General features: G+C 41.0%; 1 protein-coding gene across 9 annotated transcripts; it reads left to right on the top strand.

Annotated features, from left to right (window-relative positions):
- The first annotated feature begins 3267 nt into the window (after positions 1-3267).
- On the top strand, positions 3268-55806 carry RCBTB1 (RCC1 and BTB domain containing protein 1). 9 transcript variants are annotated; one of them, XR_004279149.1, is made up of 14 exons: positions 3268-3401; positions 20185-20260; positions 20369-20538; positions 21128-21278; positions 30977-31143; positions 34158-34316; positions 37561-37668; positions 38037-38179; positions 39590-39780; positions 42892-43018; positions 45318-45469; positions 45990-46120; positions 46331-46434; positions 53476-53554. XR_004279149.1 is itself a non-coding variant. In XM_032314859.1 (13 exons), exons 3-13 carry the CDS (start codon positions 20413-20415, stop codon positions 53614-53616), a joined length of 1596 nt encoding a protein of 531 aa, XP_032170750.1. In that variant the 5' UTR covers positions 3268-3401; positions 20185-20260; positions 20372-20412; the 3' UTR covers positions 53617-55806. The 9 variants fall into 9 exon arrangements, 8 of the variants coding, with proteins under 8 accessions (XP_032170750.1, XP_032170748.1, XP_032170751.1 ...); XM_032314859.1 differs by lacking the exon at positions 46331-46434 and having other exon boundaries at positions 20372-20538; positions 53476-55806; XM_032314857.1 differs by lacking the exon at positions 46331-46434 and having other exon boundaries at positions 53476-55806.
- The last annotated feature ends 1374 nt before the right edge of the window (positions 55807-57180 follow it).

Here is a 57180-nt window from a genome sequence, read left to right as displayed (position 1 = left end):
CTGCAGAGCAGAGAGCCCAATGTGGGGCTCGATCCCAGGACCCTGGGATCATGACCCGAGCCGAAGGCAGTCCCCAACCCACTGAGCCACCCAGGCACCCAGAAGATTTTCTTGACAAAGAAGATTGTGTAAGAGGTGTGCCATCAAGTGTTAGCTAGTCCAGCTGAATGAAGTGGCACTGAACTGGCTGATCCACACCTGGCCAAATTGAGACTCACAGAAGAGCACCCTGGAGGAAAAGGGAGCAAACAAAAGATGATGTTCTAATTTTCCATTTACTGAGAGATTACTTTTTTTAAATTTTATTTTTTTGACATAGAGAGAATACATGCACGGGCAGCGGCAGGCAGAGGGAGAAGCAGGGTCCTGGCTGAGCAGAGAGCCTGATGTGGGGCTCAATCCCAGGACACTGGGTTCATGATCTGAGCCAAAGGCAGATGCTTAACAACTGAGCACCCAAGATGTTACCTTTAAAATGAAATTCTGAAGCTCCCAATTGTAATTAGAATTGTTCTCCTAGACCCACTCTACCTTAAAGCTTACACTAACTGTATTTCATTAGGGTAGTGTTTTTCTTTTTTAAGACTTCATTTATTTATTTGAGACAGAGAGCAAGAGAGAGAGGATGAGCAGATGGAGAAGGAGAGGCAGTCCACCCCCCAAGCAGAGAGTCTGATCCTGGGATCATGACCTGAACCGAAGGCAGATGCTTAAGCCACCCAGGCACCGCTCATTAGGTTCTTGACGGATACTTTTTGCAAGCATAGTCCTGTCTTAGCATGAACACTAAGAGGGGTCTCCCTCCTCGCTGGGTAAAAACTGGGTAGAATCCAGTTTCTTCCTTAAAGTATTACCTGTAAATTGAGTTATTTTGCCCAGTAGTTTAAAGTGCTCTAAAATAATCTTGTTTGGAACAAGTAATTTTGCTACTTTTAGATAACAATTACACAGAGCTTTTGAAGTTGGAAAAAAAAAAAAGTTAAAAAATCACCTAGCACTAGTCCACAGGCCAATTTTAGGTTGAGAGTCTATGATTTGTCTGAGGGAAAGTTAATGCAATAAATAACACTAATACTAATAATAGATCAGTCTTTCAAGTACAGCAATGTTAACCAATTAGGTTTCCTTTGTCCCAGAGGTAAATGAGGTCGCCAATTCCAGCTATATAGAGTTGCTCACTTTTCCTAAATAAATAATAGTTTCATGCCTTCCTACCTTTGAACACACTGTTCTCTCTTCTGGAAGGCCTTTCTCTCCCTTCCATCGAGCTACTACATGTCCTCCAAATTCATTTTCCCAGGAAGTTTTTTTCCTGGCCTTCTAACAGTGGTCCTTCCTCTGCGTTCACCTGGCATATTTTTCATGCTGTACTGGAATAATGAAACAAACTCCATATTCCTTGAGATCAGCAACCACATCTTATCCAACCTTTTATCCTTAAAGATGTTCCAAGTATAGCATCTAGCACATGATAAGCAGTGAGAGCTCAGGAAATATTTGACGACTCAAATCCCAAACCTTAATATTTTTCTCAAATAGGTTTTACAGAAGCTCTTTTGATCAGTAGCGTAAAGAAACTGACTTCAGTTTTTGTGTGTGGGTTTTTTTTTTTTTTTTAACAAAGTAAGCTCAAAGAATTTTTAGTAAATCCACTGACTGTTACAACCTTGGTGGTACCGCTTTATTCAGTGGCTACGGAGGGTTTACTATATTTACCTTCACTCAGGGGATTTAGAGGGCACTGTATTAAGCCCAGAAGTCCTGTTTCAAAGACTTCATAATCTAAGGAAGAAGACAGCAATAGACAATTCACCTCTTATACAAAAGGTACAGTACATTTCTAGGCAGTATGAGACTTATGTATCAGAATACATAGTTGCCAGGAAATCGGGAAGAAGTTACTGCAGACACTGTCTGAATGAATTTCAATTGCTGAAGCTATTGAAACAGGGAGGAGGATGCAGAGAAGGAAGACAAGAGTAGGTGGTATTTGATCTGGATTTTGAAAGATGAGTAGGAGACTGATGAGTACCTAGGGCTGTTGTTAAAAATAACCGGAACCCCACAATAGTTAAAGCAGTAAAACAGATGTTATTCAGGAAATATTGGCAATAGGAGAAAAGAGACTTCAGTATACAACTGGGCTTGATCGCACTATTATAATAGTTTCTGAATAAAACCTGTTATAATGCTTTAAGTGACTCTGATTTTATTTAAGTGGGAAGGGGTAGTGACTGCAGAGAGTGGTGGAGGAATGAATGACTGCAAAGGTGAGTAAAGCAATTTAGGGAAACAGTAATCCAGTGAAAGCTGAGTAGTCAAGGAAATCGGGAATTCTGTGGAGCCAGAGCCTAGAGCACAGCTGAGCGAGTGCCGGGAGATGCGAAAAAGCAGCCTTCTTCTAATGGATTAACTTAGAAATGTTTTTCTGTTCATTCGGGGGAGTTCAAGTGGGAAAGGTAAGTTTGAACAACATTGCTTAGAAAGTTATGCCGGTGAGTTTGGACTTTATCCTGCGGCCTATGGAGCCAACTGGAGTTTTCAAAAAGGCTGTACATACAGTACTTTATAAAGATGACTCCGGTCTCAACAGAGGACACGCTGCAGCAGCATCAAGCAACCCCGGCCTCAGTTTACAATTTATAGTAAGAAAAGGGTTGGGTCATTTGCCGTCTTAGGTCCCTTACGACCCGGGGGCATGCTTCCGCGGTAGGTCAGCCTTCCTTGCCTCCCCTGGGCCCTCTGCCTGCCTCCCTCCGTCCCTCCTCCAGATCCCGGGGCACTTGCCGCGCTCCCTCCCCTCCGGCCTAGCGCAGCTGCTCTCGGACGGGTAGGAAAGGGCGGGGGGAGACATCTCTGGAGTTAAACGAGCCTCTCCTCCGAAACCCTTCGTCCCCAGCAGCACCACCTGGGGAGCGCAGAGGGAGCGCGGCGCGCCACCGGGCGGGGAGAGCAGTCTGCAGTCGCTTTTCCGTCCCGGGTCGCTCGGGGAGGCTGGCCGGCCGAACCCACGGCTCCACCAGCCATCGGGGAGAGCGGCGGGAACCAGCCCCTCGAGCGTCCACGGCTCCCTGAGACAAGAGCCTGCGAGTCTCGGCGGTCACCGAGCTCCACCGCGACTCTCCTCAGAGACCCCCGCCCTAGAGCCCAGAAACACCGGCCCGCGGCCCCCGCCTGTCAGGAGGCTAAGCCCGGGGCCGCCCGGCGCGCGGCGTCGACGTCACGTGAGGCCGCCCGGCCACGTGACCCGGCGGCCCGGCCCCTGGCGCCCGCCCCCCGCTCCTCCCCTTCGCCCGGCGTCCCGGCCGCTGCTCGCAGGCGACTCTCCGGCCCGCGGAGCTTCGGAGCTTCCCGCGGCTGGGCCCGGCGGGACGGCGTGAGACTGCGGCTTGGCGTCCCAGGTAGCCGGTGAGGCACGGGCCCGAGCTCGCAGGGGCCGCTTCCGCCCCTGCCCCTCTGCTTGCTTCCCTTCCCGACGGGCCGGGCTGGCGCGTCCCGTCCTGCCCGCTCCCTCCCTCTGGCTGCGGGCCTCGGCCCCCCGGGCCCCCGGGTCCCCGAGCCCCCGAGCCCCCGAGCCCCCGGGCCCCCGGCCCCCCGGCGGCGGGTCCGCGGGGCGCTGTGTCCTGGCCGCTGTCTGCGCCGCCAGGCGAGGCACCGTTGGCATCTCTGCTGGCGTTTTTTCCGAGGAGGAGAGAAAGGGTGGGGGGAGGCTGGCGAAAGTTTTCCCGGCTCCCTTTTTTGAGCTGTTTGGACGCGGCTTTGCTTCCAGCTGAAGCCTCTTACCGCTCTCGGTGCTGTTTTGCTGAGAAAAGACCTCCCCTCCGACTCTCCTCCCCATCCTCACTCGGCCCTTCCCGAGATCGTTCCATCTCCTCCTCCACCTCCGGAGGGTAGTGGTGTCACAAACCGTGCTCTCCACCGTTTCCCTTTCTCCCACAACACGGTTTCCGCAAAGGGGCATGCACTTAGGGACCTTTATCCAGGAGTGCGGCGAGCTGAGGGGAGTATTTCTCTTGTCCCGCCTCGGGTGTGCTACCTACTCTATTTTATAGGAGATGACCATCGAGGCATGCTCTCCTCTTTCATAAGTGGCTTTTTGTGTATATTTGTTTGCATGCGAGACATTCCGATGTCATCTTTGCAGCTGGGAATTACAGTTTTATAAAGCAATATTATAAAACTGCTTAAAAACCAGATTCAAAGTCTTATCTGGCTTTGGCCTGGAGACAGAAAGATTTTCAGACTGTTATGCATTGTGGGATAGTAACATCTAAACACTGAGTGTATCATGCTGAAGGGAGTGGAAAAATGAGCTCACCCCGAGGGCAGTTTATAATGTGCTTTAAACTTTACAATGTATCCATTTGAACTGAGCACAAAGTGAATTTCACCTCTTTAAAGTGCTTTCAGGGTGGAGTAGGTAACTGTGCATTTCCATTCCGTTAATATAGCAGTTAAACTGTGAGATGGATATGTTTTAATCCGTTGTGGGAATACCAGTCTATTTATTAAGTACTTCTGGACAGGTCCTGTTTCTTCTTCCCTCTAGAAGAAGAGGAAGGATATTAATCATTAAGGAGATTTCTTCTACAGTGATTTTTTATGGGTGTGATCGAAATGATCAAATTCTGGGAACTTCAGAAAGCAACCAGCCTTAAAAAGCTATCAAGTTTGCAGCTTAAAAGTATTATTTTAAATTTTTTAAAAATAAAGTATGCCTATATGTTCTAGCAAGACTTTTGGCTTCATTTTATTAATCAGTTCCAGCTGGGAAGTCTGAGACAGTGTCTATCTCAAAGTCAGTGTGGGGAAGACAAAACTGAAAGGAAATCAAAGACCATTATTATTATTCTGTTTTTTTCTCTGTGTACTACATTAAACAGTAATTCATGCATCATAGATAAGGTGTGGACGCTCAAGGATTCTAGAGTCCAGCCAAGATTTTCTGTGGTTTTAAACCCCCCCTAAAAATGTTATATATTGTGTACATGTTGAGGAATGCACAGAAGGCATATGATGAATGTTGTTTGAGTTTAACCAGAATAGATTTCATAGAGGAGTTCAGTTAATCAAGTGATTAATCAAGTGATTATCTAAGTCAGTTATGTGTTGACCCACAGCATGGACTTAATGTTTTAAAATTTCCAAGTACAGTAAGTCCACAATATAGACTTTTTTTCTTTTTCTCTAATCTTGCCAGGAAACAATGAAAGAAAATTTAGAAACCACAGAAGCATAAAAAAGAATGTACATCACCTGTAATTATGTCATCTGAAGATAACAGCATTTAATATTTTGGGACATACATCCTTTTCACTATACAAATTTGCTGGGTTGCTGTGTTCAGATGGTGAGATTTCAGGTCAAAAGAGATAATGTGATATCCAAATCTAGCTTATACTTGAGTCTAGGAGAGCCAATAGCAAAAGTTTAAGTATTGAAGAACTTAGGCAGATCTTTTTAGATAATTTTGAGTTTAGATGGAGTTTGAGTATCAAGAGTTGAAATAGCTGGGGATATCTCTATTTTTTTTTTTTAGTGTTAGATTTTAATAAATGAGATCACACTCATGCATACCTAACAAATCGTAAAGTGTGAAAGGACTTGAGGAGATAATGAATTTCACTTGGGAAAGACTATACTCAGGCCATTCCCAAAAGTTGGTATCTATACTTCCCACAACTCCAGAAAAGAAGATTCCGTGGCTTTCCTGAGATTAGCATTCCACAGGGGCAAGAGTATGTTTGCTGAGATGTCCTTTTAAATGCTTAAGAAGTTTTAGTTTTGGAGATGGAACAAGTCTGTCCAGTTCTAGTACTTTAATCATGAACCCAAATAGTATGGTGGAAACATCTAGTAACATTGTTAACAGCTGTGGTGAAGTGTTTCCAGGATCACTGCCAACAGTTCCTCCCCCTATGCTTGACTGCTGTACCTTCCATCAAAGAGATGGAGTGTCTGGCTGCTCCATGTAAATCTAGGAGGAGGAGAGACCACCCGCAGTGGCCCAGCCATGTGCGTGAGGCCCATTTCAGCCTTACTTAAGCTCCCTTTGCCTCCCTTATGAATACTCCTTCATGAGTAACCTCAACTGAGTTACTCAAAGCACAGAATTCAAAGAAATAACAAACAGCTCTCCTTTTAAGCCACTGAGTTTTGGGATTATATGTTAGTCAGCAAAACATGATTGAGACAACAGCACAGCACCTTGTGTCATAAAATCTTTGGTGTAAATCTGGTTCACATATAAGTCAGTCCCAAGATACGATCTGTGAGCACAAAATTGAGGTCAGCATATGCAGTAGTGTGCCTTAGTGAGAAGTCTCTAAATTATTCAGTCTTTATATCCTTATTCTGTAAGGATGTACCTACTGAATTAGTTTCATTGAATGGTGTGACAGTATCTTGTACTGGTTGCATCAAAAATCAGTTAACTTTTTTTTTTTTTAGATTTTATTTATTTATTTGACAGAGAAAGAGAGATCACAAGTAGGCAGAGAGTCAGGCAGAGAGAGAGGAGGAAGCAGGCTCCCTGCTGAGCACAGAGCCCGATGCGGGACTCGATCTCAGGACCCCGAGATCATGACCTTAGCCGAAGGCAGTGGCTTAATCCCCTGAGCCACCCAGGCGTCCCCAAAATCAGTTAACATGTTTTAAAGGAATTACCCATTATTGAGCTGATGGATATGTGGTGTTTTCTTGCAGTTTGCCAGTTGATGAATTTAGTACGATGATTGTAGTTGTAAATACATACGGTACAGATGTAAGATCTGCAGTGAACAGATGTTTGTGAGGTGCTTTGTTCTCAAGGGTCAAGAAGAGTGAATCTTATGCAAACTGTCATTTCAAATGTGTCTATTACGGGACTTTCAACAAGCAGATGATCTTATTGTTCAAGAGCACTTGTCTCATTATGTTTAAATGAGCAACTTCCCATTCCAAGTCTGCTTAGATCAGTTTAAGAAAAACAGACACTTCACTGGAGAAGAAAAGCTCATAGGAGATCAGATGGGTACTTCTACAGACTTAAGGTTTCCAACTTCCACTGTGCTCTGTCTTAGCACCTCTGTAGGTTCCTCTATTCAGTCCTCTTTCCTCCAGGGAGAAAAAGTTGACCTCAGAAGAGAATGGCCCCAAATGCACATCAAATCCACAGTGAGATACTTCACACCCACTAAGATGGTTATAATAAAAAAGACAATAATAAGTGTTGACGAGGATGTGGGGAAGTTGGAACCCTCATGAACTGCTGGTGGAAGTGAAAAATGTAGAGGGAGGGGTAGAGAAAGAGAAGAGAAAAGAAATAGCTTCCAACTTCTGGTCCCCCGACCTTGAAACTCACTTCCATCCATATCTATCCTTTTCTTTTCTTGTGTTTTCACAGAAAATTCTACCCCCTTCTACAACTTGTCTTGTACCTGTGCTTCAGATTCCACTTCTTGTTACTTTCTCAGAAACCTTATTTAGTGGTTATGTCGTGTCCTTATCTTTCTCTCTACTGGCTCCTTCCCATGAACATTTAAACATTTTTCAGTCTCTGGGGGCACCTGGTTGGCTCAGTCCGAAGGGCATGTGGCTCTTGATTTCAGGATTGTGAGTTCAAGCCCCACATTGAGTGTAGAAATTACTTGAAAACAAAGTTGTTAAAACAAATATTTTTAGATCTCTAGTATGTTTAAAACAGAGATCATCCAAAATAAGTCCTTCAGCACCAGCCCATTTTACATTTACTGCCTATTTCTCTTTTCCCTCACAGTCAAACTTAGCGAACAGTTTCTTTATATTCGTTATTTCCTTTCCTTACCTTTCGCATGCTCCTCAACCTGATGCAGTTTGGCCCTGTCCAACCACAGCTCCACTGAAACTCTTCTTGTGGAAGTTGTGAATGATTCTTGTTAAACCAGTGGACCTTTGTCCTTACCTTGTTTGGTCTCAGCAGCTTTAGAGCTTGACACTACCTCCTTTGTGTGATACTCATGTCCCTAGGCTTCCATGACACTGTTTTCTGCTGGTTTTCTCCCTACTCTGCCTATTCCTTCACAGTCTCTTCTGCAGGGGTATTCCTTGTCTCTGGGCTGCTGGACTTTCTTAGAGTTCTTTCCAAGATCCTGCTCTCTCCTTACTCCATACGCTTTTCCCTGGGTGATCTCATGCCGAATTTCCAGATCTCCAATCCAGATCTTTCTTGATCTTCAGATTTGTAAAACTACCTATTGGACATATCCACTCTGATTTCCCATAGGTAGCTAAACTTAACATGTCCAGGGGAGAATTCCTCATCTCCCTTCTGAAACTGGCTGTATTCTCTGTCCTAGTGAGTGGCACTACTGTACTCAATTACTTCCGCTGAGCAGCTGGGTATAACCCTTGGTTCTCACTTTCCCTTATTCAGGTCCTTTCCTCCCAGTCAGTCTGTTACAGAATCCTCTTGAGTCTGTCTCCTGTCCAGGTTGCTCCATTTCCATTTCCTTGGTACGGGATGTTTTCTTTCCTGCCTTACTGCAGCCACCTTAGGCTCCCCCTGAGTTCTTTTCCTTCATCCCCATCTGCTCTCTACGTTCAGCCAAAGTAATCTTGAACAGACCTACATCTGCTCACTTCCCTGCTTAAGGTCTTTCAGTGATTAAATGTTGTTCTTAGGATAAAGGCTAAGCTTTTTGGCTAGTGCCATGCTAAATTTCTTTCAGTTCTTCCCATCTGACATATACATATTCACTGTTCCCTTCCTGGCTTTTCACAGGTAGTTGACACTTCCCTATTCTGGTGTTCCCATGTCATTCACACCTCCCCATCAGAGCTGTGGCCCTCTGGTGAACATCTGTTTATGTGCCTAGACCCCTCTGACCCCATGTAAGTTCTGCTAGGGGTCCAGGAGGGGGTTGCAGTGTTGGCTTTGTGTCCTTTTTACCTAATGGACATCCAGTAAACATTTATTGAATGAATACAGTATGAGTCTGCCTGTCTACTGCTGGAATTTTAATTTGGCTTTAGGCCATGGCAGGGTATGGTTGATTATTTATTTTTATTTTTTAAAGTTTTGTTTTGTTTTTTGTTTGTTTGTTTGTTTGTTTGTTTTTGTGAGAGGAAGTGAGAGAAAGAGAGCATGAGCAGGGTGAGGGGCAGAGGGAGAAGCAGGCTCTCCGCTGAGCAGGGAGCCTGATGTGGGGCTCAGTCCCTGGACTCTGAGATCATGACCTCGCCAAAGGCAGACACTTAACCTACTGAGCTATCCAGGTGCCCTGGTTGATCTCTAACATGGCAGAGACTAGTAGATGAAATCACATTACAGCTTTTCACATAGGAAAGGTTCATGATACCATCAATGGATTTGAGCTTGGATCCCTCTATTCCAGCCTTGAACACTAACAGAAAAATAAAATCAGGTATTACTATGTTCTATCCATTTCTTCAGACTTTTGACCCATCTATTTTTACTTGATCTGTTTTACACAGCTTTGTCTGTTTGGTGCAATGAAGAACAAAACTGTAGAAATTATTTCAAGTCATGAAATTTTCTTTTCTGGTTTCCTTTTAAAAATAGAAATGTATCATGAAAGCAATGCTTCTATAAGATTACAGTCAGCTTTACAACCCTGGATATCTTTAAAAAAATTTTTTTTTCTGCTAATACTATTGCCACTTGGGTTGTTTGCTTTTCTAACCTGAGCACTTGGCCTCAGTTGAATTATTTCTTCACTTACAATGAGCTGTCACATTCCCTATGTCCTAGAATTGCCTAAAGCTTCTGTGCAATGAAATGAGAGTAGCCCCTGCATGATGGGGATAAAGAATTGCTTCTAGAGGCCATAATTGTAAATTGTGTTTCAAGTAAAGTAACTTACTGGCAATTGGGAAGGGACAGATGTCCTTTCCAATGAGTAATACATTTGAACAAAAGTGATGAGGCAGAGTGCTCAGGAATTCTAAAACATCAGTCTGTTTTAAATGAAGGTAGGAGGATTGCCTTGTCACCTGTTCATCTGCATCTTTGTGAAGGATGGCATAAACTCTTTTGGAGATTGTGGCGTTCTGGAGCCCTTTGTCTTTGTGGAATTTGTCAAATATTCAGGACATTCCCCTTCATTCTTCTAGTAAGGTAGGCTTGCAGAAAAGAGAAGTGGATGACAGCTATTGCAGCAGCCCCAGCAGTAAAGTATCAGTATCTCAATAAATTTCTGAAACTTTGTTTCTTTGCAGTACTTATACCATAGAACTGGTGCAGTAGTTTTAAAGTGTATTTTTATTTAGGGGCACCTGGGTGACTCAGGGTCCTGGCCTCCAGCCCCTTATCGGGCTCCATGCCCAATGGGGAGTCCGCTCCTTTTTCTCCCTCTGCCCCTTCCCCTGGCTTGTGTGCGCAAGCTCTTGCTCGCGCGCTCTCTCTCTCTCAAATAAATGAATTAAATCCTTTTAAAAAAAAGTAAGTATTTTTCTTTATAAAGTTTTGAGGCTGAGCCTGTCTTAGAGGCGTGTCTGGACCTTGGAAATACATTTGGTGTCTAAGTCAGAGATGTAGCATCTGTTCAGTCTTAAAAAGCTCGTCAGAGTAGGTATAGAAGAAATCAATGAGAGTAACATTTGGCTCTTCTGTAACTTCAGAGGTTTCTTGAATTTATTTTGCTGTAGCACAGATGTAGGACATGACAAGCCATGAAGTTGCACCTGCCCAAATTTACCTAAAACCGTAGAACTCTTCTATTTGGCAGTTTTACTAGAATTGAAAAACAGAACTCAAAAATAGAGAAAGTTGGCTACACACTTAAATCTTTTGTGCTCAAACAGGAACTTCCATTGGTGAAAAAGGAAGAAAGCTATGAAAAACACTCTTTCCTGCAGGAAACTGGCTGATCTTCACTAAGGAAATGCTTACATTTGATCATCTGTTAGGCTACTAAGAAGTTGATTTCTGGGACTTCATGTAGTGGTTTTCTAGAATATATCATTTTCACATAGTTTTGACAGTTGTGCAAGTAATTTTTTTCCACTTATACATTGACACGTATCACACGGACCGTATGTTTGTGTGTGGTATTCCATTGTTTGGGTTGTTATTCTGCTCGTGTTCTAGGTTCCCACTTGCCAGGATCCTCTTGTTAGACTGTCATCCCCAGAGCCAGGGACCACGAATGTATTGCTCTTTATGATTTCCTCCTGGTATGTGGGGTCATTGTCAGAAGAAGAGTTGATATATGCTGTTATTTTGTTCATATTATCGGAAAGTAGTGCTTTTTTTGGTGAGGCTTCTTAGACTTTATCAATAGCTCATTAACTATAAATAAATTCCTTTTGTAAGGCAGCTTAGCAGCTTAAGCTGGTAACAAATAATTACCCATCCACTTTATGAAAATGGAAAAAACTTCTATTAGAGATTTTCAGTATACATGTAAGTGCTTTAATTTAAATAAATTATTTTGCAATTAAAAAAAACTTTCCATATTTGACATAGCTGTTTCAAAGGCTGTATCTTGTATGCTAAAGAGCACACAGGCACCTTTCCAACGGATTGATTCAGCATTCAGTCTTTTATGTTTACTGTGGGACTATCAGCTTCTTTGATAAGGAACGATACAAGCTTGCTTCATGACCCAAGAATGACCACAGAAAAGGAGTCAGGATCTTGGTGCTAACCAGTTCCGCAGGGCTGTTCACACTCTTCTGACCTCTTTTCCTTAGCAAGCTTTCAGGCCAGCGGAAGACAGGTTCTGAGGTGTACTTTCCCATCAATGGCATCCGTCTCCTTTGTCGCCACATAATGTGCTGGTTAGAATGAAGGTTGAGATTTGTGTGGAAGCCCCAGGCTTGTAAGTTATAATTCTAATTTCTACTATTATTGAGAGCATTATTTTATCAAAACTTTTCCTGGAATAGATTCTCTATTTCCTGTTGTTTTTAAAAAATTTTGTAAGTGTAGGGGCGCCTGGGTGTCTCAGTGGGTTAAGCCACTGCCTTCGGCTCAGGTCATGATCTCGGGGTCCTGGGATCGAGTCCCGCGTCGGGCTCTCTGCTCAGCAGGGAGCCTGCTTCCCTCTCTCTCTCTCTGCCTGCCTCTCCATCTACTTGTGATCACTCTCTGTCAAATAAATAAATAAAATCTTAAAAAAAAATAAAAATTTTGTAAGTGTATTCAAATATATTTTTTGCTAGATCAGTAAAGCAAACCTGTAACAGTTACTTGGTTTCTAGGGGAAGGGAAAATAAATCTACTCTTAGAGGGATCAAAAGATTGGTTGCTACATTACTCCTTTAGTCTTCCAGTTCCAAATGTAGATTTCTAAAATTGGAAGGTCTGTGTTTGTCCTCTTGTCTAAATTTGCTTTCAGAGTGTAAAATAAAAATAACCTTTTCTTCTCCATGCCATGAGCTTTCTGAGGGACAGTGCTTGTCACTAGGAAAAGCCATCCAGGGAATGGGATTTGGATCCAGAGTACCAGGGGACACAGAAAAAGTCTGTGGGAATATGGGATATATTTTTGAGTGTCAAAGAAAATATGGAGATCCAAATGGGTTGGGATATTATCCTCTGAGGCATTAAAATTCTTTTCTTTTTTTTTTTTTTTTTAAAGATTTTATTTATTTATTTGACAGAGAGAGATCACAAGCAGGCAGAGAGGCAGGCAGAGAGAGAGGAGGAAGCAGGCTCGCCGCTGAGCAGAGAGCCCGATGCGGGGCTCGATCCCAGGACCCTGGGATCATGACCTGAGCCGAAGGCAGCGGCTTAACCCACTGAGCCACCCAGGCGCCCCTAAAACTCTTTTCTATCGTCTGCCTTCATTTCTCATTTCTGTTCTTCTACTCTTGCTTTATTTTCATACGGCAAAAAACCAAGAAATCATTGATTCACCTATTAATGCACAGTGAGTGATAATGGAGGGTGAACATATCAATGCTTTTTATGAGAGAGTACTTCCTAAATAATGGGCAGAAAAAATGTTGCAAAAAGAAAAATATTATCGTACTGAAGTACTTCAGAGGTGACTGTTTAATATAATGGACTAATTGAAACTCATTTCTATGATTATCAGTCAAGCCCTAGAAAGACTGGTCGTCATAACAAATAGTTGGTTTAGTTTGAACTGCTATATATGCTGGAAAGTTCTAAGAAGGCTGTATATCTTTTATAAATGTTCTGTTCAGGATTTCTTTAATCTGAACTTGCCTTCCCAAGACAGAATTAATGAATTATGATTGTACTTTTTCAAAAATGTTTTTTAGGACTGAAACTTAATTTTAAAATATATATCTTTGGGGCACCTGGGTGGCTCAGTCATGGAATGTCTGCCTTGGGCTCAGGTCATGATCTCAGATCCTGGGATTGAGCCCATCATCAGGCTCCCTGCTCTGCTTCTCCCCTCCCACTCCCTCTGCTTGTATTCCCTCTTTCACTCTCTCTCTCCCTCTCTCTCTCTGTGTCAAATAAATAAATAAAATCTATAAAAAAATAAAAATTTATATCTTTGAGTTTATTAATGCAGGTTTGATGTAAACAGGGGATCATAATTTTATTTAAGGTTTATTTATTTGAGAAAGAGTATGCATATGTGTGGGGGAGGGGCAGGGGGAGAGGAAGAGACTCCCTAGTGGACTCCTCCCCGCTGAGGAGGAGGAGTGCAGAGCCACCCTGAGATCATGACCTGAGCCAAATCCAAGAGTTGGTCTCTCAACCGACTGAGCTACCCAGGTGCTCCCATAATTTGATTTTTACAAATTGTGACAAAATATACATAACATAAAAACTGTTTTAACTGTTGGTAGGTATACAGTTTACTGACATTAAGAACATTCACATTACTAGGCAGTTGTTACCACTGCCTGTTTCCATAGAACTTTCTCATCCTCCCAAACTGTCACTCTGTATTCATTAAACCAGTAACTCCCCATTCTCATATCTGCCCAGTCGCTGGCAACTATCATTCTTTCTCTGTACGTTTGACTAGGCTAGGCACCTCCTGTAAGTGGAGTCATACAATTGTGTGCTTTTGTGTCTGGCTTGTTTCACTTAACCTAATGTTCTCAAGGTTCATCCCCATTCTGCTATGTCTCAGTCATTTCTTTTTTAAGTTCGAATACTGTTCCATTGTATGTAGATACCATATTTTGTTTACCCGTGCATCTATTTGTAGATATTTGAGTTTTCCACCTTTTGGCTATTGTGAATAACATTGCCCTGGTCATTGGTGTACCGCTGTCTGTTCAAGTCCCTGCTTTCAATTCTTTTGTGTTTATACTAGAAATAGAATTGCTAGATCGTACGGTAATTCTTTAATTTATTTTTTTAAGATTTTATTTATTGGACAGAGAGAGACAGCGAGATCACAAACACAAGCAGAGGGGTGGGAGAGGGAGAAGCAGACTTCCCTCCGAGCAGGGAGCCCGATTCGAGGCTCAATCCCAGGACCCTGGAATCATGACCCGAGCGAGCTAAGATGCTCAACGACTGAACCCCCCAGGAGCTTCTGTCTTTAATTTTTTGAGGAACTGACATAATGTTTTCTACATTGGTTGTAACATTTTACATTCCTACTTTCTACATTTAATTTTATATTAATAACTCATTTTACAGATTTGATTGAAACACTCTGCCATCCTAGGCTGTAAATTTAAGGCAAGAATCTCTCTTTAAACTTTAGCAATTTAGGGGATGTATGTAATTCAAATAACTAAGCTTTTATTTTCATTTAAAATATTTGCTTATCTTTTGGCCATAAAGTGTTTGTTACAGAAATGTGGAATATATTTGAACAGTACAAAGAAAGTATCACCTCTTAATCTCACTAGAGAAATACATTTGGTGTGTATGTGTCCTTTATCTGTATGTATTATGTTTTTTAAAATTTTAATCACATAGCTCATACTGTTTTCTAACATAGCTAAGCCCTACAGGTGCACTTGGTGTTTTGCAGGGTGTTTTGTTTTGTTTCTAACATAGGAATAAGCTCATAGTTTAGTATTCGCATCTCCCTTGATATATTTCATTTGAGGGATGTTTCATAGTACTATGGAAGGAAAAGCATTGGGTTACCTTCCTTAAAAATCACTGGGCGCCTGGGTGGCTCAGTGGGTTAAGCCGCTGCCTTCGGCTCCGGTCATGATCTCAGGGTCCTGGGATCGAGTCCTGCGTCGGGCTCTCTGCTCAGCGGGGAGCCTGCTTCCCTCTCTCTCTCTCTGCCTGCCTCTCCATCTACTTGTGATTTCTCTCTGTCAAATAAATAAATAAAATCTTTAAAAAAAAAAAATCACTGCTGAATACTTTCCAAAGTATGTGTCCATCCAGGATGGCCCAGGTTGAGCAGGCCATGGGAAGATTCTTTCCTATTAGTAGTGGCTCCTGATAGAATATTACTGTTTGAAGCATGATGACTTAAATGAAATGATGTTGAACCATGTTTATATACCTTTCAGTGTAGTCCGTACAGTTAGAACAAATTTGGGAATACTTCAGGCAAAGTTGGTAGATGTCATGAGACATTTGAGCTGTCCTAATACTGTTCTTCCTGTGACTGATCCTTGTACTTCTGACTCGTTGTTGGGCACAGTGAGTCTTGGGCCTGCTATAGATTTCATAGCAGATTAAATGCCAGTTAATTTCTAGTGATTCCAACTGCTTTAGCCTTTTGGATTTGTAGTATACATACTTTGTAATTTTGTGGTAGAGGGTCAAACATATGAAGTTGATAGAATGATAGTTAGCTTAGTATGCTTTTCTTAATATTAGTTAGCAAAGGTTTTGCTGCCCCCAACATCTCACCACAGTAATCTAATTGTAATGGTGATGGTGATAATTTTGAGTTAATTAGGGAATGTTGGTGGTATTTGCATTTATATTATACTGCCCTAGGAAAGAGACACCACATGCCCACGTTCAGAACTGATCTATTCCTTACAGCAGATAGTACATCCTGAGTTCTAATACCTCCACAAAACTTCTTGGGGAACCTTGTCTGAATTCTGAGGGTACCTTGTTCATGTCATCAGCTGCTCATCTTGAACCTGGTCTAAGGGAGACAACCTTGTGCTGTAGCAGTCTGTAGCCCAAGGAGGCACCTTGCATTCATCTACTCTTGTGAGCTCCTTGAAGACAAAGGGTCCTGCATTTAGTCTCCAGGATGTGCTGCCTAGTGGTTTTCGGAAAAAGGAAGGAATGAGTGACATTCTCAAGGTTTCACCAGGCAAGTCTAGATAGAAGCTTATTAGCGCACAAATTTTGGGGGGGGGGAGTTATTTTGGTATTTGAAGCATTTTAAAAACAGATGCTGGTGTACATTATTGGATAAAGTCAGAAGGAAGTAATGTTGGAGAAGTTTAACCACTGAAGGTCCAGGGCTGATGTTCTCTGATGTAAGAAGACTCGGGGAAGGCTGGGGGTTGAGTCCTGATATGCCACTCACCGCTCTGTGACCTTGGGATGTCACTTTACCTCTGAGCCCCACTTCTTATTTGCTAAGAATGGATTATAACTTTCCTTACAAGAGTATCGTGAAGATTAAATGAAATAATATTATGTGAAGCTGCTTAACATAATGTCTGCAGCTGTTCTCGATCGCTGTTCCTGTCTTCCTTCCTGGTCTTTGTTTACTTCACAGGATCGTGTTGCTAGGAGTGATGACTTGCTTGTGCAGCATTACTGTCCTTGTTCTCATGTGTTCCAAAATCCCCTGCAGCTTGTTCTTTACATCTTGAGCATAACATTATAGAACCTTACAGGACAGGTTTTTGAGAGACCCAGGCTTAGGAAGGTATGTGGCATGTCACACTGATTAATTAAAAGCCAACCTGGGAATAAAACATGTGCTTCAGGACACTGTCTTTTCCACCATACCTAGGCTGTTGCTAATACTTTCTGCTTTTATGATGGGTGTGGACCTATGAGATACATGACCTGGTTTTATATTAACTTTTAATTTTATAAGCCTTTGGAGAAATATCTTGTAAAACAAAACTTCAAGTGATTGAGAAATGGGTTCATATAATAAGCCATCATTATGAAATATATAATAAGTTCATATAATAAGCCATCATTATGAGAGCCTGATTTTTCAGTAGCTTACCAAACCTTTGGGGTCAGAGTCGCCCATGACTGATTAATGACTTCAGAATAATTGTACTGTTGTCAGGAAAATGTTTAAGTTTGATGATAATATCCCTTGGTGTTGTAATTTTAAATGTGGTGAATTATATTTTTTTGGCGAATTTAAATCCCCCGTTTTCCCTGTTTATTTAAAATTCTATATTATATGCAATATTAAATGTGAGGACTAACTTTGATATGGTTCACATTCTAGGAAAATAAAGTTCTGGATTTTTTTTTTTTTTGAAGATTTAATTAATTAATTTATTTGACAGAGAGAGACAGAGACAGAGAGCACAAGCAGGCAGAGAGGCAGGCAGAGAGAGAAGCAGGCTCCCCACTGAGCAAGGAGCCAGATGCGGAGCTCCATCCCAGGACCTGGAGATCATGACCCGAGCTGAAGGCAGTGGCTTAACCCACTGACCCACCCAGGTGCCCCTCCCTGTCTGTTTTGTAGGAGACACAAGTCAGGCCATTTGGGTGGGACAGGGTAAGAGGCATCTTTTCCGTTACCTCTAAGAGCACTTAAGACAATCTTTCTATACAAAGAACACAGAAATCAAGAACAAAGAAAAGAACAATAGACCAGAAGAAAAAAAGGGACTTTATGTAAAAGGATGACGCATGAGGCCAAGAGGACAAGAGTGTGCGTGCAGATTCCAGATTCCGGATTGTGTGGCTTCAGGCCCTGACTCAGCCACTTAATGGTTTGAGCAAATTCTTGAAATCTCTTTGCCTCCATTTCCTTGTCTATAAAGTAAGGATTTACATGAGTTAATAGAAAATATGGGGCGCCTGGGTGTCTCAGTGGGTTCAGCCTCTGCCTTTGGCTCAGGTCATGATCCCAGGCTCTGGGATCAAGCCCTGCATCAGGCTCTCTCCTAAGTAGGGAGCCTGCTGCCCACCACGCCGCACCCCCCTGCCACCACACTCTCTGCCTGCCTCTCTGCCTATTCGCGATCTCTCTCTCCCTGTCAAATAAATAAAATCTTTTAAAAAAGAAGGAAATAATTAGGAACAGTACTTGGCACATTGTGTTCAAGAAATGTCAGTTATTATTATTGCTGTTATTGTGATTATTTTTTAAATGATGCCCAGCCTCACTCATCATAGGGGGAGTTCAAGTTGAAACAAAACTGAGACACCATGATAAAACTGTGTGGTAAGGATATGGCTAACCAGGTACTGCCATACATTGGTAGTTATTTTATATACTGATACTACTTCAGTAAGGAACAATTTGAGGTAACTTAAATAGCAATTTGGGATGCCTAGGTGGTGCTTTAAGGCTCTTTCTCCCTTTCCCTCTGCCTCCATCCCCACTGTGTGCTTGCTGGCTCTCAAATAAATAAATAAATCTTTAAAAAAGTAGCAGTTAAACTTTAACCCAGCAGTTCCATTTTTAGGGATTTATATTATAAATGCATGTATAAAAAAAGACAAGTATATGCAATAATGTATGTAGACAATAATTGGAGTCTTGTTTATGTTAAGAAAAGACTAGCAGTGACTTAAACAGTCTCTCAGTGGAAGCAGGTAAGTTGTTAACATGGTGTAATGGAATGCTACATAGTACCATTGAAAAGAAATGAAGTAAATCTGCATGTGCTCATATAGAATGATTTCCAAGAAGCACTGTTAAGTAAAGGAAGAAAGGCTTCCACACACACATCCACAAAATGCTTTTATAAGCATACACAGTCTCTGGAAGGAATTAGAAACAACTGTTCACAGTGGTTGCCTTTGAGGAGAGGGCTGGGGAGGGATAAGGTAGAGAGACTTACTTTACTCCTTTGAACTGGTTGAAACAAAATTTTTGAACATGTTTACGTATTAGTTTTTCACCCTTCCTCAAACTTTACCTGTTCCCACCAGCACGTACCTATGCACACTTCTCAGAACATTCACATGTTGTTCCAGGAGTCTGAGTGATGGGGAATAGCCTGTCCTGATCGTGTTAAATGCTTATTGAGTATGTGATGTGATTCTTGGCATATAGTAGTTATCTGGTCCTTGTCATCGGACGAGTTGGTGCTCATGGGAAAATCTCCCTGGATGGTGAAAATTGAGGCCTTGGTTAAGTATACCAAAGCCCCAAGGCTCTCTCTAGGTGTTATCAGAGGTACTGTAGCCCAGAAGGCCTTGGTCTTGAGCCTGGCTCTCCTGGCTATTTTTAGAGATCTGAGAAGAGAGTGAGGAGGAAGGAACTTCAGGAGTTCTGTACCTCATTAGGAAACCCTGGTTGTATTTATAAACTGGTTCTATTTCAGTTTCTAGAGGTGCGAGCCAGAATGGAAACTCAATTGGCATGGGAGGGTTTTGTGCTTGTGCAGCTCCCTGGAATTTCTAGAAATACTTTTTAACCCTAGAAGAATTGGAGGCATGACCAGGATGGATTCTTTGTGTAAAACTCCTTAAAAGGTCAAGTTTAGAGTTTCATGGGAATTTATACATATGTCTACTTTTTATAAGATACTGTGTAAGCTAAGTGCTGCTTGCATGAAGGCTATAGTCATGACCTTGAACAACAAGATTAGGGTGAATTGTCTTCCCTTGTTCATCTGATACCTTTTCAGTATGAAACGAAATTTGATCTGTATATATGTAGAAAATGTCATAGAAATTAGGACCAGAATATAATGCTTTATTTTATGGTTTCATTCAGTATATCTTAGTCTTGTCCTTCTTAGTATTTTTGCCACTCTAGACTTAGGTGAGGGATGTCCCATTCCCATGATTAAACAGTGGCTTGGCATGGCCGTGTTTTCTATGAAGGATGGGGATCTTTGGGTGCATCTTAGGGGTGGAAGGAGGACAGTGGGGAAGTAGAGGTAATGATTGGGATTTTTGTAACATTCAGTGCATGCACACACCTTCCTGCCCTGCCTCTCCTGAGCAAGAATTGAGCGTCTTAGACAAACTAGTACTGTAACCTTTAACTTCTATCTCAGTAACCTAAAGAAAAATTGCCTAATGAGAGACCCTGGTTTCATCCAGTTAGCTGCCTTTCCATTGTCTGCTCTCTGGTTGCAGGTGAGCATGTCTGTAACAGATAGGCACTGACTTGTAAGTTGGTAAGACCAGCAGCTGGTTCTATCGAGTTGTTCCTTTTGTTGCAGAAAAAGGTCCAGATCTGACGGTGGAGGAAGGACTGGAGAGGTTGCTGGGGAAATTGAGAGATCCATTTAACCAAAGGTTGGTACTTTCTTTTGGAATTAGGGTTTTTTTCATTCACAATGTCATTTTGTGGAAGTTAGTTTAGTGGTTATTTAATTTTTTTCTTGGGGCCTTTTTTTGTTGCAGCAGAGATGTCGGCTTATTTATAGGAATTACTTGAAGCCAGAGTCATGGTGGATGTAGGAAAGTGGCCAATCTTCACTCTGCTCTCCCCTCAAGAAATTGCATCTATTCGGAAAGCATGTGTCTTTGGCACCTCAGCCAATGAAGCACTGTATGTTACCGACAATGATGAGGTAAGAATCTCTTAAAACCCAGTGTGGAATAGGGGTGAGCTCTAAAGTGTGAAGTTTGAAGACCAAGAAAAGGTTATGGTCAGCTGAGCTTTCCAGAATGCAAGTTTACTCATATCAGTCTCTGTTTTGAACTAATTCAGTGGAAGAGCCATAGACACATTCATTCCACTTTCCCTGGTGTGTTTTTTGGCACTTTATCCCTTTGGCTCTTACCTTCCTTCCAGTCTTTTCTCCTACCGCTATCCCAAATGCATCCAGCAAGGCCTACCTCCTTATCTGCTGAAAAGGTTGGGGATAAAAAGAATCTGAAATTCAAGAAGACCATGTCTTTGATACAGTTTCTCTGTCTCTTCAGTTTCTTGATTTAATACCCCTTAACCCTCTGCACTCTTTGAATTTCATAGTATAGCCACATATTCTAAAACTTCAATAATGTTAGCAGAGCTTGAAATTTTCTTAATGCGATCCGTCTTTTCCTACCTACTGAGCTGTCACACTGAACTTGACTGTGTCTTATTTTCAGAGTGGAGAAGGGAGCCTTTGTGTAACTTTAGGCCAAGTGACTCAAACAAAACTATTTGTTTTCTAGGTCTTTGTATTTGGCCTGAACTATAGTAACTGTCTAGGAACTGGAGATAACCAGAGTACACTTGTACCCAAAAAGCTAGAAGCCTTATGTGGAAAGAAGATTAAAAGCCTTAGTTATGGGAGTGGACCACATGTCCTTCTCAGCACTGAAGGTAAAGAGGGAACAAAGCCAGCTTTTCACATTGTGGGAGATCAAGCATTAATTCTGAGCTAAGGGGAGGTGGGGCCATATGAAATAATTTCGAATGGTTTATTTCTTAATTTCTGAGAACTGTACCAAACTGTTAAGCACTTCAGGTTAATTCTGGAGCAGCCATAATATTGCTTGCAAATTAAGCAAACGTTAGCATGCTAATGTAAAGTTGTTAAAGATTCGATGTAGCAAATGAAGTAGTCCTTCAGCCTAATTTTTCAGTGGATTTATGGTAGCAAGGCAACTTTTGGGGTTTATTTGGCATGTTTTTATAAACACACATAATTCTCGTTTTCCTTTTATTGTGTAGTTCCTGAATCTCAAATTTAAGAAATTTTCGTTTATTCCCTGGCATTCATGTGTGTGCCATCTGGAAAGAGTGTGGGATAGATTTTACTCCTTTTACTTCTCCTATCACTGAAGAAGGACACTGTAACATTCTTCTTTAGTAATTTATCTGCACTGTGGACAACCAGGACTCTGAAAAATAGGTTCTATATAACCTAAATTCTTCCTTAATATTTTAAGCATGTTAACTTTTTCTCTCTCTCTAGCAGAGATCCTCTGCTTTCTGTGGGGAAGCTTTTTGTTTACTTCTCTTTCTCTCTCCAGACTGAGAATCAGCTTCCCTGGATATTGCCAGAGGTCTTAGTATTGAGCTTTTTAATTGCCTTTAATTCATATCTGAATCCATTCTAAGTTGTCTGCATCTTTCTCAGGCTGTGGAGCTCCAGATCTGAGTGTGATTGTCTAGTGAGAATATAACTGGTGTTGAGCGTAATGAAGTGATGATCTCACTTCCCGTGTTGTGTAACTGTGCTTTCTGGCATCACACTGGCTCTCTCAGGCAGTTACTACTTTGCTGACTGGCTCTGCTTGTCATCTCTCAAGACCTAATGATTTGATTTTTTCCTAACAAATACCACTTTTAACTGGTTACTGATATCTGACTGTAAAACACTGGGACAGTTTTTTAGAGCAAACACACTAAAACGTATACATTTATATTATTTATTTTTAAAATAAAGATTACTTGAGAGAGCGTGTGCGCACCTTCATGTGTGAGTGGGGGGAGGCGCAGAGGGCGAGGGAGAGACAGAATCTCAGGTAGGCTCTCTGCTGAGCTTGGAACCCAATACTGGGCTTGATCTCACGACCCTGAGATCATGACCAGAGCTGAAATCAAGAGTTGGATTCTTGTTTTTGTTTATTTAAAGATTTTATTTATGTGTTTGACAGATAGACAGCCAGAGAGGGAACACAAGCAGGGGGAGTGGGAGAGAGAGAAGCAGGCTTCCTGCTGAGTAGGGAACCCGATCCGGGGCTCGATCCCAGGACACTGGGATCAGGACCTGAGCTGAAAGCAGACACCCAATGACTGAGTCACCCAGTCCCCAAAGAGTTACATTCTTCACCGACTGAGCCACCTAGGCACCCCTAAAACATATATATATTTAAATTCTTGGTTTTCTTCAAAGTGGTGACCTTAGGAAATTACAGCTCTTGGAATTATTTGCAGAGTCCAGATCGTGTAGTCTTAACTATCTTGAGTGTTATAATGATATAAACATAAGTAAACATAAAACATAAAAATATAAATAAAATAGCTGATTTTCTAGTGGGAATATTTTTCTTTAATTCTGTTTTGATTGTTATGATACATTTTATACAATATACTTTAAACGTATCCTACATCATGTATCAGTGTATGTATAGCACATATATTTGTGCATATTGTATACGTATTACGAACAAATAGTTTTAAAACAAATTAAACCATTTAAAACACTTCAAAACATCAAGTAGCGTATGGCTTTTAGTAAAAAACAGAAGGACCTCTGCCTCACCCCTCCTCAGTCTTAGAAACTACCCTTTCTGAAGGAACCACTTTTAACCCCTTCAAGTGTTTCTTCACATTTTATCTTGATTTTTAAATTAATACATATACACTTTCTTTGTGAATTTTCAATTTTAGATCTTATTCTTCCACTTTTTATCATGGCTGATAGAAGTTAGCTTTCTTTCCCCTTCTTTTCCTCCTTCAGTCCTTTCAGTATAGCAATACCACCATTTTGGTTAAGTCGATATTCAGTGTTTACATTATTAACACTCTGTAACTGTGATTTTTGGCTGAGCTACCACCTTCTGTACAACTGTTTGTTTTCCTGGGATTTGTTCACTTATTTTTCTATAGGGCTGTCATTATGTCCAAAAGCATCAGTAGAGCAGTATATGTATCTCAGCACTTCTGATTTGTCTGTCTGTCTTTGGAGCCCTCCAGCCCCGTGTTCCAGCCAGGACTGGTCACTGTAGGCCTGCCGCCCAGCTCTTAACCTAGAACTTCATTCACTGTCATCTGTGAAGTCCCCTCACCTTTGTCCTTTCTAGATCCCCTATTTCTTGTGCCCCTGTGTCGTCTTCCTTAGATTATACCCTTATTTGGATGAACAGATTCTCTGGTAGCTTCCCAAGGAAGGTGGTGTGAGAGAAATCTTTGAGACAGTCTCTTAAAATGTCTTCATATTATGCATGCAGTTGCTCAGTGGTTTGGCTGGGCTTAAAATTCATGATTAAAAATCTTATTTCCAAATTTTAAAGTCATCACACCTCTCAAATCAGGGTTGCTCTTGAGATTCTGATGCCATTCTGTCTTTAGCTATTTTTGCATATGACCGTTTTTTCCTCTTTGGAAGGTTTAAGATCTTTATTCCCAGTTTTCTGAAAAAAGTCATGGTTATATACTCTGGTGTGGGTAATTTTTAATTAATTAAGAAAAAATTTTATGAGAGAGAGCATGCTTGCATGAGTGAGAGAGTGAGAGAGATCATGAGCGGGGGCGGAGAAGGGAGAAGCAGACTACCTGCTGAGCAGGGAGCCCCACTAGGGCTCAATCCCAGGACCCCAGAACTATGATCTGAACCAACGGCAGATGTTTAACCAGCTGAGCCACCCAGGGACCCCAATTTTTAATTTATTGTATTGATCATTCTGTTGACTCTTCAGTTTGGAAATTCCTTCATGTCTAGATTATTTTCTTGTTTCATTTATTTTTTATTTTTTTATTTATTTGAGAGAGAGAGAGAAAGAGAGAGAGAGAACATGAGAAGGGGAAGGGTCAAAGGGAGAAGCAGACTCTCCACTGAGCAGGGAGCCCAATGTGGGACTCGATCTGGGACTCCAGGATCATGACTTGAGCCGAAGGCAGTCGCTTAACCAACTGAGCCACTCAGGTGCCCTGGATTATTTTCTTGTTATAGTTCATGGATAATGTCCCTTCTTTGTTTTCTCTGTTCTCTTCTTTTTTGGAATTTTTCTTGGAAGGAAGTTAAAGGATTCTGATCTGATCCTCTTTTTTATATTTTGTTTCCTATCTACTTTTTAGGAAATTTCTTCAACTTTATCTTACAACTCTGACGTCAGGTTTTCATGTTTCTGCTGTTACGTTTTCCTGTTCTCTTCCTTGTTCTCTCTGTGTGCCTTTCTTGAGCCTCCTGTCCTTGTGTCATGGATTCACTGACTTCTCTTTGAGGTTGTCGTAGGTTATTTTCATGTTGTCTTCTATTCTCTGCAGTGTTTCTTTTTCTTCCCCTCCCGGTTTTTTTCTTTCTCCTTAATTTGTTTTGGTCTCTGACTTTTCTTTTTTTTTTTTTTCCTTCTTTTCTTAGATTTTATTTATTTATTTGACAGACAGAGATCACAGGTGGGCAGAAAGGCAGGCAGAAAGAGAGGAAAGGAAGCAGGTTCTCTGCTGAGCAGAGAGCCCAATGCAGGGCTCAATCCCACGACCCTGGGATCACGACCTGAGCCGAAGGCAGAGGCTTTAACCCACTGAGCCACCCAGGCGGCCCGGTCTCTGACTTTCCTTGTTAGGGGCTTTCTTGAAAAGTTTGGTGATCTTGGCTGTCTGTCTGCAGGTGAGACCCAGGTGTTAATAATACACGTGCTGGGAACGCTGGGTTCATGGGTTTCTCAAGTGCCAAGCTTCACTTCAGGGAGATAGCAGCTGTTTCATTAGGGATTCTCTCAGTGTCAGTATATGAGCTTCTGTAGAGTGGAACCTTCCAGATTCCTGACCTGGACAGGCTTTTTTTTTTTTTTTGACAGGTTTCCATGAGCAGGGGAAAGACAGGGATCTCACTATTCAGTATGTGGCCTTCCACTTCTTTCCTCAAAACGGTGCCTCAAGGCTGTCATCAGGGCCTCTCTGGATTATTTGGCTAGCTCATTTTCTTTGTCGTGTTATGTGGGAGAAGGGAGGGAGGGAGGTTGGGCAAAGGGGGAATGTGGGCTTCAGGGCAGCTACAGTAAGAAATTCACAGCAAGTAAATGCTGTAGGTCTCTTGTCTTATACCAGCGTTGGCAAGGGGTTGTTGCCTGACCCCACAGAAAGAGGATGAGGATTTGGGGTCTAAGTGCTTCTGATTTGGGTTACACCCACGCTTACATCTCCTGTGGTGTCTGGTCCCTCCAATCCCTGGGCCTTCCTGAGATCCCAGGTTGTAATTGGCTGCTTCTTTTGCAGTTGTAGGTATCAGCTTCTCTGGTCATCGGTGTTACTAACCACATCTATCTGCCTTCCATCTTCCAAAATTTTGTCATCATCTTATTTATTGTTCTTTTTTGTCCTTGATTGTTGTTGCCTTTAAAAAAAAAAAAAAATCGCTCCCTTCACTCTATATCAGCATAGGCAGCTGGCAGCAGTCCCAGCATCTGGAGAATAAGGTCCTTAATAAGGTCCTTGAGGAAGGAGTAAAGATAAAAATGTGTTCAATTTTCCACACTTCACTGACTTTTGTGTTCTTTCTAAAAGGTCAGTGGTACATCATTAAATTGAAAATCTAGGATGTGAGCATGATCTGGCTGCCGCATCTGACACCCTGTTGATCACCAGGGTTGATACAGCTGTTCTGGCTGGGTAGGTGGGTGTCTTCTTCCTCCTCACTGCTCCATGTATTTCCCTCCTGAAGCTCTGTGCTCAGTTGGAGAGGACCACCTTCCCCAGTAGAGGAAGTCCGGGGCATACGTAGCTGCGCTCCCCACTAGAACCTCCAAACAAGCTCTCAAAGTCCATTTGTAGGAGAACATAGGGTAGTCAAGCTTCCAAGACCCTAGACACAGCCAAACAAGGTGCTATGTGGCAGTCTGCCTTTCCTCAAAAGAAAAAAAAAAAATCTAGTCCCATCTGGTGATACTCTGAAGATCAGTATTCATTTTGTTTATTACTTTACACATAGACCTAGGGCTTGTGGATTTCTTTTTCTGTCTTCTGAAGTAATATTAAGTTAGATTACTTATAAAATTAGTTGTTTCTGACCACTCCTCCAACTCTACTTCTAGTCTCTGAAGGCTGGGTTTCCTTAAAGGTCAGAACTTCGTGGGATGCTTCCTTGCTTCCTCCCTCTGTGCTTGCCCTTCCCTGGGCCCTTCCCACTCCCCACTTTCCCTTCTATCCTAGTTGGTTTCACTGTCTCATCCGGTGGTAATTTTGCTCATCTCTTCACCCTGACATGATTCTGAAGCTTGATCCTTGGTTAGTCAGAGACTGTGTGGCAAGAGCAGGGCTGGGGAAGTTGATGGGGTTGGATGGGGTTGCTTTGAAAGCTTCCTGGGGAGCTGGGACTAAAGGCCATCTCAGGAAGCTCACTCTTCTATGCTTCATCAAGTAAAAAGGGAAGAAACATGTATATATACTATTTTAAGATAGTAAAATAATGTGATGATAGTAAGAATAATAATAATAATAATAATGTAATAATAATAAGATAATCACAAGAAGGTGATTGCCACGGGCACATCTGGAGAGGACCAATGGCTGAGAACAGGCAGCTGGCAGCAGTCCCAGCATCTGGAGAATAAGGTCCTTAATTCCGAGGGAGCATCTGGGTGACGCAGCACAGCATTCATTCATTCTCTTCCATGCACCGCTCAGATCCATGTCTTCTGACAGGTTTTGGGGATAGCTCCTCCAGGTTTCTGGAGGGATTCTTTTCCTAGGGAAGACTTAGTGAAGACTCCTGGTGGGATAATTCATTGCCTCCTCCCGTAGCTAGTCTCATGGCCACACGGATACTCAGATCCTCCATCCTCTAGTGCTCCTTCTAGGTTCCTTTCTTATTTGGGTAGCATCTGGCCCTGGGGGCTAACCTAATTGTGTGACCTAGATGCTCATGCTTGAGGGATGCAAGCCCCTAACCATGCTGTACTCTGGCTATGGCTACTGTGCATTTCCGTTTGCCGTCACTGTTGGACAAGTGGGCACCCAAAGTACCACCTTTCACCTCCTTGCCAAGCATATTCCTCTCTTGCCCCCAGTATATATCAGCAGTCCTTCCTCTTCCTGCTGACTGGGTCAGTTGCCCCTGCCAACAGGGTGACTCCTTTTTTCCTTTTGATCCTTTGATTAGAGGAACACAGAAGTGCCATTCAGTGGAATTCTTGCCGTGTCCATTAGTGGAAGTGTTTCTACTTAGGGAACCAGGACTTCTAAACCTACAGAACCTCTAATTTCAGGGACAGGAAGCACAGATTCCCCAAGTCGGTCCCTGGGAATGATGGTCAGTAGGGTCACTCATATAATCCACTGTGGTTCCGGGACCCACCTACTCTACCTTTTAGGGAAACAGCACCATTTAGTGGTCATTTAGAATCTGTACCTTGGAGCTTAGTGTCCCGTCCTCACATGGTTTCTTCTCCGGGCTGATGCCTTAGCTGTACCTTCAGGCGGCTTGTCATTGCTGTGTCCAGCTGGCCTCTGTTGCGTGTTGCTGTTCATGAGATAGGACTGGAAGCCCCGTGGTCATGAGAGCACTGCTGCACCTCGTTTGCCTTGGTCTAATGAGCGGTTTTGTGTTCTGTAAGCCCTCGTATAGCTGTGCTAGCTCAGGCCCTGTGTGCAGGAAACCTTTATCCTGATTATGTATTGATTTCTGTTAGTATGAATGGCTGCTCCTTCCAGGATTGAAAGAGTCAATTGGACTCAGCTTGGTAATAGTCAGCTATTACGAAGTAGGTAGTCGGTCTCTTTAAAAGGGTGATGCTGTGCCAGGGACTCGGCATTAGTCTTTGTTACTGACATAGCAGGCTTTCGGCAATGGTAGAAGCTAGGTGGTAGCTTTGGTGAGTAGGAGTCTCAGCTTCTGAATTTGGATTTTTCCTCTTAAGAATGAGGATGAGTATCTTTTCGTATGGTTAGGAGTCATGTACATTTCTTTCATTGTGAGCCATCAGTTCATATTTCTAGAGAGTTCTCGGTCTTTTTCTTTTATATTTTTAGAAGCTCTTTTTATTATACAGACATTATCTCCTAGTAATATAAATTATAAGTATTTTTTCCTAATATTTCATTTTTTTCTTTGTTCTTGGTGTTTTTTTCCATGTAAAGTTTTAAAAAACATATTAAGTAGATTTATCACTCTTTCTATTGCTTCTAGATTTTGAGTCATAGGAAAGTTTCCCTATTCCCAGATTATGGAAGAATTCACCAATTCTTTCCTTCTAATTCTTGTATAGTTTTATTTTTTTAAATTGTATTGTATTAGTCAGCATACAGTACATCATTAGTTTTTGATGCAGCGTTCCATGATTCATTGTTTGCCTAGAATACCCAGTGCCCCATGCAATACATGCCCTCCTTAATACCCACTATATAGTTTTATTTTTCACATTTAAATATTTGATTCACTAGGAAGTTATCATGGTATGAGGAAGGCAGCGGCCTAACCCACTGAATCTCATTTTTCAACATAACCAGTTATTTCAACCAACTTGTAAAAAGTCCTTTCTTCCCGAAATGACATAGCTTTTATTTGTGTATGCAGTTGGTTTATTTCTAGAGCTTCAGTTCCATTTCACTGGTTTGTCTATCTGTTCATGTCCTAGTATTAATTTTAGTTTTAGAAACTTTTTATAGGTTTTAATAACTGGTAGAGCCAGCTGTCCTCTCACTTCATTTCTTTGAATTTTTCTTTTTTTTTTTTTTTGTTTAAAGATTTTATTTATTTATTTGACAGAGAGAAATCACAAGTAGATGGAGAGGCAGGCAGAGAGAGAGAGAGAGGGAAGCAGGCTCCCCGCCGAGCAGAGAGCCCGATGCGGGACTCGATCCCAGGACCCTGAGATCATGACCTGAGCCGAAGGCAGCGGCCTAACCCACTGAGCCACCCAGGCGCCCCTCTTTGAATTTTTCTATTTATTCTTGTGTTCTTCCCACTGAACTTTCTAATCAGTTTGTCTAGTTCCAGAAAGTAACTTAAGTCATTTTATTGCTATTATTTCAAATTTATATATTTGCATAGGAAAAACTATCGTCTTTTTGGTACTGAGTGTTACTATCCAAGAACAAGGGCTATGTTTTTATCTGTTCAGGTCTATTTTTCTGTCTCTTAGGAATGAAAACACTTATAAGTTTGGACATTTCTATCACCTGATATAACTTTAACATAATATCATGGACTTTTTTTTTTTTAGATGTTACACTTTTTCAATCTATAGCCTCATTCGTTTTAGGATGAATTATTCCCATTTATGATTTCTGTCATAATTTTTTTTTTAAATTTTTTTATTTGACAGACAGAGATCACAAGTAGGCAGAGAGGCAGGCAGAGAGAGAGGAGGAAGCAGGCTCCCTGCTGAGCAGAGAGCCTGATGTGGGACTCGATCCCAGGACCCTGGGATCATGACCTGAGCTAAAGGCAGAGGCCTTAACCCACTGAGCCACCCAGGCGCCCCTGTCATAATTTTTGTAATAGGGAAAACCTCTTGTGAGAAACAGAAGATTAGATTCTAGATTAGATAATCAGAAACCTACCTTTCCCTGGTTGCTTAGGGACCATTTCAGCGAGACAGCAGCCTGACAATAACGCTTGGATTTCTGCTTTGCTCTTGGATATCATCATTTCCAGGTCTAGATTGTCCTTAGTAGGGCAGGATGTTTTATTACCATGGGAAAGATATGCGGAGAGTGCGTAACTTGGAGATCTCTGCTCTTGACACTTAGGCTTGCTGTAGGAGGAAATGCACAAAACAGTGGTACTTCTAGAGAGAAAACAAAGAAGTTATCTCTGTCAGAGTCCCAAAAAGATAAAGTCATTAGAGAAAAATGGAGCCAGATTTTTTGCCAATTATAGTCTGCATGAGGAAAGCTCTTACATTTTTGTATGTAGTTTATACAAAAAGTATACCTCTTTCCTCTGTACTTTGTGAGAGTTGTGTGTGCACAATGCGTGCGTACACACACACACACACACACACCCTCAGTGGTTCCCCGAGACTTGGTATTTGGTAAAATGATAGTAAAGACTGATAATGGTGAGCTTTCTTATGTCTTTTGCCTTTTGCTGGGTACCTGACATGGAAACTACTGAGATGAATCAGTGTGTTCAGATGGTCTAATTTTTGTATATCAAACTGACTTTTGAAAGTAAAACTGATCTCTTATTAGTGTCAGGTCCTTTCTTGAATGATTCTACGTTTTTCTATCTGGTTTCCTCATCTTTCCCTCTTTCCCTTCCCTTCATCAGTGGTTACTTTATAGGGAGAAGGAGGCAGTGTGAAAGAAATTAAGGTTGGAGAATAAGTTTTGCAAAGTCTGGGGAAGAAAGTACAGGGCTTACCATTACTTCTTGGAGTTGATTCTTTGTGTGTGGCCATCTCGTATAGATGGAGTTGTTTATGCCTGGGGCCACAATGGATATAGCCAGCTTGGGAATGGGACGACCAACCAAGGCATTGCTCCCATCCAAGTCTGTACCAATCTCTTGATCAAGCAAGTGGTTGAAGTAGCTTGTGGCTCACATCATTCAATGGCTCTGGCAGCTGATGGAGAGGTAAGTACCCTGCTTTTATTCTTTATTTTTAAACTGTGGTAAAATACACGTAATACAAAATTGCCGTCCTAGCCATTTTTAAGAATTGTGGAAGCCAGGCCTCAGGATGTGTGAGAGCCACTTCCCCCAACCATTTTATCATATGCCTGGACTATTGCCATGGTCTCTTTAACCACTTAAAATGGGTTAGGATGGCAAATTTTATATTTTTATAAAATATGTGTATGTATTTTTATATCCATGTGATCTGTTGAATGTCAGTTCAGTGACATTAAGTATATTCACATTGTTATGCAACTAGCATCACCATCCGTCTGCAGAACTCTATCTTGCAGAGCCGAAGCTGCACCTACCAGACTAGCTCTCCCTCTCCCTGCCGGCCCCGGGTGAACACCATTTTGTCTCCATGAGTCTGACTGCTCTGGGTAGCTCACTGGAGTGGAACCATGCAGTGTTCATCCTTTATGACTGCCTTATTTCACTGAGCATAATGTTGTCAGGGTTTGTCCGTTTGGTGTATGTGTCAGAATTTCTCTGCTTTTTAAGGCTGAATAATACTCTGTATGTGTATATGCCATAGTTTGTCCATTTATCTGCTGATGGATATTTAGGTTGTTAACACCTTTTGCTAACAACCTAAAAAGTAAATAATGACCCTATGTATATCTGGGATAGTATAAACATAGTAGCCCTATGTGTACAACTAAAAACATGTGGGAACACACTCTTTTTCTAATATAACCTATGGGATGAGGACCACCCTTTTGATAGCAGTAGACTAAGCCTTACGGCAGTTGAGTCTCCTGCTCTTTGCTAAGACTATAAATCAGATGTGTATGACAGTGGTCTGTCCTTTAGTTTTTGTTTTTTAACTACCTCATCCATTAAAGTCTGTTTTGTTTTTTGGCAAATGTAATGATGTCATAGAAAATAACTTGACCAACATTCCAATAGGTACTGTACCACTTTTTCACCCCCAAGTTCTTTGCTTACTTATCATAAAGTTTTCTGATCTTATTGATTCTATCTTCTAATCTTTTGTATTATTTTGTTTCTCTTTATCTCTATAACCTTATGTCAGAACTTGCTGTCAGCCTGGGCTATTGCTATGGTCTCTTTTATTCTATAGCTTTTTAATTGGTCTACCTGTTAAGTATTACTACTTTTCTGCCCCCTGTAATTTTTTTTTTAAGATTGATTTATTTATTTTAGAGCATGAGTGAGAGGGGCAGAGGGAGGAGAGAGAATATCAAGCAGACTCCACACCGAGCAAGGAGTCCAATGTGGGGCTCAATCTCGAGACCCTGAGATCCTGACCCAAGCTGAAACCAAGGGTCAGATGCCCAAATGACTGCACCATCCAGGTGCCCATACTCCCTGTGACTTCTAAAGCACAGACCATTCTGTTCTCCCATTTAAAATCCATCAGTGATGTTAATAGTGATTTTATTATGTGGGGCAGGTTACAGGTGAAGAAACCAGAGAAACTGAGTGAGATCAAGGTTTCACGGCTGGGATGTGCTGGGACTAGGCCTAGCACTCGGGTCTTATGCCCCGAATCTGTAGTTTGCTGCTCTGATTTTGATTATTGGAACCCTAGTCCTCATTTTTAAATAACAGGCAGCTGCATTGCAAGGGTTTGGGGTACTTGAGAAGAAGTGCCAGAAGAATATTAAAATTAGAATTCCCTAATTTGTACAGCCTGGAATCCTGGTTTTCTTTAACTGTGAGCATATGCTACTTCGGATAATTGTGCTAAATATTTGTCTTATATTATACCAGATGCTCCCGTGAACCCACTTTCGGGAAGTGTTGCCAGTTATTTCTTTTGTACCTGTGAAATGAACCTCTAGTGCATATTCTTTTAAGGCTCCAGCCACAGGTTTTGCTCTGGTTGCCTTGGGCAGCATCAGACGTGTGAGCGGAGGTAGGAAGTGCTGACCGAGGAAAGATTGTGGAAGCCAGACTTCAGGATGTGGGAGGACCATTGCCGGGGCAAGTGAAAGGGGTGGGGGCTCCCTAGAAATTCTAGTGTTGGAGGAAGTTCTTTCCCAGGCTGCTGGCATCCACCCTCCCCTTACTCTTCTCTCTGGTAACACTCTTACTTGATAGGCTTAGTTGGTAATTAACGTGCAGTGATTTTGTTGTTGTTGTTGTTTTGTTTTGTTTTTCATCTTTGTTACTAGATTTTAACTAGCTTAGAGATTTATTTGGGTCTCTTTAGAAATCTGGTTTTCGCCTAATGGAAAATCATAGGCCAAAGGTGCACAGGGTGCATTTGAGGAGGGGAGCTGCTTGGAGTTGACAGTGAATGAAAACTCAGAGAAGACAGTATCCAGAATAGCCTAACAACCTGGTGTCATTTCTGTAGGGACAGACACCTCTTTGGTACTTATGAGCCTTACTGTGTTATGACCTGTAACTGTGATTGGTAATTGTAATTGTGATGGCCATGAGTCATCAGGAAACGTTAAGTAATACTCAGTTTTGGCAATTAGTGAGACATGGAGAAGCATTGTAGGGCTTTAAAGCTTCCTGTGAAGGAAAAAAAAAGAGTATTTGTGTCCAAAGAGTTAAGCAGAATTTTCCTCTCCCTCCTACTTACGTGGTATATGCTTTATTTCTTACTGATGCCAGACAAATCATATATGGCTGTCATATGACAGAGGCAGTACGGTGTCATGGTTAGTAGCACAGCTACACTTCTTGGGTTCTCATTCCACGTTTACTGCTTACTTGGTAGACCCTCAAGTAAGCCACCTAACCTCTCGGGTTCCATATCTGTGTAGAAAATGTGGGTGATAATAGTATCTACCCGGGCCCAGGGTCACTATGCAGGATGACTATGAAAATTAAAGATGGTCGTGGTGCCCAGAAAGTATGTAGAGCCATGTAGCACATTGTAAATATTCATTAAGTGGATTTATTTTTATTTTATGATTATTAATGTGTGTTAGAGATAGAATGTTCACCCTGTTACTAGTAATTCATTCTTTCCCCCTTGTTTTGTGTAGGTATTCGCTTGGGGCTATAACAACTGTGGCCAGGTGGGATCAGGATCTACAACAAATCAACCAACTCCTCGCAAAGTTACAAACTGTTTACATATTAAGAGGGTGGTTGGCATTGCTTGTGGTCAGACCTCATCCATGGCTGTTCTGGACAATGGTGAGGTGAGCTCTCTCTGCACTAGCACCCCCCCCCCCCCATCCTCACCTCCTCTCTCGTGAAATAGCATTTTCTGCATGAGGAGCATGTATGCGATCATGGAAGGAAAAGTGCTTTGTTTTATAGTTTCGTGGGTAGTTAACTGGTTACTGATTGAGGAGTACCTAGAGGGTGTTTGCTCCTCAGTATGAATTTTTAATTCTAAGATTAATCTGCAAGTAAAGATACTCATATGTCTCAATTTTATTTTTTTGTGAGACCCCAGATAGTTTGGTGTTCATAGGTATTTGTGATTTACTGTAGTGAAGAATTTGATACTACCTCTTTTATCCAATGAAGAAATCAAGTGTGCCCTCTGTCAAGTTAACTGGTGATATTTGTCAGCAGCGACGGACTCCAGTGCGCCTGCATCTGGAGTTTGTTGGCAGGAGGAAGCTACTTACAGGAGCAGAATTTTTTGTGCCAGTTGTTGTTGGCTACTTTTAAAAACTCAACTTTTAGTGATCCTTTACCGTGGCTACCTTTGAGCTGATGGTTATTTCTGTACAATTATTCTGGTTGTAACTTCTACTTAAATAGGCCTGTTACCAATCTGTCAGTGTCTTAGTGGAGAAAAATTATGCAAAGATATGTCTTTGAGATTTTATTCATTTGAGAGAGTGAGAGAAAGAGCTTGTGAGAACACAAGCAGGGGAGGGGCAGAAGCAAGGGCAAAGCAGCCTCCCTGCTGAGCAGGGAGCCAAAGAGGTGGAGGGGTGGGGCGGGATGGGGGGTGGGGCTTAATCTTAACCAGGACCTGGAGATCATGACCTGAGGCACCCAGGCACCCCACAAAGATTGTCTTTGGCTACAGATGTGTGGGGTATGCATTGCAGTGCTAGAGTGCTTTGGCGTTTTCTGAATACTCATCTATGTTAACTTACTGTTTTAAATTATTTTTATTGAGGCATAATTGGCATACATTATGTTAGTTTTAGGTGTACAGTGTAATGATTCAGTGTTTGTATATAATTAAAGATCACCACAGTAAGTCTAGTTAATATCTGTCACCATGCAGTTTTTTCCTTGTGATGAGAACTCTAAGTTGATTCTCTCAGCAGCTTTCAGATACGCAATACAGTATTACTACCTGTAGTCACCATGCTGTACATTACGTCCCGATGACTTACTTATTTTATAACTGGTAGTTTGTACTTTTTGGCCCCCCTTTACCCATTTGCCTGTGCTCTTCTGCCCCCAGCTCTAGAAACCGCCAATCTGTTCTCTGTATATATGCGCTTGTTTTTGTTTGTTTTTTTTTAATTGAAGTATAGTCAGTGCACAATTTTACATTAGTTTCAGGTGTACAGCGTAGTGATTTGATGAGTCTCTTCCTCAGGCCATGTTCACCTGAAGTGTGAACTTATTTTTTGAATCAATCCTGATGTCATCTTGGATGTTTTCAGAATTTCTTGGGATAGTCATTGGACATCCTCCATCTCAGTATTCTTTACTTTCCCTTTATTTTTAAAAATAAATTTAATTTAAAAAATATTATTATGTGGTTATTTTCACAAATAAAAGGAGATGAAACACATAAAGTAAAAAGTGAGTACCTTTTCTCCAGTCTTGTTAATAGTTTAATGACTATCCTTTTGGGTTTTTCCCTATAAACAATTCTATATGGGTAAATATAACTGTCTTTTATAAAAATGGGATCATTATAGGTTACTGCTCTTCTCTGCTAGTCTGCAGCTTTCCTGCTAACAAGACAGATGTTTACCTGAATCTATTATCAGACCATTTATAGCTGCTTTTCATTATAATGGTTACTTAGTTTTCCTATTGGATGACCCACACCGAGAAATCTAGTAATGGATATTGCAAATGTTTCTAAATTTTTGCTGTTATAAACACTGTAGCACTGACTGCCTGCATTACTGTATATCTCTGTACACTTCTGTAAGTATTCTGTAGAATAAGTTCACAGGAATGAGATTTCTGAGTCAGAGGGTATGCCATTAAAGTTGTTGATAGCTAAAGCCAGATTTCTCTGCAGAAAGTTAAAACCTGTTGCACTTATGTTATGGAAAGTGCTTTTAACCATCTCCTGCTGGTATCTTAAATTCTCTGTCCTCCTTCCCCTTCTGTCACATTGCCCTGAAAAGCCCCATCCATCTGTTTGCCCTGCCTTGTCCTGTGCCACCAGACATTTCAGGTTTCTCATTTGACCAGACCTATAGTCTCTTCCTGGTCATTGTTTTGTTCTGTGTCCCACACTTGCCATTCTAAACCTTTACCACTGCTGGCAAACCTGTCTCCAGCTCCGCTACTTTCAGCTGATGACTCCCCTCTCCAGAGAGCAAAGGGGTCACCACATTCTGTTATGTCATCTTCTTAACCTCTTTCCTGTCTGTTCCTTCTCTCTGGATCCCCCTGTCATTGCCTTAATTTAGACCCTCAGCAGGGCTCATCTGTGTGCCAATGAGAGACACATATCTCCTGAATGACTGTCCCTCCTCTAGTCTTAAATAGTCCAGTCCCCGTTATGTGGAGCCGGCACGATCTTTCCAAGATGTGTGAAGTATTTCAGTGGAAGGCCCATAGATGCATTCTACTTTCCCTAGTATGTGTTTCGGTACTTCACCCCATTGGCCTTTGCTTTTCATTCTAGTCTTCAGTCCTGCCACTGTGCTGGACTTGTCCTGCTAGGTCTGCCTGCTCATGTTTAGAACCTGCTTCTAGAACATTCTGTGCCCTATCCCTGGAATACATTCACTTCCATTTATCTCTGCTCAAATCTGCTTTCTGAAAGTTGTTCCTAAGCTATCTTTCTCTAGCTAAGTCCTTTCTCTGCTCTGCTTTTGTAGTGACTTGATTGTATCTCTAGGATAGCGCTCACCACCTGACTGCAAAAGTTTGCAGTGGTCCATCTTTCCTGTTAAACTGTGACCAAAAACTTATTCCTGGTACTTTTTATCATGTCCTGACATATAAGAAGTGCTTCATAATTGTTAAGGAGCATCAGCTTCCTCATGTGTAAAACAAGATTAAATGACTTGCCCCAAGGCTATCCAAACAGTAGGTTTGTTATGCCAAATTCTGCCATCCCCACCCCCAAAATATCTTCTGTTTGGAGATCCCTTGTGGGATCACATAGAGTGTGGGTGTTGGAAGTGGAAAAGTACCTGATTTGTTTAGGTGAACGGCATTTTTATATATTCCCTCTTACAGTTTTAAAAGCCTGTTCTCTCCCTTTCTTTCTCTAAGGTATATGGCTGGGGTTACAATGGCAATGGTCAGCTAGGCTTGGGAAACAATGGCAATCAGCTGACCCCTGTGCGAGTGGCGGCTTTGCACAGCGTGTGTGTGAACCAGGTATGTGTGCTGGATTGCGCTGCTGCTCACCTCCAGCTCCCCTGCCCCGACTTGGAGAACAGTACTGTGTGCCTTCATCTTCCACATTTACAGTTTCATCTTCTCTAAATTCCCATATTGAGAAGGAACACCATGGTGGTGACACATCAGTCTTGACAAGTTAAAAAAAAAAAAAAAAAGGGCGATTGGAAAACTCTAGGAGTCTCAGTCTTGGGCTTTTCTAATGCTTTTTTAATGTTCCAGAGAATGTCAGTCCATAACTGATGATGAATTGGCATTCTGCAGAAGCTGGCTGTGGTCTTTAAGTAGATGTTTCTCCTGCCTTTCCCGTTTTCCTGTTGATGGTAACCATTTAAATTTACTTGCAGATTGTCTGCGGCTATGCACACACTCTAGCACTAACAGATGAGGGCTTGCTCTATGCCTGGGGAGCTAACACGTATGGGCAGCTGGGAACTGGCAATAAAAATAACCTGCTAAGCCCGGCCCACATCATGGTGGAGAAAGAAAGGTAACTGGGCTGTACCATGTCTCAGGGTTCTGTGTGTGGTTTTGGACTCGGGGCTCTGTGTGCTGAGCTATGGGGTTTAGCTTTTGTAACTCTTCTGTTTCTTTACGTTGTCATTTTTTTTTTTAAAGATTTTATTTATTCATTTGACAAAGAGAGAGAGGTCACAAGTAGGCAAAGAAGCAGGCAGAGAGAGAGGGGGGAAGCAGACTCCCCGCCGAGCAGAGAGCCCCATGCAGCTCTCCATCCCAGGACCCTGAGATTATGACCTGAGCTGAAGGCAGAGGCTTAACCCACTGAGCCATCCAGGTGCCCTCTTTACATTGTCATTTTGAACAAGAGTTTGAATAGCAGCCAGAGTGAACGTGCGGTTGATATGATTCTTACGTAGCTCTCTAAAATAACCTCTTGTGATTGATAGGCATTAACGCGTATTGGTGTAATTCTTACGGCCTTCCTGTGATCCATCTCGTAGGGGAGTGAAATAGGGTTTGTCACCATATAGAAACTCAGAGTGTAGTTCTAACTTTTCCTTTGAGCCAACTAAAACAACTTCTAAATAAATAAAATCTCTTAAAAGGACAATATCTTTAAATTTTTTTTTTTAACTTATTTGACAGACAGAGATCACAAGTAGGCAGAGAGGCAGGCAGAGAGAGAGGAGGGGAAGCAGGCGCCCCACTGAGCAGAGAGCCCAATGTGGGGCTCGATCCCAGGACCCTGGGATCATGATCTGAGCTGAAGGCAGACCCACTGAGCCACCCAGGCGCCCCAAGGACAGTATCTTTAAATATTGATTTGATTTAATGTATATCACTGGAATAATGCTTTGTTTATTCAGCCAAATTGTGAGTCCTTACCCACTAAGTTTTAGAGGGTTGTCTTCTGATTGTAGGACCTTGTCTAAGAAGGATACTGAGAAATCTAAGTCGGGCTTGATGTCCATTTGGATTAGGATGTTCAGAGTCCATTACCCTGAGGCCAGTGCTTATTTAGGGGTTGAGTGAATAAGTTGTATCAGGGAAATGGTATTTTGAAGACACCTTTTTTTTTTTTTTTTTTTTTTTGGCTATTGTCTAAGCCCCCCGGAAATGTCAGGACGTTTTGCCTCTGTCCCCTTTCCTCATCTACTTTAGTTTCTAGTCCCTTTGTCCAAGTTGTCCTCAACAGTGATTGTTATTTATCCTAATTCAGAATGAGGTTAGGATGAGAAGTGGGGCAACAAGCAAGGGAAAAGCACAGTACTCTTGTTGTGACCTTTCAGTTGTGTTCTTATGACCTGATAACTAATATCCCTCAATCCTGGGCTGTTTTTTGTGGTGCTGTCAGCATGACCCCTTTATTTACCTTGTGTGGCGTGCTCTCGGCTTCTGTGACAAAGAAATGACATATATTTTTCTTAAAACTTTCCAGGGTCGTAGAGATCGCGGCCTGCCACTCCGCACACACATCGGCGGCCAAGACCCAGGGCGGGCACGTGTACATGTGGGGCCAGTGCCGGGGCCAGTCGGTGATCCTGCCCCACCTCACCCACTTCTCCTGCACCGACGACGTGTTTGCCTGCTTTGCCACGCCTGCCGTCTCGTGGCGCCTCCTGTCCGTGGGTGAGAAAGCTCAGGGCTCCTTCCACCCGGGGAAGAGCCGTGCTCGCAGTTGACCGCTCTATTTCTGTTTCTGTAGTTGCTGTTTGTGGGCTCTTTCAGGTCCTAGAATGTTTTATTCTCCAATAGCTGTAATTCCTTTCCTCAAAATAGATTTGCATAATAAAATTTATTTGTATGTTATAAAATATTATAGAGACTTACTGTTTTCTCCCATTCAGTGCTTTCATTTTAATTGAGGTGAGATTTACGTCCATGAAGTTAACCATTTGAAAGTGTACAGTTCAGAGGCATTCAGTACAGCCACAGTGCTGTGCGACTGCCATTTATATCGAGTTCTGAAGTATTTTCATTTCCCTGAATGAAACGAAACCCCTGTGCCTGTTGTGCAGTCACTCCCCATTCTCTCTTCCCCCATCCCTGGCAGTCACATCTTTGCTTTTCCTTTCTAAGGATTTACCTATTCTGGGTATTTCCTATAAAGGGACTCATACATGTGTGACCTTTTGGGTCTAGCTTCTTTTACTTAATGTTTTTGAGGCTCCCCTGTGTTGTAGTACACATTAGTTCTTCATTTGTATGGCTGGATGAAATTTCATTGTATGTATAGACCAAACTTTGTTTTTCCGTGCATCTCTTGACGGATATTTGGATTGTTTCTACCTTTGGCTGTTGTGACTAGTGCTGTTAGAAGAATTTGTGTGCAGATCTTTGTTTGAGTAACCTTGTGTCATCAGGTGTGTCAGACAGCTAGCGTGGCTGTCTCATCATTAGGTGACCCGTCTTTATGGGCATGGGAGCAAGAGTATGTTTGGAGAGAGTTAAGCTGCTACTCAATTTAAAGTGAAATAAGTTGAACATTTCCAGGTTCTTTAATTATAATACAATATAGACATTTTTTTTTTTTTTTTTTTTTTTAAAGAGAGAGAGTGTGTGGAGAGTGGGAAGGGCAGAGGGAGAGGGAGAGCGAAAATCTTAAGCAGACTCCATACCCAGCATGGAGCCAACATGGGTTCAATCTCGTGATCCTGAGATCATAACCAGAGCCAGCATCAAGAATCGGACACTTAACTGATCAAGCCACCCAGGTCCACCTGCCATATTTTTTCGCAGTGAATGTTGTGATTTGAAAAAATTAGTTTCCCTAATGGGACTGTTTGGCCATAATCACACATATGTGTAGCATGTACAGCCAAATACTGTGTCCGTCTTCAGAATCCCATGTGCTCCTTAACCTGGACCTGTTTATAAAGGGCTTCTCCAGCTACTTGCCTCTCAGAATCCTAATCCTGAATAGACATCCTTTTCAGAACAAAAGTTGTAACATTTTTTAATGTTAAGTTTGGAAAAGGTACTTCTTTCCCATCTACCAAAAGTCAGAAAGGTTTTTTCCTCTCAGTTTACTGCCTCAGCTGAGTGTTAGAAAGAGAGCAGCGGGTTAAGAAACACTTCTGAAGAATATTTTTTTCTGAAAGGCAGTATTGTCCTTGTGGCTGGAAGCCAAGACGGGGAAAAGTGTTAGTCAGGCCTTAGGACTGATGCAGAAGTGGAGGCACCGATATGAAGCTACTTCGTGAGTGGGTGGGGTAGCACTGTTGATGCTGGATTCCGTGCCCATCTTAGTCATTTCCTCTCTTTTATTTCCCAGGGATCCAGATTATAGGGCAGGGAAAGCCTGATTTTTGAGAGAGTGTCCACTTTCCTCCACAGCCAAGAGAGCTCTACATTGTGGGAGCCCAGGGTAGGGCTTAGACAAATGCCATTTCCTTGGGAGGTTCTGATAGTAAAGCTCATGGGTAAGCTTCTTTGTTAAGTTTCAGCCTCGGTTTTAGCAGATGTCCCTCCTCCAAGAGCAGCAGGCTGCCGCGAGAGCCCCGTTCTCATCCTAAGGGCAGGTGAAACCTGTCGCTTAAGTTCACAGCACCTGCATTCATTGCCAGTGATCTCTGGAGCTCTTTTTGTTTTCCTATTAGCCTTCTACTTGTTTTCCTTTGTCCGTGCATAGACTGCACAGGAAAGTGTTACCTAATTTGTACAAGTGTCTTTACTTTTTCTTGGTGAGGTCACAATTAGACTTACAAATAATCATTCCAGCAGTTCTTATCAGGCAGTGTGATCAGCTTTTTGTGAAACTGTTCCCTTTGAGTATCCATGGTTACTAAGTCAGTTTACTCTGTTTTTAGATAGTAGGTAAGGATTATTGTTTGTACATTAATCTTTAGGATTAAGAGGGGATGTTGAGATTCCACAAACCTAGGAAGCAGGGTTTCTTTGTATAAGAACATGACTGCATGGCGTTACCACTTTACTGCTGAAGTTCTTTCTTGGCACAACTTCAGTTGAATTTACTAGCTCCTTGAAACTACCCCAAAGCAGAGCAAAGATGTTCTTGGTGTTTCAGTCAGGGAAAATTGATAAATTCTTAGTCTGTGAAGAGAGCAACCAAAGTTTTAAGTATTTATATAATCGTAGACTGCCTTTAACTTTTTATTCTTTTAAAAAATACACATTTCAAAGATTTATTTAAGAGAAAGCAAGAGTGAGCAAAGCAGAGGAAGTGGGAGAGGCAGTCTGTTGTGGGACTCAATCCCAGGACCCTGAGATCATGAGCTGAGCCGAAAGCAGATGCTTAACTGACTGAGCCACCCAGGCAGCCCCAAAATATACGTTTTAAAATGTGGCTCAGTGGGTTAAAGCCTTTGCCTTCGACCTGGGTCATGATCCCTGAGTCCTGGAATCGAGCCCCGCGTCAGGCTCTCTGCTCTGTGGGGAGCCTGCTTCATCCTCTCTCTCTCTGCCTGCCTCTCTGCTGATTTGTGATCTCTGTCTGTCAAATAAATAAAATCTTTAAATAAATAAATAAATAAATAAATACGATGTCTGACCTGGTATGTAAGACTGGTAATTGGCTTTTCCAACTACTATTTTTGGTAGTTTAAAGACCCAAAGTACTTACTTTGATACAGTGAAATTGATTTGTCAAATAAGGCATGAACTCTTGAAAAAAATCTGATGGAATTATTTATCATGCTAATGGTTATTTTTTTGAAGTCTTGCATATCTTTAGCACATTTCCTGAGCCTGTTGTATTAATAATGTGTTTGTTGCTTTCAGAACATGAAGACTTTTTAACAGTTGCCGAATCACTGAAGAAAGAATTTGATAGTCCAGAAACTGCTGATCTGAAGTTTCGAATTGATGGGAAATATATCCATGTCCATAAGGCTGTTTTGAAAATCAGGTATTTTTGTGTTAACTTAGAGACATTAATAACGTTTTGTTGTTGCAATCTCCATTTTTCTGTTAGCCCACAAAATGGGGACTGATTAGGAATAGCCTTGGCAGTAGAGAGAAATGGTACAACGTAGTATTTTTGTGAATGGGATCCATGCATTACTGAAGAGTTTTGCATGTGATGTGAGTATGCACTCCTGCCTTTTGAAAAGGCATGATGTGGGGCGCCTGGGTGGCTCAGTGGGTTAAAGCCTCTGCCTTTGGCTCAGGTCATGATTCCAGGGTCCTGGGATCGAGCCTCGCATCGAGCCTCCCATCAAGCCTCGCATCAGGCTCTCTGCTCGGCAGGGAGCCTGCTTCCTCCTCTCTCTCTGCCCGCTTCTCTGTCCTCTTGTGGTCTCTGTCTGTCAAATAAATTAATTAATTAAAAAGAAAAGAAAGTGCATGATGTGGTAATGTGAATATTTGTATTGTGTTGGCGTTTCCCCCCACTTTTTTTTGAAAGAGAGAGAGAGAGAGAGAGAGCATGCTCTGAGCCAGGGTGGGAAGAGGGGCGCAGGGAGAGGAAGAGAGAATCCCAAACTGGCTCCACCCTGGTTGATATGGGGCTTGATCCCACGACCCTAAGCCAAAATCCAGAGTCTGACTGAGCCTTTCAGGCTCACTGTCTGTATTGTGTTTTAAATGAAGATCTGGTGAATATTTATTTCCATTGACAAATTTACATGCTTAAAAAAATACAGAAGATTTTTAGTGAAAAGTGTGTTTATCTTCTTTTACACTTAAAGATTTCTTTGTCCTCAAGCAGAAAACTCACGGTCAGGAGTGGTGGTTCACTCTGACCTTGAGGGACATCTAATTCCCAATTACAGGAATGTCCTTTAGAGAGAGTGGATGATGACAGGATTGTATTTATTAATAACGGTTTGGGCCCTGACTCTTGGGCCCTGAGGCTGCCATTACTGAAAAAGAGGCACATGAAGTGAGACTGTTGGGAGTTATAGTGGCCATTTAGAAGTCCCTTTTGAAATTTAGTTGAAAACCTTTTTACAAAATAACACATTTTAAGGGAACCCAAAAGCCATATGTCAGTTATTTTTTTTTTAATTTTTTAAAATTTTATTTATTTGACAGAGATAGAGAGGGAACATAGGCAGCGGGAGTGGGAGAGGGAGAAGCAGGCTTCCCGCTAAGCAGGGAGCCCGATGCGGGGCTCCATCCCAGGACCCCGGGATCATGACCTGAGCAGAAGGCAGACGCTTAATGACTGAGCCACTCAGGTGCCCCAGTTATTATTGAGAGTAAATATCTGAACCACAGTATTAACAGGTGAACCAGAAATGTTCCTTTCCATGAACCTGTGGTCAACCATCTGTTCCTTTCATTTAATTGTCACATTTAATTTGTCATTCCTTGCCTAGACGACTGTTCTCTTTACTTCTCAGATGAAGTAATGTCTTATGTATGTGGAACCATTTTTAGTTGAGAATGGATTTTGAAAATATCTATGTTTATTTACACCATATCTCATTTTAAAAGGATTTGAAAAGGTGACTTTTTAAAACTGAAGTAAATGACATACTTAAGAAAACCCAGTATTTAGAAATCAGTTCCTCATACAGGTGGCTTTTTCCATGCAAATACAACATAAAAAGCCCCACTGACATTTTTTTGAAATCTGTGACTCTCCCAGTGAATGTATTTTGTGAGTAACAGGCTTGGGAAGATTGAAAGGGAGCAGGTCAAAGCAGAAGAACAAAATAGGACTAATGGCTATTTTGAAGATGTGTCAGAAAAGAAGAAAAATTATCATGTAAGGTAATGGGATAATAATCAGCCTAAATGTAATCCAGTTAGCATTTAAAACCATTTTAAGGATATTCTGATTACATGAAAATTAAAAACCAAATAAATTACTTGAATGATACTGATACATAGTCAAAGATTTGAACTATCATTTCTGAATTCTTTTAATTTCATTGTTTAAAAATGCATTTCTCTATAATACTTTTAAGAAAAACACGTGAGCAGAATGCTTGATCTGAATGAGGTCTGCCACATGGAGACAGTGGAACACTGGAAGTGCTAGGTCCTTACTTCTAGGCTCCATTTATAATTCATAGTATTTGATAATTCTCTTCGAAAAATGAAAGAGGAAATATGCAGATGGTGAATGTGAAAGCCTTTGCTAGCTGCAAATCCGTGATCCTGGGGTGTGTGGGTCCAAGGATAGGAATAGTTCAGGAGACCTGTAATACTTACCTGACCGCAGCAACTTCATAGGTAATTTTCTGTGTTCTCTTTAGGTGTGAGCACTTTCGGTCCATGTTCCAGTCTTACTGGAATGAGGATATGAAGGAGGTGATAGAAATAGACCAGTTTTCCTACCCAGTGTACCGTGCCTTTCTCCAGTACCTCTACACAGACACAGTGGACCTGCCGCCGGAAGATGCTATAGGTACCTCAGCCCGCGGGACAGGCCAAGCCACGTGGTCACACAACTCTCTTGTGGTCTTACAGTGCAGAAGTTTAAAAAGTGTCAGGTTGACTGGTTTTTAGACAATATTTGAAGATAAATGTCTTTAAAAACAGTGTTGTATAGTAATGATGGTTAATAATTATGGATACATTTATTTATGACTGTGGACTTATTTTCATCTATTAATACTGAAGTATACATTGCTAATGCAAATAACATCTCATCTCAGAAGTAAAATGAGGGGGTAATTCTATTTATTCCCCTTCCTTTGTACTATAGAAGAAGATGCATAAAGTGAGTGGAGGAGAGGTCTGTTTGGGGGTGGGGGAGGTAGGGAGTGAAAAAGAGATTTATTTAATAAAATTTAGAGTGTTATTCACTAAGAAACTTCTGTTGATTTATCCACATAACTCTTTTCACTGAAATAAATTATGTATGTTTATAAATTATGGGAAATTATCGTAAACTTAATTAAACCTTCCATACTTCTTGCTTCTAGGTCTTTTGGACTTGGCCACATCTTATTGTGAAAACCGACTGAGAAAGCTTTGTCAGCACATTATCAAACGTGGAATTACAGTGGAGAATGCCTTTTCACTGTTCTCTGCTGCAGTCAGATATGATGCAGAGGTAACAAAATAAAAAACAGAAACCACCTCCTCCGGCTCCCCATGGCCTGCCCCCTGCTTTTCTTGCCTGAGACAAGAAAAAGGAGTAATTTCACTTCTATTTAGGGAATCCATGAACTGACCGATCCCCAAAAAATGAAAGCTGGCCTGCCTTGTTTATTCTGTGTTCATAGTTTCAAAAATGGCTGTTCTTCTTTCATTTTTAACTAAGAAAAGAAACTAACTGAAGTCCAAGCAGCTCTACTGTGGGTCGAAATAGAAAGTGTCCTACCCAGTTGGACTGATGCCATATTGTAGTTTCGGGGGTTTCTCAAGGTCAGCATATATATATATTTTTCAAAACCCACTTTGCTATCTCTCTAACTGTACCCTGTTTTCAGCCAAGGATGCTGTATGATTCCTATCTGTGTATGCTCTGAAATTCTATCTTTGTCTAATTATAACTCATTCATGTGTGAAGAACTCAGTCTGGGCTCTTTTTGTTTGTGTGTTTGGTTATGAATGGTTGATTTTGCACTGGATTGAATTCTTAATCTAGGATTCATGGATCTCTAGAGAATCTATGAATGAACGGGGTTTGGGGAGTCTGAAGTTTGCGTTTAGTGTGTTTTCTTGAAGTTAAGAACCAAAGTGTCATCAGATTGTAAGCTGCTCATAGGCAGAAACTGGTTCTTATTCACCTCTGTACCCTGTAGTGCCTGGCACATAGTAGGTACTGGGTAATAAATGTTTGTGGAACTGAATGAATATGGTACTACCTGAAGGGTGCTTTAAGGATAATTAGTGAACTTAAGGCTGGTCTGGTTGGTTTTATAAATTTATAGAGAATAAAGGTAGAGAGCAGTATGCTGAGAGTTTAAGATGTCCAGTTAAAGTATACACTTTAGGGCGCCTGGGTGGCTCAGTGGGTTAAGCCGCTACCTTCGGCTCAGGTCATGATCTCGGGGTCCTGGGATCGAGTCCCGCGTCGGGCTCTCTGCTCAGCAGGGAGTCTGCTTCTCTCTCTCTCTGCCTGCCTCTCTGTCTACTTGTGATCTCTCTGTCAAATAAATAAATAAATAAATAAATCTTTAAATAAAAAAATAAAGTATACACTTTAGTGACACAGTTAGCCCTTCTTAGAGGTATTTTGTCATCATTTGACAGGCAGAGAACCTGGTATCAGGATTTACCAAATACCCGCAGAGGTCTATAACCGTGGCCTTGGCAGTGTGGTGGAAGACAGATTTCATCTTTATCACACTTAGGGGTCAGAATGCACCATTACGTCTTGTATTTTCAAAATGTGTCCTATTTTTATTTGAGATTTTGATTATAAATATTTAATAAGTTCAAATAGCTTACTTAGGTCTGTGGTCTGGCAACAGATGGTATGATGATCAAAGTAAATTATATCTAATAGGAAATGGAAGTATAGATTTTTTTCTACCTTTTCTGTGACACCGTGAACTTCTTTATTGGAAGTGCTATTTCTTTGGGTTGCATTCTACCCAGTGATATAATTTTAAATTGGTTGATGCTTGTTCTGTCCACTTTTTAATTGACTTTAACATCTTCTCTGTGTCTCTCCCCTACTCCTTCACAGCTAATGAGTTCCCTATTCCTGGGATTAGGATAGTGCTAACTGAAGCCAGTTAGAACATCTGGGCAGAGGCAAACATCTCAGCTCTAGGTACTAGAAATTTCTTTCTCACTAAGCTAAAACCTACCCCCAAAAGTCACAGAAAAACACTTTGTGCTGCTTCTACCCATGCCAGCTGGAAATTTTTTTTTTTTAAGATTTTTATCTATTTATTTGACAGACAGAGATCACAAGTAGGCAGAGAAGCAGGGAGAGAGAGAGGAGGAAGCAGGCTCCCCACCGAGCAGAGAGCCCGATGTGGGACTCGATCCCAGGACCCTGGGATATTGACCCGAGCTGAAGGCAGAGGCTCCAACCCACTGAGCCACCCAGGTGCCCCTGGAAATTTTTTTTTATTACTAGTTTTTGTTTTTCTCATACTAAGTATAGACCCATGAAATACTGTCCCTTCCTTGAGACTGAAAATATATGTGATTCCCTAGAGTCTGTCACAGTATGGGCATATGATTTGGCACTCAAGAGTGTATGTTGATTGGGCACTTAGGTGGCTCAGTTGGTTAAGCTGCCTTCGGCTCAGGTCACGATTCCATTGTCCTGGGATTGAGTCCTGCATTGGGTTCTTTGCTCAGTGGGAAGCCTGTTTCTCTCTCTGCCTCTGCCTGCCAATCTGCCTGCTTGTGCTCTCTCTTTCTCTCTGATAAAAAAAAAAAAAAAAAAAAAAAAAATATGTTGAATTAAATGAATGAACAAATATATTTGAAATACTTCACCATGAAGGTGTACTTTTTAGAAAACGAAAAAAAAAAAAAACCCCAACCCCACAAATATTATATATTCAATGTAGAAAAATTAGAAAATAGAAGACAAAAATGAGAATCATCTCTTTCTTCCTAGGCTATTTTTTTTTGTTTAAAGATTCTTATAGGAGTTCTGTAATTGACTAATATACTTTTACATTATATTTCCTTAATGGTGTAGAATGTAGTAAGTAAATAAAATGTTTCTTTATCTTTATTTCTTTTTTTTTTTTTTTAAGACTGTATTTATTTATTTGACAGAGACACAGTGAGAGAGGGAACACAAGCAGGGGGAGTGGGAGAGGGAAAAACAGGCTCCCCGCTGAGCAGGGAGCCCGATGTAGGGCTGATCCCAGGATCTGGGATCATGACCTGAGCCAAAGGCAAACACTTAATGACTAAGCCACCCAGGAACCCCAAATGAAGTGTTTAGAATATAAAAATAAAACCCACCAATTTGTTTATTAGTTGATGGGAAGCTTCTATATTAAGTCAGATTGGAAATTAACTGCCAGAAAATTGACTGACTTTCAGAAGCTCCACTTGAGACCAGGTGACTTTTCCTTCATTCTATGGTTCAGATGCTAGGAAGATGGAATCTACGGGCTTCTTCTATTTTTTTCTCTTTTCTGTAAGTTCCTGCAGTTCCTCTGTACCCCATTTGACAAGATAATGTCCAAGCAAATATACACACATAAAAGCAACAAAAATATATTGACTCAGTAGTTAGGAAGTTTTTTTTTAAAGTAAGCTGCTTGTGGTGGAGCTGTCAAATTGTGAGTGCATTGTCAAACTTTCTCCAAGTTTTAGCTGAGGAACGACTTGGCACAGGAGCACTTTCATATTCCTTTAGTACAAACCCAAATGAACATTGCCATCAAGGGAGAAGATGTGAATGAAACACTGTATCGAGATAGTTCTATAGCTCATCACATGAATTTTGAAATGTTTCTATTTATACGGTCTTCAGGAGATTTTTGTTTTCTGTTTATATTTAAACATTAGGAGAAATAGTTAGGAACAAGAGTACAGCACTTTCCAGAAAATCCTACTTGGTGAGCAACTTCATCCTAAGATTTTGCTATTGTTGGGAAGTCATAAAAATAAGGCCAGGAATCTAATTCCAGAATTGGTTTGGGATATTGGTATTGAAAAGTTTTGTACTAAAGGCTGATGGTCAGCATTTTTTTCTTTCTGAAATTAAAAGTTTTCCATCATCAGTAGACTATAAAATATTTTTTGGTTAGTGAGACAAAGTACCTTTCTATATTTTGTCATATGTAGTAAGACATTTAAGTACATTCTAAAAAACCAAACCAAAGACCCCTTTAATCTGGAATATTTTGTACCTGATATATATTATAAAATACTGAACTTACAGTTTTAGAGTTTTGTTACTACTTTAACAACAAGTTTGGACAGAAGTAGGTGTGGTTCACAGTCTTGCCATCTGGAATGTGTCTCAAGGTTGGCTTGTGACCCATACACAACCTGTCTCACCCTGGCCAAGTGGCCTTCAATAAAATTCTTAGCATTCAGTTATTTTAGCTTTGGGGAATTTAAGACTGGTGAAATTCATTTAGGCTGCAGTAGCATTTTTAAAAATGGGGATATTAAGACCATCAACTGTCTGTGTTTTACTTTGTTACAAAGAAAATCTGTGGGAAGGAAAAACAAATTATTTTCAGAATATAAAAGTTATTGGAATAATTTTAAAAATTTGGAATGAATTTATAAACTATTTCAGAATAGCAGTATATTTTGAGCTTTCTTGCTGATTACAACAAATCTAGTATTTTATCTGATTTGCCTTAGAACCACTTTATAATAATTTCACCATAAAATGTCATAAGTAAGGGATTTAGTTTCTGCAATACCAAGAATATCGTTTTAGAGCCCCTGATTTTGCACCCTTTCCCACTTTTGTATTCCATGGGCCTTAAGAAGATGCTCCAATCTGTTATGAACTTTTTTTTTTTTAAGATTTTATTTATTTATTTGACAGACACAGCAAGAGGGAACACAACCAGGGGGAACGGGAGAGGAAGAAGCAGGCTTCCTGCTGCTGAGCAGGGAGCCTGATGTGGGGCTCTATCTCAGGACCCTGGAATCATGGCCTGAGCCACCCAGGTGCACCCCTGTTATGAACTTTTTTCATCTACTGGTCAGGTGATGCCTTCTTGTTCTTCTTGGAAATGTTTTATATAAAGCCCGGCACTCTTGTTATAGTTACCTTATTAGTTGGGTAGGAGTTGAATTTTCTTTTTTGGGTATTGAAAATGTGATCATTTGCAGAATGAGCAAACAGATTATGTAGGTTCTTCAAATATTTAAGAATTAACCAGGAAAATATCTCATTTACACCTCAAAGACAAGCTGACTCAGAGCATTGGCTGTTGAGTGAATTGCGTTGCTATGCCTCTCTGCTTCATGCAAATGAACTTGCAAACAGTTTCTCTTTCCAAGTGCATTCAGTGCTTCCTTTTCCATAGAACTGCCTTAAGCAGGATTCAGCAGTTAAATGGCAATTACTTACTTCAATAACCCAGATTTAGATAATTTTCAGGGTTCTCTAGTTCAACTTTCAGTGTTTGAAACTGCAGAACATTTTTTGAATACTAAGTTACTGAACCAATTCAAACTGGTTGGAGGGGAAGGGAAGGCAGTTTGATAGAGCTAGTTTCACAAATGTATGCAGTGATTTGAAATTAGAGGCACCCTTTGTATACTGTACTACATAAAAGTTCTTAAAGTTTATACCCAAGATCATCTCTGTATAATTAGTAAACTGGGTAAACTCATTTTTTCACGTGTACTCAAAAGAGCTTGAATTCCAGATTTGTAGGCACAGAACTGATAAGGTTTTACAATGCCAGAATTTAGTGCAGTCTTCTTTGAATTCTTCAAATTCTTCTTTGAATTTGAAATTATGTGATTAAAAGTTAGTATTTAAAGATCCTCATCTGATACATTGCATGGTTTGAAGAACTTTCTGAGCTTATGACTTGTTATTTCTTCCTAAATTATATGTAGAAACACTAGTGTTCTATTTTTTTTTTTTTTTTTCCCCGTCATAGTGAGCACAGGCAGACAGAGTGGCAGGCAGAGACAGAGGGAGAAGCAGGCTTCCTGCTGAGCAAGGAGCCTGATGTGGGCCTCCATCCCAGGACGCTGGGATCATGACCTGAGCAGAAGGCAGCTGCTTAACCAACTGGGCCACTCAGGCATCCCGACTAGTGTTCTATTTTTGATAAATAAGATTAAAATGACTTTTATCTCCTTGTGGAATATAATTTAGTCCCTAAAGCTGTTTCTTAATCATTGGGTTGTAATACCAGGAGTAGGGCTTTCTCTTTAATAGTAATGTGAGAGGGAATGTTTTATATAGTTTAACATTTTATTTTATTTTAAAGATTTTATTTATTTATTTGACAGACAGAGATCACACGTAGGCAGAGAGGCAGGCAGAGAGAGGGGAAAGCAGGCTCCCTGCGGAGCAGAGAGCCCGATGCGGGGCTCGATCCCAGGACTCTGGGATCATGACCTGAGCCGAAGGCAGAGGCTTTAACCCACTGAGCCACCCAGGCGCCCCATATAGTTTAACATTTTAGTTTATTATAATACACAGAACATTTACCTGTACTTCAGCCCACGGGGACTCTCATAAAAAAGCGCTGATGAAAAGATTGTGCTGATATTTTAAATGCATTGTGAATTATCTAGAAAACAAAACTCTGGCAGCAACTGACTAACACACATAGAGATGGTTTATCTCTTACTGGTGATATGACTGACGGGAACCTCATTCAGGGACCCTTAAAAGAAGGAAGCATTTGTTTGTAGGGCGCTGCACTGAGCCAGTAGAAAGGGATGTGACTCTGTGTTTGTGTGTGCCCTTCCCCACCCTGCCTGAAATTCTCATTTGACAGTATCTGGAAACTTGAAACCAAGACACTGCAGTTTAAATGTTGAGTTCCTGGTTTGATAGAACCCTGAGTATTGACCTTCAGTGTAGCTTGCAAAGTTAAAAAAAATCAAGGTATTTGTGATAAGTGCTTTCGGTGTGATTTGCTGTTATATATTTAGACTTTGTATACATTCCAGTGCCTAACTGATTTAGTAAATATATGTTCTAGTGTTTAAAGGAACAAACATAGTAGCCATTTTGCTGCGGATGAAAGACTGTATTATCATTGGCGCAAATAGGTTTTTAAGTTGCTCCGGTTTGCCACTTGTGTGTATTACTTTCCTTCTGAGTGTCGGTAGCTGGTTACTTCATTCCTCTGACTGAAAACTCCAGTCTGTGAATATTCTTCTCTGGATTGACCATCTGAGAAACTAGTTTTCCAGAAACTGTAGTGTATTATTCCTTATGGCTTTAAGAATGACGACATTTTATCTAGGAGAGCATAAAAGTGGACTTAAGGTCTTTGGAATTTTTTTCTTTTTTAATGTGTCTCTTGAAGTCATCTCTTTATCACTTTTTTGTTTCTTAAAACCTTCTTTAAGCTAAGTCTTAATTCTTTTTTTCAGACTTCTTGACTGTGGTAAAACATATGATGGACTGAAGTTGCTTTCAGCTTTGTTTTTAATTATTATTGAAGAATAATAGGCCAGCATTATTGTACTAGTTTTAGGTGTATGCTTTCAACTGCTCAGGATGAAGTCTGCGTGGGACGAGACTGTGTGGTAGCCTTGCAGAAGCTGTTGCCCATAGGCTGAGTGAATGGTGTGTGTTTTGAAGAGTCAGACTTGAGGTAGTGGAATTACTGCTTTCACTATGTTTTGGCTAAATAGTGTTTGCTTTTCTGAGACCTACCTATGGTCACTTGTTTGCGTAGTTTGAGGTTTCTGGCCTCAAATATCTTTTCTAGGGGAGGGTGAAAGATTTGGGATGAGGGTTTGGATAGAAGTAATTCGATCAAAGTTAATAAAAAAAGGCCTCTTCTTGTTTTTATTTTTGTTGTGTGTGTCCAGGATTTAGAAGAATTCTGCTTTAAGTTTTGCATCAATCATTTGACAGAAGTTACACAGACTGCAGCATTTTGGCAAATGGATGGCCCTCTGCTAAAGGAATTCATTGCTAAAGCCAGTAAATGTGGAGCATTTAAGAACTGAAGCCCAAGGCTGCTGGGTTTTGTGAGTGCCCGGGGGTATGGGCGATGGTGCATCCTTTGTGCTCTGCAGGTGATGTAATTTTGCAGGTAAAAAACCCCATCAGGTGTTTTTTTTTTTTTTCCCCCCCATTTCTGAGACATAGTTCTCTGTGTAGGAATATATGAAGGATGTACAGCTTTCCTGAACCCGTTTTAAACAACTCTTGTTTCCAGATATGTAGATTTTAAATGTGACCTTAATTTGGCTGGAATTATTTTGAAAGGGGTGAAAGTTCAGCTGGTTTGTTTTTTTGTTTTGTTTCTGATTAGAGGAACTTATGAACTTGGAAAGGGAAAATCTGTGGTAATTCTTCTGTTTCACATATTGACAACCCTTTGACACCAGGAATTGGGACAGTCTGTGAATTGTGGGATAGTCATAGAGGCCCCACCGTGAATTAAAGATGCTGACTTTGGGGCTCGTTGAAATGCTGCATTAGTTGCTATTTCAGTAGCCATACTGTGAAGGCATAGTTAAGATAGTTTGAGGCTTTTGTATTTGCACTACTGAGGACCTTTTTAAATTTCATGGTGTTTCAAAATAGTAATCTGTTTAATATAAGTTATCCCTATTGAGATGCTGATCATGTAAAGATAAACTTCTAGGCCAAGACTTCTCTAAAGACTTAAGCACAGAAAGAGTAGTAATTTAGGACTACCTGTGAAAACTTGATAATGAAAGAAATTTTGTTTGGACAAAGGTCAATATTTTATAAATTAGAATCTCCACTACTATCCAACAGTGTTTTGTTTTATTAAGACAAAGTCTGAGAACTGAAGTTAAAATTGCTCCCCCCATCATTTCCCCCTGTAAATGCTCATCATAAGAGGAAAGTAATGGCATGCTCGTATACTCTGGCCTTCCTAAATCATGGCAGCTAGATCATCAGATCTGCTACATCAGACTCAGAAGTGGTTCTTAAAACCACCTTTCTGGCAGGACTTCTTGGAATTTGTTTTAGCTCTTTTTTCCAGGCCGAGTATCACAAAATTCGCTTATTTGTAATCAGTGGCTTTCATTTTAGACTTCTTCAGCTTTTAATTGTGTTAGGTATAATATTTAGCACAATTTAACTTCAAAAAAGGATCAAAATTATGGTTTTCCTGAAAAGATCCTACTTAAAAGGGTCTTTCAGTTTGGTTTTGTGTTTGGTTTTGTTTTGGTCAGCTTATGAAACGTGATTTTGGGAGGAAGAGTGTTCATCTCTGGGTTTTATCATGTATGTCCGCTGAGCTTGCTGTGAGAACAAAGCTTCGTTCTGCTCTCTGGCCCATGGACTCATTTCCATTTGCGGGCGCGCCCTAGTGAATTCTTTCCTGCTTGGAGGTTCCCTCATCTGAACTTGGAGCCTAAATACATTTTCAGAGCCGAATTAACAGGAGGGGGAAGATATGCTGCAGCTGCTATTTTTAGCAATGTTTGGATGTGGGGGTTGGGGTTGGGTGGGAGTGAGGGCTCAAAGATAGTTCACTGATAAGTGAGATAATGACAAGCCTTTTCTTGACCATGTCGCAGGTGATTGAAGTCCAATCAATTATTAGATTAGAATTAGTTCTGCAACGTGATAGAATTTTTCTTACTAGGTTGATAAATGCACATTAATTTGATTATTAGCTATGATGGGTAGTGTTTGTAACAATCACTGTTCTGTAGGCTTATGATCTGGACAAACAAGAACTTCAGTATGTTTACGCTCTTACTTGAAAAAAAATTTTTAAAAAAAGCACAAATTAAAGTAGTAGATAAATTTCCGTAGAGTGATCACTCGTTCAACAAGTATTTACTGAAGTTCCTTATATAGGTGAAGAACCACTCCTCATAGTAGATTACTGAGTAATTTGTATGAGTATGTGTGTAGTGAAGAAAATGGGAATAAGTCCTTTGAAAAGTACTTGAGTATCTTTTTTTTTTTTTTAATACACTCTTATTTTTCTACTTGGTTTTATTGTTAATTGTAGCAGGAAATGAAAACTGTTCTTTGAATTGTTTTTTTCATCTGATGTAATAATAAAAGCCAAAGTATTCATATTTCTTAAGATAGCCCTAAATGTAATCTTGAAATTCTTACTGGAACAATGTTTGATACTCTAGTATATAGGCTGTATTTATGTAATGTTTAGAATGACATGTTAATAAATAATCTGTTAAGACATATGTGTAGGGTTGTTTTTCCCCCTCAAAAATCAGTAACGTGCAGCCTTAAAAAGGAAGGAAGTTCTCCCGTGGTGCAGCCCGGACCAACCTTGAGGACATTATGCTGAGTGAAGTATGCCGGTCACAGAAGGACAGATGCTGAATGGCCCAGCTATGGGAGGTAATGAAAACAGTGGCCAGATTCTCTGAGACAGAAAGCAGAGCACTAGTTGTCAGTTTGGAGGTAGGAGAGAGGACTTGAAGAGTCAATGTTTAATTTATACAGAGTTTCAGTTTTGCAAGATGTAAAGAGTTCTGGAGGTAGATGTGGTGATGACCACCCAGCAGGGTGAATGTGCTCATGCTGCTGAGCTGTGCACTTGAACTTGGTTAGCATGGTCAATTTCATGTTACCTTTTTTTTTTGCCACTAATCAGTACAGTGATTCTTAGGGGTGTTAAGCTAAAAATAGGTACCACAATGAATATGTCACCTGTTTCTCAATTGTGTCCCCTCCCCCAGAGAAATCCTCTAGTTTTATTCCCACTGAAAGATAATACAATTGAACTGTCATAGCAGAAAAATATATCTGTATCTTGTACTTATAAACGAAGGGAAGGACATACATAGTCCCTGTTCTCAAGGAACATATACGTTATTAGAGAGGAGAGAGAAGTTTAGGAATTAACACAAAAACATATCTATAAGCAACTTTTCATAATAGGTAGTGAGAGAAAATGGGTTATTATGAAAAGTAGATGCTCCAAAGGTCATGTTTGTGCAGGGTGGGGAAAGATGAAATGTCCTTCTTGCTCATTCCAAAATAGCAGGCAAGTGGCACAAGCAAAAGCTTGGAGGTGGGAGCTGATGAGCCTTCCAGAATTTATCCTAGGCTAGTTGTTTAAAATGGAGAACATAATCCAGGGCCCATTAGAAGGAAATGTGGGCGAGGAGTGTGTGTGTGTGTCTCTCTACATTTATTTCCTATGGTGCCAGAAACTGTGTCCTGTTTTTCACTTATTTTCTTTTTCAGTGCCCACAAGGCAGGCAGGTAGATTGATTAATGTGATGGAAGTTTCTCAGTAGGAAGTGCCATAGCAAGTACAAACCTGGGTCTGTTTCGATAGTTTGCCAAATATTTGCCTACTTGATGACCGTCAAACACAAATTGCTCCATTGTGCCAGGTTACCTACCATGGTAGAAAGACAGATTAAAGTTGAAGGTAAAGTGAGGTACAGAGGTTTTCTTTTAAGTGACGTTAAAACTCAGGTAAGTTTTGCTCTAAGATGTACCATCAGGGGAGGAAGTCCAAGTTACAATAATCAGTTAGACCAGGAGAATATTCAGTGCATCTGGAATGGATTCTTGGTGTCTGGTTTTACTTCTAGAAT

This window comes from Mustela erminea, chromosome 15, assembly GCF_009829155.1.
Source record: "Mustela erminea isolate mMusErm1 chromosome 15, mMusErm1.Pri, whole genome shotgun sequence".
In the NCBI taxonomy this organism is placed as follows: domain Eukaryota; kingdom Metazoa; phylum Chordata; class Mammalia; order Carnivora; family Mustelidae; genus Mustela; species Mustela erminea.
Note: the sequence above shows the minus strand (reverse complement) of the source record. Positions and strands in the feature narration are given on the sequence as shown.

Coding starts and splice junctions, on each gene's coding strand:
- RCBTB1 (XM_032314859.1), top strand. CDS start 20,413: ATGGTGGATGTAGGAAAGTGGCCAATCTTCACTCTGCTCTCCCCTCAA. Junction 43,019..45,317: donor AAGGCTGTTTTGAAAATCAG/GTATTTTTGTGT, acceptor TGTTCTCTTTAG/GTGTGAGCACTTTCGGTCCA. Junction 45,470..45,989: donor GCCGCCGGAAGATGCTATAG/GTACCTCAGCCC, acceptor TCTTGCTTCTAG/GTCTTTTGGACTTGGCCACA.